General features: G+C 32.2%; 2 protein-coding genes across 2 annotated transcripts; both read right to left on the bottom strand.

Moving 5' to 3' along the window:
• Positions 1-1419: 1419 nt before the first annotated feature.
• Positions 1420-12008, bottom strand: LOC133195289 (SCO-spondin-like). Its single transcript, XM_061331143.1, has 17 exons — positions 11995-12008; positions 11314-11537; positions 8699-8869; positions 8399-8569; positions 8108-8278; positions 7773-7940; positions 7165-7335; positions 6899-7069; positions 6619-6789; positions 5936-6103; positions 5062-5232; positions 4784-4954; positions 4004-4171; positions 3740-3841; positions 2141-2314; positions 1809-1933; positions 1420-1681 (listed from the first exon to the last, which is right to left on the bottom strand). The coding sequence occupies exons 1-17, from the start codon at positions 12006-12008 to the stop codon at positions 1586-1588; spliced, it is 2607 nt and encodes an 868-aa protein (XP_061187127.1). The 3' UTR covers positions 1420-1585.
• Positions 12009-47979: 35971 nt separating this feature from the next.
• Positions 47980-63212, bottom strand: LOC133195277 (coadhesin-like). Its single transcript, XM_061331134.1, has 9 exons — positions 63164-63212; positions 59885-59980; positions 55794-55961; positions 54823-54993; positions 50153-50323; positions 49285-49452; positions 48810-48983; positions 48405-48529; positions 47980-48167 (listed from the first exon to the last, which is right to left on the bottom strand). Exons 1-9 carry the CDS (start codon positions 63210-63212, stop codon positions 48069-48071), a joined length of 1221 nt encoding a protein of 406 aa, XP_061187118.1. The 3' UTR covers positions 47980-48068.
• Positions 63213-64943: the final 1731 nt, after the last annotated feature.

The raw sequence follows: 64943 nt of genomic DNA, 5'->3' as shown, positions 1-64943 counted from the left end.
AATTGAAAAGTTCTGTAGATTAAATTTTAAGGTTAAGGTCATGAGGTCAAAAACCGTATTATGTTTGGAAAGGTCTTGTTAAGGCATGTCACTCGTGAAATTAGTTATATCAAGGATTTTTTGAGAAGTATATTTTAGATAAATACTCATACAGCATGACTCAAAATCGCAAAGAAAATGGGGGGTCAGTGTGCATCTAACTGAGCTACGGTACAAGTAAGTTGACCTTTTCGCATTTAAATTGTAACTCTTTGGTTAATCACTTTATTCTTTATCATATTTTACCAGATGTAATAATGGCAATAAATATAATCTTATTTTACGTAAAATAGTTTGAAGAATATTTATCAATTAACAAATCATGTGAATTAATGCGCATAAATTATTGTGTGACCTTTTTGCACTAAAAAGTATCATATCTGGGGTATTAAAATCTAAATAGGCAATAAAATATTTTTATGTATAAAACTTTTTATAACTTACGTGCCGATAGGTTGGAAGTATCGTGTAGTTTAAAATAATGAAATAAAAAGTTTGTGTCAGTGATGTAAATTTTGAGATATTAGTCAAAATATGCGATTTTCAGACAAAAAATGGCGTAAATTTTATCTTGACTTCTCTAATATATCTTCATTTCTTGGCAAAGTTTGTTGAGTGAATGTGTAAAATTTGTTCAAAAAACATAAATTGAGACCTGTATTTAATATTCCTAGCATATCATAACAGAAAATATTCTCTAAGTAAAAATATGTGGGGCTAAAGTTCCAAGATATTAAATTGATTTGAAGAATTTTCTTCTAAATATCCTTCCACCACAAGAAATAGTCCTTAATAAATCTTGCTTCCTTATGAATTTGTGAGCATTTTTTAAAATTAAATGTTGAATAAATTGCATTGTTTAATTTAAATATATTATAAAAATTGAATTGTAATAAATAGTTTTGAAGTTAAAGGTTCTGACTGAACTTTTCTAAAAATCTGACGAGTGACATACCTTAAATGTAATGCACGGGTCAAATATGAACACCCAATCCTCTCTCATTCAAAAGTTATCACCAATGTTAAAATATTTGAAAAGTAGGTCATATTTCATGGTCAAAGTCACCGGATTAAAAATCATGATACATTTGGAAAACTTTTATCAAAAGTACTGTACATATGAAATACGTAAGTCCTATCTTTTCTCATTCACAAGTTATATCCAAGGTTAATGCTTCCGTGACAGACTGACAGAGAGGAGAATAAGATTTAATGTCCCTCGCTTTCGCTAATGCGGGGTATAATAATTTAGAAATAGTTATAGAATACATGTTTAGGAAGAGTGATGAAAGTGTCTGCTTTTCTTTGTTATTTAAGACACTTCACAGACATTTTTTTTCAAGAAAAAATTAATTACAAGTTTAAATTTATTGTTCAACAGCAAATAGAGGCAATACAAAAATAGTATTAAGAAACATGAGTATTTTTAATCTGCATTATTCTAGAGTTATTCTAGAGGTTACATGAAAGAAACATGAGTATTTTTATTCTGGATTATTCTAGAAATTTTCAGAACGTGTCGAAATGGAAAATAGTAAGCAATCTACTATACGCCAAGTGTATTTGTCAAACAAATTCGATCATCACAGCAAAATATTTCCCCCGCTTTCAAGGCTGTCTTTTCGAATTCGCAGTCCACTTTCTGCAATAAACCAGAAAAATAACATATACTATGTGTAACAATAATTTTTATGTCTACAAGAAAATACCTATATTCTTAAAATTCTAATTTGTTGTTCAGAAGAATGTTTGCCGTAAAATTGTCTCACCTTCGAACAATGAACAGAGAAGGCTGTATTTGAGAACGACCTAATCATACACGTTTCGGATTCATCACATGTAGCGTTCCATTTGCAGTTTAAGTTCACATCACAAGTGGGACAATCTGGGCCAACTAAAAGTAGGATTATAAACGATTTCAATGTAGATCTAATGATATCTCTAAAAGACAACTTCACATGTACATTTCGAGGTAATAACATTCAAAGCAACTGAGCAAGCAATTTGTAGATTCTTCGAACCCTAACACAGCGCGTTATTTTTGCGTGAATAATTCAAAGAATGAGATACCTTGCCAAAATTACTGTGAAGTTAATATTACCAGGACAGGATGTTACATTGCAGAATGTTATCTCAGAATGCAGGCCTTCACACGGTTTCCCGTTGACCGGCGCGGGATTGTCACACTGACGGTTACGCTGCCGCACACTTGAATTCCCACAGGTGACGCTGCAAGCGGACCATGCTTCCCAAGTGGACCAATGCCCATCAATAACTATGGAGATTGATTTTAAGGTCAAATAACTTTACAAACGACAAATTACAATTTCCCTATCAATAAACCTTGTATATATTTGTACCCGTATGTATCTTCTTCATATGATATATCCCTTTCTAAATTAATTGTCTCTCTGTATTTCAAGGATCTGAAAACGCTACAAACAGCGACATTGCTGTATGTGATATGTGGTCGTTCATATATATACTGCAAGTCTCTTTCAATCTGCTGAAACATATGTGGACTGTAGTAAATTTGTTGAACCTTTTGACTGGATTTAAATGAAAGCAAGTCAACAATACCCTCTCTTCTATTGATTTCGTAACTTTAAACACATACAGCTATGTATAAACTCGCCCTTTTTTTAAAAATACTATAAAGTAATATATTATTCGGTGGTTTCTGTATTCTACGACCCCAGTTAATTCAAATTCATGTTCTGGGATCAAAATCTGACAACCGACGAATCCCTATGATGTTTCAATGCTGGTCAGAATGAATATTCTTAGTCTAAATTGTTAATCCTTTCTACAAGGAACTACAAGGACAAAGCAATTTATTCTAGCTTTCTCACTGAATTTGTCTTGGAATATGAAATACAATTATTTTTATTCGACACTTCTGTTATTTGTTGATTTTGCTTAAACCCTTCCACAAGGTGCTTTTGTCACAAACAATGTAAGAAACAATTGAAGCTGAGACTAAAAAAATATCTTTGTAAAAATTCTTCGGTAAGAGTGAACCAACCTTGTTGAAGTTCTATCACAATAATTTCCTTTCCAGAAATTTAGTCCAAAGATTTCGTCAGTGATGGAATTATGTTTCCGCATCTTTGTGACAAATCGAAGCATTTTATACGAGAATGTTCAAAATGAATAACATCCAACACAGAAAGATAAATTGTGAAATATTTTAAATAATTCATCTACTACATTGGAGTATGCATGCTTCCTCTTGGTTTCAAATTTCTAAAAGCGGTTGCTTCTGACATACAAAAGATGTTCATTCTCAACTCTTTCAAGTACAGACCTCATAGAATAGATACAAATGTATTTGATTATTTCAATTTGTCATTTTATAAGGAGAAGTAATTTACCAGTCCGGTTGTCTCAGAAAATATACCTAAAGTCACGTGACAAGAACTATCGAGGGATCTATGGAGCGCTAGTTAAGTTGGTATCGTGATTATTGTTTTCCTTCACTCAGAAAGGTTCGTGCATGTATTAAGTAGTTTAGAAAGAGACTGACAATAACCCTAAAGTTAGAGGTTAGACAAAAATTAGGAGGCAACAAAGATTTCTTTTCATCTTTAATATTTGTCTGACTGAGTGTAAAATCCAATAGCAGTACAGAGGAAGGGAGTATTCTAATATTTACACTAGCAATATGAACAAAGGCTCTGCGAATAACACATTTATATACCACATAATCCACAAGATAGTTGACACAAATGTTGGAAACTGGTGTCTGAGCACAAAGTATCTTTATCTTGGGCGCAGCTACTCAATTTATCATGACATGGACCTTTTGAAAAGAAAAGAAAACATTGTAAAATAGTAACTTTGCACAATAAAATTTCTGTTCAAATACATGTGGCAGATATTATAGATTATACTTTGATTCACATTTTTCTATTGCCTGAAGCTTACTTATAGTTTATATTAAAACACTATACATATATCTTACAATGAGTGGTGTTACATTCCTTCCTTTCTTTGTCAGTACCATTGCATGAATGTCCAGTGACTAGAGTAGATCCAGTAGAGTGGGTACAATTACGGCTTCTTGTACTGACTCCTCGTCCACACGTTACACTACAGGTAGACCAAACTCCCCAGGTAGACCAAACGTCAACTAAAGTGATACAGGAAGACTTGAATATGTGCATTTTGCTTCTTGGTGCATGAAATGTATCTCACTATTTGTTTTCTTTTTGAAGTCCTACCCGAAAAGGGAAGGGATTTGGTGTGTTTTCCTTATGTTCATTTTCTTAACATTCCTTTAAGAGTCCCTTTCACGGGGTAAGTCTTGGAGATATGCTGCACAATGTTACATATTTTGCTACAGGATTTGTAAAGTTGCTATGGTTCAATTATTTAAAGAAAAAATAATTTCTTACGAAAATCGTAAAAATGTCGACATGTACATCAGTGTTTCTTGCATTACAAAACACCTTGGGAGATACAAATTTCATGAAAACTCATATTGTCAGACGTCCCACTTTTTGACGAGATTGTGAAAATACTATACAAACGAGATTTTTTGCATAGTCTCGTTAAACAATATTTATTTGGAAAACATGGTCTTGTTAACAGTGATATAATTTTATAAATGGACAAGCCAACCCAAAGTGTACTGTTAAATATCGATACACGTATTTCTTTCCTTTCGAATTCTTATTTATTTACATGTATTTCATTTTGGAATTGCATACTTTCTGAATACTGTTAAATATAAGGCAATTACCTGGACATGGTCCTGTATTACAGTTTTTCATTTCATATTGACTGCCAGCACAATCTCTTCCCCCGTGAGAAGGGGTGGGATTAGTACAGAAACGAGCACGTGACTGTACACTATCTCCACACGACTTCATACAGGTGGACCAAGCCATCCAATTGGACCATCCTCCATCAACTTCCGATGAGAAAAATAGTGCCTTACTTACATGTACATGAGAATAAAAACACATAAACAAGCAAAGAAGTAGATTACAGAATAAAAAGTGTGAATAAGATACATACTAGCACAATCGCCTGCATTGCATGTCCTTGCCTCTGTCGGATCCCCAGGACATTGAGTCCCCCCGTTTGCTGGCGGTGGATTTGAGCAGTTTCGAGTACGAGTTTCTACACCTATTCCACAAGTTACACTACACTTGCGCCACCCACCCCAAGGGCTCCAACCGCCGTCCACTAGAGATATTTAATTATCATATACTTGAGATACTCATGATCTAAACACTTTTGGATATCGAGAATTGAAACTGTGATCTGGCCTAAGTAAAGCATGTACATGTATTTATTATCCATGCATTACCCGTACATCCTGTACACTATGTATATTGATTGATTGATTGTATGTTGTTTTACGTCCCATTCGAGAATTTTTCACTCATATAGAGACGTCACCATATGCTGGTGAAGGGCTTCAAATTTAGACCTTTACTCGGCACTCAGGGCCATTGAGCAGTGAGGGATCTTTATCGTGCCAACGCTTGCCGTGACACGGGACCTCGGTTTTTAAGGTCTCATCCGAAGGACCCGCAACTTTCACTTCAAAGTGCCGAGCGCATGGCGAAGGAACAGTTGCTACCCATTTTTTATCGACTTAGGTCAGTCGCGGCCGAGATTCGAACTCACGACCTCCCGATCACGGAGCGAACGCTCTACCGACTCAGCTACCGTGAACGGTTGTACACTATGTATAATAACAAATTAAAGGAAATTTTTTGTTGATATTAGTCTTAGCTGATAATTAATGGAGTCCATCATATACAACAATCCAAAATTGACATAAAAATCATGCAAGATCTCAAATTTGGTAATGATTATTCTAAGCCCAGTCCTTTAATGCTTTTCAGACCCACAGTTACACATAAAGAACAGATTAGCTCACCCGCACACACTTTCATACAGGGTTCTGTTTCGTATGAATCTCCAACGCAATCTTTCCCATGAATAGATGGCGCAGGATTATCACAGGCACGAGCACGGGTCTTTGTTCCGTTGCCACATGTGCTGGAGCAAGTGGTCCATTGCATCCATTGTGACCAACCACCGTCAACTTGAAAATTAAAAAAAAGATATCTCATACAGCTAAACATTTATAAATCTTAAACTTGGTTATTATAGCAAGACATAAAAATAGGGAATTACGATAAGATATATAACAGATGTATATTAGGGGAAAAAACTAGCAACAATGTAATCAATCAAAGTATTTATACATCATATGTAAAGGTAATTATTGCTGCAAAATACTTTGGGATCGATATATTGATTCTGATTTATAAATAAGTCGCAACAGCAGAGCAGCAGATAGCCTTAATACTAGTAAAAACATCCCACTGATACATAATAGATAATTACAGGGTATCCAGAAAAATAAAAAATAAGAAAATAAAAATTTCATTAGATAAACATACAAACTAGAAATATGCACTAAATACTATTATACATGCATTAATAACTGCATCGGTCTTCATAACAGTATGGAACTTTGGCGATCCAAAAAATAATAAAATCCTCGCTGGAATATTCAACTGATACGAGAGGATACAATCATCAAAAAAGTTTTACCGAGGCAAGGCAATGGAGAACAAGTACGACTTTCTTGGTGATTTCCAGCACATTTGTTTCCACCACCGGAAGGAGCAGGGTTACTACAGTTTCGCGACCTTGACTCTGTCCCGCCTCCGCATGATGTAGAACACGTAGACCATGCAGTCCAATCTGTCCAGTTACCATCAACTTAAAAAATTGTTTTAAAAATGTTTGCTGCGTTCAAAAAAAATATAAACTTTCCTGCAAAATTCAAAGGACATAATATATGGAGACATTGTATACTAGTAGTACTTACTAGGACACGGATTCACAGGACATGGTTGCATATCGTATGGGCTCCCCGCACAGTCTTGACCACCGTACAAAGGAGCAGGATTGCTGCACATACGCGCACGTGTTCTAACGCCGCCTCCACACGTCTTGGAACAAGGGGACCACGGCATCCAGTTGGTCCAATTGCCGTCAACTTTAAAAGTCAAACTTACTTTATTAAGTAAAGTTACCATCTTGACCTTCATTTTTTTTTTACGTCGGAATACAGACTGCAAACACAATATTTACCACTGCAGGCACTTGCATTGCATTGTCTCATTTCTATAGAGTCTCCTGGACACTGAGTTCCCCCGTGTGCTGGTACCGGATTAGAACAATTTCGTTTACGAGTTTCTACTCCGGTTGCACAAGTTACACTGCACGTGCTCCACGTTGCCCATTGGGTCCAACCACCGTTCACTTAAAGTGTCGAAAGAAAAGTAAACTTAAACTGTATTTTTTATCTAAAATTTATTGAATGCTTAAGAACATACGCAACGTATCTTACAACATAGTTCTCTACTGGTTATTTTCAAAAACTAATAAATTTAAAATTATAGTTTTATCAGATGGTCTCCGATAAAAAAAAAATCAGCATACATAACCAGGGGTTTTGAAAACATATCAAATTATGAAAATCCTTGTGTTTTTTTTTATAATAAATATACAAAAATGACTAAATATATAATTTTAGCTGAAATTTCCTAAAAAAAATGTTTCATAAGAGGTGTGCAATATCAAAAGAGTTGCTTCTGAAACTCTTTACTTATAGAAAATGAGAAAATGAAATTCAAAATTAAGCTGCGTGTGTCCTCAAAAGAATTTATGAATATTGTTTTAAAAAATGCCTTGCTCACCAGGGCAATTATGTGAACAGGGTTCCATTTCATACGCATTTCCAACACAATCTTTTCCACTCTGCGATGGCGTTGGATTAGTGCACGAACGAGCACGTGTTTTTGTTCCGTTGCCACACGAACTAGAACAAGGGGACCACTTCATCCACTGTGACCAACCGCCATCAACTTGATAAATATTTCAATCATTTAACGAAGGACAATATCTTCCCACTCTATTTCTTTGTCTCATTGTATAAGTAAATATTAGAAAATTGGAAAAAAAAAATCCCATCATTGTTTGGATATTAAGGACAGACACCTTAAACAATATCAAAAAATTAAGTATAATATACCAGGACACAATGAAGAGGAACAAGCACGACCCTCATTCTGATTTCCAACACAGTCGTTTCCACCATCGGAAGGGGCAGGGTTACTACAGTTTCGTGAACGTATCTGTGTCCCGCCCCCACACGACGCTGAGCATGTGGACCATGAAGTCCAGTCTGTCCAACTACCATCGACTAAAAAAAGGTAATGTTTATCTAAACACTGTTGCAGTTCTTTCTGATTCACTGTACTCAATATTCTGAATCGAATTTGAACTTAATATACAGATATGATTTCAAATGTGCAATACAAACCTGGACACGGAATAAGAGAACACGTCTGTATAGCATATTGGTCCCCAGTACAACTTTTCCCGCCATTAGAAGGAGCAGGGTTATCACAAGAACGTGCCCGTGTTCTTACACCAGTATCACACGTCTTGGAACATTTGGACCATGGCATCCAATCCGACCAGAGACCGTCAACTTTATCACAAGAAAAACAAATCAATCCTTCCGATATTTTGTTTTCGATTCAGGAATTAATGTAGTTTCTGGCTAAACTTTAGAAATTAAGCTCTGATTTTTTATTTGCAAATTATTGTACGTACATACCAGCACAAGAACTGGCATTGCATGCCCTCATTTCAGCCGAGTCATTTGGACATTTAATGCCTCCATGTGCTGGTGTCGGATTGGAACAATTTCGTGTACGAATCTGTATGCCTCTTCCACAAGTTACATCGCATGTCCCCCATGCATCCCATGAACTCCAACCACCGTTCACTTAATTATTGAGAGTATAATTTAAGTAAACGTCAATCGGCAGAAAAGGGACATGGTAACAGCTTGAAAATACTTATTGTATTACCAGTCACAAGAAAAGCTCTAATGAAATAACTTTCATGGAAACAAAATACAAGAAACAGTTAATGTTTTGTTCATAACAGGGTTGTATAATAATAATTTACTTTGTATAGTATCAATTTGAGAAAAAAAGCTAAATGAAGCTTGTGGAGTGTTGAATAATTGCATTAAAATTTCATTTAGTTTTTTTTCTGTTCGTCATTAAGTGCCAAAAGAAATTAATCAAATTTGATAACATTTTTCTTGCACTTCACTAATTTTCGAAGTAATGTGCAGACATGAAAGTATTAATGTCTCCTTTTAACTGTTAATGGAAAAAGAAAACTATTAAAGTCAATATGGATTGTGTCCTATTTCTTCAAAGGAATGCAGAAATACTTTGAAATTTCTTCTCCTAAATGCACTGGTATTTTTTTTAATGTTAAATGTCGCTTTTCTTCTCAGAAAAACATCTTCAGAGTAAAATTCACCATATGCTTCAGCATTTAGATTATCTAATGCTTAATATTATGCAACATTAAAATATTTCTTAATAAAGCTTATCTTTTTAAAGAAAAAAAGTTTTTACTTGTATCATTAATCCATAGGTCATAAAATCAAGCCAGTTCGTCATAAAACAGCAATTAAATATAAAAAAAATTCACATCATAACTTTCACAAAAACCACATCATGAAGTCGTTTAATACAATATGAACTATTCAAAATATACCAGGAGCGGATGTGTTGGTAGACCATTTCGTCTTGTGCAGATTGTTCATTTTTCTTGAAGAGAGAAAGCTACCGCGTAAACTTAACTGGGCAGGGACATTTAAAACATAGTAAGAATCTGAGAATGTGAAATATGTGGAGATAACGTACAGTTTTCGAGCTCAAATGTCCATTAAACATTACAAAATAGGAGCAGAGCAAACACGGACCTCTAAGACATCAGAGGTGGGATCAGGTGCCATGGAGGAGTGAGCATCCTCTGCCGACCGGTCACACCCGCCGTGTGCTCCTTGTCATGATCAGAAAATGTCCAAAATGTCCAAAATGAAACTTCGTCAGTCCAGTTTTTTACATTTCAGTTTGTATGCCAGTAAAAAAAATGAAATCCAAACTATTACAACGCGATTCAGTACCAAAAAAAAAGATAGCACTAATATATTTATTTATGTAAAAAGAAGCCTCATCTTTTGCCGTGTGACCCAAAATGCAATCGAGCTATTCTTTAAACCAAATTGTTCTGTGCAGTCATGATAAATCCACACCCTGCATTTCTTTTTATTAATAGAAACTGACAAACAGACAAACAGACAGATATAAGTAATGAAAAAGATGAAGACAACGAACTGTGATTAATCTCATACATAAGTAAACAATACAAATCGTGAAAAGGGCAAGACTCTGGAAACACCAGAGGTGCCTGGGAGGAGTTAGCATCCCCAGTCGACCGGTCACACCCTCTTTCTTGATCAGATAATCGAAGAAATCCGTAGTTAAAAACGGTAACCTAGCCATTGGCATGATAGTGGGTATAGTTTTTTTGTTGTTAGTTTTCCATTTCTGTCTACAATCGGTGAAAGATCCAAATATGCAAATTGGCAGACTCTGTGCAGTGTCTATTACTTCGAGTTCATATCTAATGAAAATATAATTGTAAATAATTAACTTTATTTATCAATATATAGGACATATATAGCTTGAAATTTTACTTGAGTTCAAAACAGCCTTAAAGAGCAAGAGCAAGAGCCACTTAGGGCCTTTTTTGGCCCTGCGAATTTCTGAAAATTCAAAACTGTATAGTTTTAGTCAACAAGGCAATAAATAATACTTGAGCACTTGGTTAATGAATATCTACTGAAAATGACGTAATTTTCTTTCTAGTCAATGTATTATGACGTCATGAATTGCGTCATTATTCACATATCCTGAATATTTCTTCAAAAATAGCCAAATTATGATGCCTTTTTTCAATATTTCATATACAGCACAACCTCCGATCCAAAATGTGTAAATATATTGTAAAAGAACTGTTAATGAAGATTATAAAACATATTATAATTTTTGGATCAAGGGGTGTGCTCATATTTTAATTCTTTGCTGAAGGTTCTCAAAAACACCTGTTTTCTGCGAAATTCAATAACATTGCAATTTCACACAACCTGTTTTTCAATGCCTGGACTCTTAAAAGGAAATTCTGTTGTATAAACTGAAAGCACTAAGTCTCTACTTTATAATTATGTTGAAAATGGGAATTTAGTCAATAAATTGGTATATCTACAGGGCCATTTTATGCATAAAGTGAACCTAGCTCTTTGCTTCGTATCTAAACTGAATTTAGTTCATTCCCAAAATATATTTACACTATTTAAAATCTCACCTGGACAGTTTACTGTAGGACAGATCTGCATTTGATACACATCACCAGTACAATTCTTCCCGCCATTGGAAGGCACGGGGTTGTTACATGTCCGTGCACGTGTTCTCAACCCTCCAGTTCCACAGCTACTAGAACAAGGGGACCAAGATAACCAAACTGACCATCCTCCATCAACTTTACAGGAAAATGCAATGCGAGTACTTATTTTTATTTTGACTTTATAGCTACACGTTTAAACGTTTTCACACCAGTTTCTCTGTTGTTGCTATATACGTAGAGACGCGTGCCAAAAGTGAAGATAATTCCAAGATGTCGGTTGTCTTGAGACGTGAGGCGAGTGCCACGAGTGCCAGTTTTCATCTCTTGTCAAAATACAAATTAATGATTACTGACCTACCTAATTTGTTATGTTTCCCTTAGCTTTAATTACAGTCTGGATTCGCTTGGGGATAGAATGGTATAAATTTCTGATGAAATCTAAGTCATCTCTACCCAGATGTTCCGAATTGTTTCCTCTAGCAACGCTCGTAATGGCATGGACCTGTTTTTGCAGTTCAAGTTTAATTTTCGCCACACATTTTCAATTATATTAATGTCTAGACTTTGGGCTGGCCATTCCATGCAGTTTGAGTTAATGTGGTTTTCTTCCATGTATTCTTTGACAGTTCGGGCTCGATGGACCTGAGCATTGTCATCTTGAAATATATAATTGTTATCCAGGAAATGACGATCAATTACTGGCCAGACGTAATTCAATGATATCTATATATTTTGCAGCATTAATAGCGATTCTCTGTAACCACTTAAACTTCTTTGCCACGCATGGTCACCGATTTTGATGAAACTTTGCCCATTATTACAACTTGACACAAGATATATCAAATAAAATTTCGTTGCTATGTGTCTTGGTTGCCATGGTAACAGCCAGAAAAGTTGAAAAAATTGAGATTTTCAGCCACTTTAAATCTTTATAAAGCCTTAATAAAGACTAAGAAAAACAAACAAACCATTCTCCCAAAGACATGACACCTTGTTGCCACTTATGCTATAAAGAAACTATTTAGAATTTATCTCTAAGTAAATGGTAACCATGGGTACATTTGGAATACATTTTAGATGCTGAAAAATGCTGAAAAACGCTCTTTAGCCACAAATGATAGATGTTACATGATCAAACTCAATCAACAAAGTAAGAAAAACAATGAAAAATATTTGACCTCATGTAATTAGGTATTGGCAATATTATTCTAAAAATAACTTTCATGGTTGCCATGGTAACACAATGTCACCATGCAAAATCTGTTGCTATGATTGGGTTAATGCTACTATCGTGAGGGAAAACAATAAAATTCATGACTGGCACATATGGATCCTTAGGACCTTGCAACACCGACAACATACGAAAAATTGAGATTAATTGTTACTTTGCAGTGTAACCATGGAAACGACGTACTAGTTGTTTAAAGTGATATTTTTTTGCTGCTTTAGGAATTTACTAACCTTTTAATCAAGAAAAATATCATTTGAATCACCTTGAATAGTACTTATCTCGTAGAACTAAAGTTGAATATCATATATTGATAAAGGTTGTTGAAAAATACAACACTGTTGCTATGGTTACCAAGGAGAGAAAATGTTCGATTTTGTTAATTTTTTGTCAATATTAGACCTTATGTGCCATCTTTCTGCATCCATTTAGAGATTGGGTGATGGTCAAAATTGAAAGTCAGGTTAGTTGTTCACATATATCAATCATTAAAGTTTTGGGAATCTACATACAACGGTACGTATCCAAGGAAACAGAGTATTTTTCAGATTTTTATGCATGTTTTTTCGCCTTATTTCCATAGCAACGCACTATTTAAAGAATTGAAATTGAATTTTTTGAAGTGTGAAAATTAGGGTCACACCAAGGCCTTTAAAAACTGATTATCAGTTATATAGAAATATGCTTTTTAAAAAGAAAGGATAAGATTAAAACACTAAGAGAGTAAATTTAAAATCCCTTCGTGGTATTAAAACCATGGCAACCATTGCCAACCTATAAGCAATATCATATTTTGTCCTTGGTATATGTTACAAGGATCTCTTCTCTATTATTTGCTTGCATTTCAACCTATAATTGTTTTTATTCTTAAGTGTATGACTTCATAAAATTAAATGAACAAAATTATTACTTTTGAATACTTCGTTTCCATAGTAACGTATGTTATAGATGATTTACCAAACATGTTTATCATGCATTTAAGACACCAGGCCTTCAACTTTCAGAAACAGTCATTGCCACTTGTTTGCTTTGCTGCAAACGTTAACTATGGGACTCTGAAGATGTTGAAAAATGCCATTTTTCAAACTTCAGGACATGTTGCTATGGTAACCATGAAACGTAGCAACCAATTTTTGCCCGATTTGAGTTTACGGTATCAAAGACTTTTATCATAGAGAGTTTGGAGAAATTCTGAGACTATGCGTGCCACAGCTACTATATAAAAGTTCAAGTCATTACAGAGAATGGCTCTTAATGTGACCATTTACAAGTTATTGTTCCCATACCTTCGTACGTAATGCAACCCCAGATCATTTGACTCGTGATTCAAGTAAGGGGGTGTCCACTCTTCTATGGGTCGTCTCCAATTTAAACAAGAATACGTTTATCCATTCCCAATTCCACCTTACACTCGTCACTAAAGATAACTTTATTCCAGTGTTCATTTACAGTCTTCTTTCTATTCAGTTTGCACCACACAAGTCGCTTTTTTACATATTCTGCACGATTTCGGATAGCTTTTTTACAACACACTTGTGAAATTCTTCCTCATATATTCCTCATATATTTTTCTCTGAATTGTCCGTTTTGACACAGTTCGAGGTCTGAGTTCATTAAATATTGAGGTTATTTCTTGAAGTGGACGCATTCTGTTTGATTTTATAAGAGCTCCAAGTTTCCGAGTACAAAGACGGCCTCCCACTTCGATTCTAGCTGGTTTTCTATGCTCCCTCGGCTTTTCAAACCAGCTCACGTCTGTTTATTGCCATTTTCGTACAAACAGTTAACGTTATATAGGCCTATAGAATAGCAGACGATGTCAAACTTCCCGTAACCCGCAGGGTCAGACTACTACGTCATAACTTTCACTTTGAAACGCAAGAGGGATAACTTAATTTTAAACCGAGAAAAACGCACACGAATTTTGGATCTTTATGAGCGGAAGTGAAAGAAGCAAGAGACAATTATCTTCACTTATGACACGCATCCGTATTTCTATCTTGTATATTTACATTATCTATTTCTTGTGAAAATAAAATTGCTGTCATTTACTGCAATAACCACAATCTACTTCTAAACTAACAATATCCGCTTTCTTAGCCACTTGCCCGCGCGTATGAATTTACATATTCCTTGAAAAACTTTAATAAACTTCAGAATACAAATAAAAATAAGTTAGCTGCGTGCAGTGAGATGTACATCGTCTTCTATCAAGAATCATATAGAAAATGTTGTTAACATTGTTTTATGATGGCTTACTAGTATTTTATATACTTTGAAGTTTTAATCTTTTTGGACTATTTTTTGTGTTCGATTTACATCACAGAAATGATAACGTATCAGGGTTTTAACATTTTATATGGAAACAAGTTTACCTGTACAAGATGACAGATGACAGTCAGCTATTTCTTCATTCGATCCGCTACAGAAAGATCCTGATCCAGATGGCGCTGGATTTGTGCAGGTGCGATGTCTTTGTTTACTTCCGTTTCCACATGATGCATTACAGTGACTCCATGCGGTCCATTCAGCCCATCCACCATTAACTAAAAGAAAATATATTTTATCAGTATTTTACAACTGAAACAATTTAGACGTTTTCTGGACTATGCGACCCCAAAAGCATCGCAATTCTGTGAAAAATCAATTTTAATCTTTATGATAATATATATATATATATATATATATATATATATATATATATATATATATATATATATATATATATATATATATAATAAAAAGGCAACACTTCTTGTTAAAACATAAGCGCTTTCATTGTTTTCTTCAGACGTTTTAAACAATTTAAACTTGTATGACGTTATAGCATTACCTGGTAACTACGGAAGCGTTTTAGTGCCACTTGGACACTTTTTTATTTTTCATTTTCCACACTTTAATCTGTAAATTTTACACTTTAATCTGTAAATTTTACATTTAAATCTGTAAAATTTACACTTTAATCTGTAAATTTCACACTTTAATCTGTAAAATTTACACTTCAATCTGTAAAATTTACATTTTAATCTGTAAAATTTACACATTAAAGTGTAAATTTACACTTTAATGTGTAAAATTTACACTTTAATGTGTAAAATTTACACTTTAATGATGTGAAATTAACACTTTAATCTGTAAATTTTACACTTTGATCTGTAAAATTAACACTTTAATCTGCAAATAGTACACTTTAATCTGTAAATTTTACACATTAAACTGTAAATTTTACACATTTATCTGTAAAATTTACACTTTAATATGTATATTTTACACTTTAATGTGTAAATTTTACACTTTAATCTGTAAATTTTACACATTAAAGTGTAAATTATAATCGAACAGTCGTTTCATTGTGTTATACCTATGACATTTGAAAAATAGTATAAATTTGAGATGTTCACAAGTGTTAGCATAAAAGTTTACACAGGTATATATGACAAGTAAGGATGGGCAATTTGCTAATTGGCCTCGTATTTGTCCCCAGAAAAATATCGAGAATCTACTTTCAATCCAGTATATTTCTTTAGTACTATAGTAAAGAGCGACGAACAGTAAAAAATATATATCTCAAATATTTTTGTCTTCTCATTTGCAGTTCAGATTGCTATTGCAAGTTTATGGGTTTATGATCATGATGTAAAATATAACAGTTAAAATAACGGTGATTTTAGAACGTAACAATAAAGAAACATCATTGAATCAAAATATATTAATTTCTATGCTGTTCCAAAATTCATATAAAATCATATACTTTAATTATTTACATGTATATACTTAAATAATTGATATATTAATTGGTTATCTAAAAATTTTCAATTCAGTTAGTAATTCAATCGGTGCCCGTAATAAATGTTGAATGTAATTCAATTAATGCTATCAATAATTGAACTGCCAATTGCAAGCGCATCAAATGAATTTGCGTATAATGATGTCAGTATCATATTCATTAAGATATGTGCGTTTGTTTTGCTTTTCACTTCCACTGAATTCATAATTCTTTCAAATATTCTATGAAAGTCTCACTAATATTAGTGATACTGGATTGCTTATTATTTGTATTATATCAATACATATAATATCTGATAAGTAATTTTTTTCCACGTTTATTGTACACTAAGAAATCAAAATTAAATTTTATCATGCAGGATTCATGGTCTGTTGGCTTTATGGCGTGTTACTTTAAAAGATGTATGTTTGTTTGTTTGTATGTTGTTTAACGTCCCTCTCGAGAATTTTTCACTCATATGGAGACGCCACCACTTGCCGGTGGAGAGCTGCAAATTTTGTCCTATACTCGGCACTTACGGCCATTGAGCAGTGAGGGATCTTTTTCGTGCCAGCACCTACTGCGACACGGGAGCTCGGTTTATACGGTCTCATCCGAAGGACCGTAAAAGATGTATGAAGTTGTCAAATTGATTATGTGAATTAAACAGATGAAAGTGTAAATTATACAGATTAAGATATAAATTTTACCGATTAATGTGTAAAATTTACACATTAAAGTGTAAATTTTACGCTTTAAAGTGTAAATTTTACAGATCAAAGTGTAAATTTTACAGATTAAAGTGTAAATTTTACAGATTAAAGTGTATAATTTACAGATTAAAGTGTAAATTTTACAGATTAAAGTGTAAATTTTACACATTAAAGTGTAAATTTTACACATTTAAGTGTAAATTTTACAGATAAATGTGTAAATTTTACACATTAAAGTGTAAATTGTACACATTTAAGTGTAAATTTAACAGATTAATGTGTAAATTTTACACATTAAAGTGTAAATTTTACACATTTAAGTGTAAATTTTACAGATTAATGTGTAAAACTTACAGATTAAAGTGTAAATTTTACAGATTAATGTGTAAAATTTACAGATTAAAGTGTGGAAAAGGAAAAATAAAAAAGTGTCCAAGTGGCACTAATACGCTTCTGTAGGTAACGTTAAAAAATAAAGATTACACAATTTAGAGACAAAATGTACTCACCACTTCTGTGACATTCACATTGATGGTTCACGCAGACATTTATCTCGTGATAATGACAACCATAATCACAATCAGTATCTACAGTGCAGACTATAGAACAAATGAAAATTTTAATTACTACTAATTTATTCTGTCCCTTTTGGTCGAAATATAATTCTTAAAACAAATGCAATGCAATCACTTATCACACCCAGATAATTTAACAGTAAGACAGGATGTATATTTTATTAATTTAGTAATTTTCCTCCGTTTAAAATCTTACTAAAACAAAATAAAATTTACACTGTACACACATGCGCAATCACACCGGTGGTAATGGGTACAGTATGGTTTTGAAGCGCTCCCATGACAGTGCTGATGTGAACAATCTCCATCTGTTGTACAGTAGTTATCTACAAGCAATGTTTATATTAAAATTGGAAACTAGTTTACTTGTTTATGGAAAATCTATCTGAGCAAATCACAAATAATTTATTATACCTAAATAATAGATAAATTGTGATACAATTTTTTCTTTCTCCATAAAAATCTTCTGGATAAAAAGTTGAATCCTCATCAGACTGTACATAAAGGAATATGAATCCGAAAAAGTTATGGTTAATTTGAGACTATCAGAAAAAAATGAAACTTCTATCCACATATATCCCTTGGAGTCAACCATAAAAGTATACTAATAGTGGAATACCCAAACCACATATTGCAATAAAAAGTCTATCTTGTTTATATATCTTGTGTAAACTTTTTTGTTTCAAATTTGAAAATTCGATAGTCAGTCAATAAAATTCAACTTCCGCTGAGTTCACTATACATTACAAAATTGCTAGACAAAGAGATAAAATTAATTTCATTTAACGTATAAGTATGCATGGAGCAAAAAAAGTTAGAAATAAAACGAGAATTAAATGGTTAAATTGGCGTAGTTCTCGCTATCTTTCATTTCATATCATTTAACTATTGGGTCATGCACTGTGTTAAAGAAACAGATCTAGTTCTTCAGAAATATTACAAATATAAAGCAAGAATAAAAAACACATGCATGAAGAATTTTAAACTGAATTTAAACTGAAACACTTCCCGCCTCCATACTCCTGTGCTTCAAGCTTTCATCCACATACAACAATTTGATTGCTTCTAGAAATGCTCTTCTATATCATAATGTATTGGGTCTTATTTTGGAAATATGCATCCTTATGTCACAGTTTAATAAGATGATTTAGTAATCGAAATCATTATAGCACAATACTGCAGAAAATCTCAAAATTATCTGAAGGAAAAGACATTCCTCTTCCCTCTCTTTATCTTGGCCTCTCATAACTGTTAGTACAAGTCAGAATAATTACATACGTGAACAATCGCAATGGCCGTGTGAGGAACAGATAGCCCTTTCTGAATCGCCGTGGCAGTGATGGAAAGCACAATCGACGTCATGGATACATGAATCTCCAGGTTTTCTTTTAACTGCAAAATGCATGTAATTTTTAACAAATTCGAAACATTAATCGCATTAGTAAAATTTCTGCAAAATGATATTAATGAAATATTCCACGTTCTTGCGTATTTTACGTTGTCTTCTTTCATTGTAAAGGTTTGAGTTTCGGAGAAGCTACTTTATGACAGATCGTCGGAGGCCCTACATACGTTCGTTATGGTCATACCGTGCCCTTTTTATTTTCCAAGTATGTCGCAAGATTGTGACCGCTGCTGCACCAAACATCGTTATAAAAATATTATTTGGATCGTTTTTACCATATTTTACAGCAACAGACGATAATAAGGTCAAAACAGGTAAAAAATTTAGTCTGAAACAAAATTTCATCCCACTTATCATAAATCTTCTATTACCGCATATGTTTGACTAAGAAAGACTATTTATTTTCTTACGACCTATCTCAAGCCTATATGTGCTTCCGTACTCTTTGTTTACACTATGTCAAAAGAAGTCATATAGGCTATCCGAATTGGAATTTTTGGCCTTTATAATGTCATTTCCGCTGAGGCCACAACCCTAGGACCTGTTTTTTTTAAATGGTGCCGGGTAAACATAGGTATTTTGATATATTTTTTTCTAAGCGATCATTTCAATTGAAAGAAAAAAAATTATGACTCAGATAGGACTAACATAATAAAACAGCATTTCAAATTTATTTGCAAAATAGACACGATATAATTAGGGTAACGACTCATTGACCTCCGAGGATATACATGTGATAATACATGTATTGAATACACCTGTACCGAGCTTCTACATTGTAAGTGCTAAATAGATAAAAGAAAAATTCTGTTGGTGTTATTCATCTTAACATCAATTGTAATTTCTGTTCGTTTATAATTACTTCATATTTCACCTAGTTGATAAGTATAGGTGAAAAATAAATTTCTTTTTAAAAGAGATTGAAAACTTTGTTTAATCACTGTTAATGGTTTCATAACTGAACTGCGAAGACTCATTTTTCAGTAAAATTAACGGAAACAAATTTACTTAATGTTATATGCGAGATTTAACAACAGAATTAAAAAAACAAAACAAAACAATTGTTTAAATTTAAATCAGCTTCAGACAAAAATACTTTTAATGAAGTTTACACAGGAATGTCAGAGACATTGTCTCTTGTTGTAAAAAAAAGAATTTTTTATATTTATGATATATTTCCGTAAGGGACTAGTTATTTCTTTCATAATAAAAAGAACTTGAGGTTTTGCAAGATCAGATTTCAAAAAATACTATGCATTTGCAATCTTGGTAAGTTTATATTTTCATGATCAGAGGATTTCGAAAATAGACGAAATTGATACAATACAATGCTATCTAAATGTTTTGGAAACAATTTCATAATTTAACAATACGAAGTTAAAAATAAGAACAAGAAAGTCAAGGCTTTACATTTCAGTTTTATCTTTTACTAATATTAAAGTTATTTAAGAAATTTAAACTGGCTTAGTAAAAGTAAGGTCAGGTTCTGATTTTGTTTAAACGCAATTCCAGTTTCACCTTAGCACTTGTTCTATATTTTTATATGGATTTTTATGTTAAGGTCAAATGGGGAACACTTTTACATGTACATAATTGAAAATTCAATTATTAAAAAAATTATTAAAATTTATATGCGTAAATGTTCTGAAAAAAAATAATGACAATCAAAATACGAGCATCTTACCCAGGATGTCATATTCAGACCAACTCCTCGGCGAATGTGAGACATTATTAAATTTAAACGCAGATTACATTTTCTAAACATTTCGTAACATTTTCTAAACATTTTGTAACATTAAATAAATTTTATCTTTATATAAAGATAAAAGCTTGCTAATATTCTAGTCTGGGAGACTGACAGTAGCTACGGAAATAAGTAAAAGATACATGTAATACTAAAAGAAATTTACTCACATATTGCATGCTTGCTTCGATTTTGGCATACACTCGGGCAATCTTCCCCTGTTGCGCAATTATTGCACATGTCATTTCCTTGAATAATGGGAACCAAGCCTGGGAATAAAATTCACGTAATGCATATATTTGCAAGTCCCAAAGAAATCAACTCGTACAGAAATTCCTTTTTGAATTGTAAAAGAGAAAATACTTCCGAGCAAAGTGTAAATAGAAATGCAGGAAAACTTATTTCAATGCAACACTTACAAACGATCACCACTGTATAGAAAATCCAGTGCCGAAGCATTTTCTTATTAACCAAGATGATTTTTGAACCCTCCAGTGTCAAACGTTCTCTCGTTATCTTTAAATGTACCGAGTATAACAAAGAAGGTTTGCCATAATTGTGGGCAATCGGTCACCAAAACGCTCTTATTTTAGCGACCAAAATACCACGCAAACTTATTCCGTGGACTGTTTCAAAACACTTTGTTGATATTTATCTCGCGATTTTTCGCCAGATCACCGTGTCTGCATGAATGTAGCTTTTTTATTTTTTTCAACGGTTTGGGATCATCTTAAAATTTTCTTTTGTCATATCTCATTATACTAATTTGTTATTTCAGAAAAATCAAGTGAAGCACAGTTCACAGTACTCAGTGAGAACAACATTATATTTAAACAGTAATTAATACTTCACAATCGGACCCACGGTCTCAATCCAGAGAGATTTGTGAATTCGCTAACATCAATCTACAGAAATTTTTTTGTGAAAATCATATTTCATTTTTTCCCCCAAAGATTGCAGATTTTCCAACCAATTGTACCGACCTGTAACTGATTACAAATTGATATTTAATATAATATCAAAATAGCTGTATCTCACTTTCATTCTCAATGACCATGTAGTGTAGGACAGCGCCACAAGAATTCCATCGGCATATCGAAAGCAAGCTACCGTTACGGTAACTCAGTCGGTAGATTGCTCGCTCCGTGATCGGAAGGTTGTGTGTTCGAGTCACGGCCGCGACTGACCTAAGTCGATAAAATATAGGTAACAACTGTTCCTTCACTAAGCGCTCGGTACTTTGAAGTGAAAGTTGCGGGTCCATCGGATGAGACCTTAAAAACCGAGGTTCCATCTCTCTCTCTTTCTCTCAATTAACATTCATCAACATACACACAGTAATATCTATTGTCTACCAATGCAGAATTTTTAAAAAAGTGTTATTATGTACAAAATGTTTTAAAATTCAAGATCAATTACATTATGAACCAGAAGTCTCCGAAGAGGCTGTATCTCTACTGGTATGTACTTAAAATAAACGAAGAGAAAATAAGCACTTGGACTTGAAACTATGCAACACAATATTTATAAAATAACAAGTTAAATTGATGCAAAGCATCAAATCGGCTGCAAATTTTTTTTTTTATCATTTTGAAGTTTTTACACAAGAAAGAGTCCATATAGCCCCCCCCCCCCTCCAAAAAAAAAAAAAACAAAAACAAAACAAAACAACAACAACAGAACCCCTGGGCCTGGGACCAAAGAAAAATAATCCATGTAGAAACAGTATATGATACATTTTTACACTTGCTTTAAATTTGTGCATTTCTAACACTTATTTTCAATGAGCAATAATTAATGTTAAATATTATCCGGACTCAGATAAAGGATAGGAATGTATAATCATCAAATTATTTGATTCAAGGACAAATGCAACAAATATCGAAATAATTAATAATGAATGCCTGAAGCTGACAAAAAGGATGTACAAACTTCAATCCTTTTCTGATGAATTCAAATATTTTCTTTTAGAACTCTGTGCCCTTGAAAGTGTAATTACAAAATTGTTATCCTAGCATCTTATTCAAAGTGCCCCTTACTCTACTGTGCTGAATGTTTACTAGGGATGCGCGATTTTATCGGTATACCTGTATATCGCGATTTTTTATTGCGTGATACGTATCTTGATACGGAGACTAAAATACCGGTATTTGGTACATAACTATAAATTTCGGAAATTACTCATTTATTTGTTCACACCATTGAATGACAATTACAGGAAGTGTAAAAAAAATGTTGAAAACAGTTAAACAATGGTATCCAAACATGTTTTATATTAAATGAATAAAAATTTAAAAAGTTAAGTTATGTTTTTTTATAGCATATTTTTTAGAAATATTAAGGAAATTCATTTAAAATATTAGTAAAAATTGTGTGTAAAAATATCACGATTTATCGTGATATTTTTGAGGAAAAAAAATCGTGATATATCACGATACGACATCTTGCCGATACTCATCCCTAATGTTTACTTTTGTCTTTTTGCTACATTAAAACCATTAATGTTTAATTAAAATTCAATGGATTTCTTATTATCATCCTACTTCTCTGGATGGAGTCGCAGTTTTGCCAAACAAAAAAAGCTTTAAACTTTCACATCATCGTGAATCTTCATGAAATGATACATCCCAGTAGTAAAACACAATTATCACATGGAGTTGTAATGGTTAGATTAAGTTCAAAATCGTCTCATTGAAAAAAAGTTCATTGAATGGTTGTGGCCAGTTTGATGATTTTCCTTCTTTATTATGTGGAATTAAATCAATAATTCAACTGGATGCTAGTGTTTTATACTGTGCCAAAATTTCAAATGTGCCCTACAAAGTTATTAGTAAGTTTGAAGATAAATGTATACATCATTTTTTTCTATCCAGCGTCCTAAAGTATTTGGGGATCAATTCTGATCCCAACATATATGACATCCTAGTGACTGGACAAATCACATAAGAATTAATAAAAAAAATATATAAGAGTCACAAGATTTAAGTTAATTTACTTTAATAAATTTAATTTTATTCTAGCTGTAAAAGTAATTAAACTAATATATTTGCTCTATAATATTTATGAATCTGTCAGAATTGCTTCATCATCGGGATTATTGCAAAGACAGAGTAAAGGAGCTATAGGAGTATCATTCCCCTCTCTCAGATTGGGGCTATAGGGTTATCACCAATTGTTGCTAGGGGTAGGAGACAAATCTGTCATATTTTATATTTATCTCCAGTAGATACAGATTTGAGATTTCCTGTAAAAGAAAATTAAGATATCGTCCTCTCAGTTGTCCACAAGTATGTAAATTATTATTCAATTTAGACTTGTATTAATTATCTTATTATCATTGTATTAATTATCTTATTATCATTGTATTAATTATCTTATTATCATTGTATTAATTATCTTATTATCAATTATAAATTGCAGATAATAAAATTAAAAAAAATTTATTCAGTCTGTGTACCCTCTGTCATTTGATGAATTTCCTCATTGGCTGCTAGCCTCTACGGGTCAGTGGCTGCAATTATTGGCTGCCAGCTTCAGCTTGGTTCAGGTTATTGGGTGCATCTCGGGTCCAACAAGGCGCATGTTGCTCTCGAACAGTCAATAAATATACTTATTATGTGATTGAATTAATTCCAATCTCTCTGATTGGCTGAGATCCAACAATGTTAGAAAAATACTACGTTATATTCACCTTCCAGGTTAATATAAGGATTTATTTTTTTCTACATCGGACTGAAAATAGATTGGGAAATTCCAAAGTGATACAAATAGTTTTGGAAAGTTATTTCGTGTGCACCTGACCTCCACTTAGGTGATCATATCATTCAAGCACATAGAATCTCGGATGAGGGGTAGGTGTGGAGGGGGACCTTTGGGCTCGGTGAATATTGTACTTTTTCAGGTCGCTAAATCATCGTATTGACCTCAAAACATCAATAATTGTAAAATATTGAACTGTAAAATATTGATGTTCAAACCAAAGTGATTAGATGATTTTGCAATATATCGATCTTGCAATATATCAATTTTCTATATAGATAATTCTCTGAAATAAAAACGAATCGTTGAAAAGTTAATACCTGTGCTAAATTTTGTATCATAAGGGTTAGTATTAGATGGTGTAAGAGATGGGTCGAATGGCTTACAAGACAGACTGGTAACTAAATCGGAAGTAGAATAATGCATATAAACATGTTTAGATTTATTACGAAATTGGGAAAAAACGACAAAAAGAACAATATGATTATCATAAGTGGGTTTTTCACCCCAGTTGTCAAATTTCATATATTCAAGTGCATGCTATACTTAGATGTTACAGTACATTTTAATAATTACATTTATTGCATAACTGTAGAGAAAAAAAAAAATAATTGCATCTTTCAGGCAAACAGATAAAGTATTCTTAAAGATGAGGATTAATTGACTGCATAAGGGGCTGTGTCCAAAATGGCAGCTGCATAGCAATACACTACATTTGATTATCTATACCATTCTCTGGGAACGGATATCGAAAAACTAAAAGTTTAATGATAGCAAATGGAGGAAAATAAAATTTTCTTAAATCTTAAATTTAACTCTTTTAATGTCATTAGGGAAATAAAACACTAAAATTCAGATTTACCAAATTAAAACATTTAGTTGACTTCATTACATCAAGTTTAATATCTATACATCAAATTATTCCTATAATAAGTGCGTAGAGCAATTTCAAAGATCATCAATGGGAAGCTTATCGCCCTCCAAATTTTCCAAAGATATTTCCAATGTTGTGAGTGGACATTTGAAGTTCCCATTTTAGCATTTCTTGGATGCACTCTTGAGTTCTGCACCATGTTTCTAAGCCTCGTGTCTTCTCTCGGCGATTACCATTGATAGAGGCGGTTTCACTTTCCATTAATATTAGAATTGTCAAATATACAATAAATATGTCTGAAAAGTGAAGCATAAAAGAACTTAAAAGCTCAAAGCTATATCCTACTAAAAGCAGGTATACATAAAAAATGAACAATAAATGTTTAGTATGATCATAATATTGGTAAATAATTTCATCTTAGTATAAAACTAGGATAGATTATTTGCAAAATAGCTTACATTTGGAGCGCATATTCTGTGATGTAAGTTTTATTCCATCAATTGTAGCACTTTGTCAGACAGGTGCAAGAACTTTTGACGTCACTCCATGATAAGGGCCAAGTTGATCGCTGTACTGGCTTTTCCATGATAAAGTTTATCGATTTAGTACAAATATTCCTCACACGTTTTGACCATTGTATTTCAAAAATTTAAATATCATAAACGTATGAAAAGTTCTTTAACTCTTTATTTGTCATTCATTACATATACCGAAACGACTAAATACATACAGCATGTGTACTAAAAAAGCGGGCTTCATATTCTAGGTAAAGGTACTTGATGACAGGACCGTGCTTTTAAGATGCAACACCCCCTCCCCCTCTTTAAAAATGTTTTTCTTTTTAATTTTTTAAAAATAAAACTTTCTTTATTTTTGATTTCTTTTCACTAAATATACATGTTCCTGTTCAAAATCACATTAAAATTACGTCCAGATGCAAATTCTCCTAACATTCGTTACTCCTATACCATAAATATAACTGTAATGTGGATTTAGTAATGTCAAGAACCTATTCTTTATAAGCAGATTATTTTCTCTCTATATTCCTTTGTAAAAATTTGACCACATATTGTGACCCAAACCTACTTCCAGGGGTCGTGTTTTGAAAAAATTAGATTCTACAGAATGTAATGAAGCTTTCATATCAAATTCAACTCTTCAGGCCAGTGGTTTTTGAGAAGATTTTGAAAGATTTTTCCCCTATACTCCGATGTAAAAAATGTGATCACCCATTGTGACCCCACCTTACCCGCGCGGGTCATGATATGAACGAATTTGAATCTGTACTACTCAAGGATGCTTCCATATAAATATGAATAATCATGTATTTACTATTCTTGAGAGAAAGATTTTAATTTTTTTTCCTATATAGGAAATATTCTTATATTCTGCATGTTACATCTTTCTGGTTTAGTGGTTAGAGAATATTTTGAACAGATGCTATTAAAATTTTGCTAATTCTTAAATATCTCCCCTTGGAAAAGGGCGTGGTCCCTAATTTGAATAAACGTGAATCCCCGTAGCCCAAGGATGCTTTATGGCAAGTTTGGTTGAAATTGGTTGAGTAGCAGGGCCATAGGGACTCAGATGAGCGTTGTAGCCCATTTTCTTCTTGTTGAATTGGGTCTGTGAAATTCAAATAGAGGTGAAAGTTTTGGAAATCTCAGTATGAATTTATCAAATTTTCTCAATCAGTAAAGCGAATTCATTATCATTTGTCTATGCCGAGTAGTATAAAAATGACAGTTTAAAAATCAGCTTTCTGTTTTTCTGATTTACTTAAAATTGGGAATGCATATCTTCAATGGATTACACAAACTTTTTACTAGCTGTCTATATACAGTGGAATAAAAAAAAGAAGAGAAGTTCAAAAATTGAAAACAGCAATATCTTTTATATAATATAATCCACAATACAAGGTGCACATCTTTAATGCCTCACTTTGCAAGATTTATTAGTAATTATAGAAAGGTGTTGAAGTTCAAGATTACACAAACTGTCCATATCAAGAAGCATAAAAAATAGAAAAATAACATTTGAAAAATCTAATAAAATCAAAATAAGAACTGCACATCTTCATTCCAGGCCCGTAGTAACCTAATAAATGTGCCACAACTGCCTTGCCGACGACACGGCCGACCAAGAATTTAAAAGGATATCACCCGTTTCTATTTATAGATATACCTTTTGAATTCAGGACCAACCTATTTAGTATCATGCATTTATGAAGTGGACGTGTCTTTATTTTTTTAGGTGCAGGTGTAAAATATAAAAATTCTACATGCTCATTATTCCAACTTCGAGACAAAAGCTTTAGAAAATTTGTAAAAATAGAAAAGAATCTATGGATTTGCTACATTTAATGAAATACATTTAGTATTTAACAGTTTTTTCCCGAGATACATGTACTTTCAAAGTGTAACGTGTATATTAGAAGTTTTTTGATATTGTGTTCATTATAAAACCTAAAAAAACCCCGAAGAAATGATTCAAGAAGAAAAAAATACAACAGACAAAAATGGAAAATACTGGTCTCGATCACAGGCACTTGGGGTCTGGACCCCCCCCCCCTTTTCCATTTTTTTTTTTTAAATATGGGGTCGAGTCACCTTTTCCCTATTTTTGTATTCTAATATGCACTATATGTTATCAATAATGTAACTCTTTTGTCTCTATATGCTGTTTTTAAATATGCCGTTTTCGACTGATACATAAAAAGAGAGAAGGCTTGCAACTCTTTTCTCATCGTCTGCCTCACCTCGCTTAAACTTCGCCTGATTATTTATCGAAAGAATAAGAAAACATGGAATATGCATATATCAATAAATTCGTTATACATTCTTCTTCCTTTTCATATTTCCATTTAATTTTTATGTGCCCCCGATTTGTAAATATTTCGATTAAATCATCTGCATCTAGGGTAAATTTTGTTGATGTGCACCAGCTGGGACGGAAGTGCCCGGTATTTTCGGGTATCATCATTACGTGTAATGTCATTCGGAACATTAAATGAGAGAAGGAATTAATCCCGAATTTTCTCTTCATATAGCATGTAACGGTAAGTTCTGTGAATAACAAGATAACTTTAACTAGCAAATTCTAATGGACGAAGATTAACTTTTAACAGACGACCTAGACAACCAAATTTCACAATATTGTTATTGCAAAGCCTGGAATTTTTTTTTAATGTAGAACATTTATAAAGTTAGAGTTACCGTTATTGCACTTCCGTCCCAGCTGGTGCACATCAACAAAATTTACCCTAGATGCAGATGATTTAATCGAAATATTTACAAATCGGGGGCACATAAAAATTAAATGGAAATATGAAAAGGAAGAAGAATGTATAACGAATTTATTGATATATGCATATTCCATGTTTTCTTATTCTTTCGATAAATAATCAGGCGAAGTTTAAGCGAGGTGAGGCAGACGATGAGAAAAGAGTTGCAAGCCTTCTCTCTTTTTAAGTATCAGTCGAAAACGATATATTTAGAAACAGCTTATAGAGACAAAAGAGTTACATTATTGATAACATACAGTGTATATTAGAATACAAAAATAGGAAAAAAGGTGACTCGACCCCAGATTTAAAAAGAACAAAAAATGGAAGGGGGGGGGGGTCCATACCCCAAGTGCCTGTGGTCTCGATCTCGGAATCATTACATTTTCAGTCCAGCAATCAAACCACTGCGCCACGAAGTCTGATATTGAAATGATAAATATAAGACAGATTGTAAATCTTACGGAAATATGAGATAGAAAATTGAATATATATTTTCATCATTTCCAGACCATCGTCAACAAAATTTTTCCAAATGTAGTGAGTCATACCCAAATGAAATTAATAAAACGTTGTGTAAGGGAACTATTTATATTTGAATATTATTATAGTGTAATCTAAATTTACACATATATAAGCTAAGATTATATACAAATTATTGGTTTAAAATGTATATAAAAAATCACTACTACAGTAGGTGAAAATGCCTATCAAATGCGCTATGGCTCTTTGACTCCGAGACAGAAAAAAACAAAACAAAACAAAACAAAAACTGCCCTTTTGGGGGGAGGGTGGGTGTGTGTGTGACCGATGTCTAATTTTTCGATATATTATTTTCCAAATGCCGGAATTGCCAGTGCAGTTACAATTACTGCAACAAAAAGTTTGGGAGTGGGAGCAAACTGCTTCCAAATAAAAATTTACATAGATAAACTACATAAAAAAAAAACTATTCTCAGAAAAGGTGCCCACACGTACTACAGGCCTGCATAAGTTTCTGGCGGCCACCAAATAATTATCTGGCGGCCGCCACAGAAATAACTGGCGGTCACCAGAAACTTATCTGGCGGCCGCCAAATAATTTTCTGGAGGCCGCCAGATAAAAAGATCCGTCGGACGCCAGATTACTTATCTAGCGGCCGCCAAATAATTTTCTGACCAGATGCGGCCACCAGATAAGTTTCTGGCGGCCGCCAGATCTTTCATCTGGCGACTGCCAAAAAAATTATTTAGCGGCCGCTAGATAAGTTTCTCGCTACCGATAAAAAATATGTTGAGATGAATTATTTTGCTTAAGAATGCTGATCCTTTCTTATCATTATCTTTTTTTTTTTTTGATTTTCATTCTTCTTATTAAAATAAATTCAACTTAAGTGCAGGGTATTTTACACGTCACACGTATTTAAATATCCCGGCCCCTTCTAAATTGCATTCAAGTACTACATGTAGTATACTATGAAACATCATGAGCATTGTACGTTGTATTTAATCCGTGTAGTCCGGTAAGTATAAAATAATATATACTATTTCTGTATGTACTTAACCGAGGTGTAATTATAAATTATAGTGATTACTCTTGAAGCCAACTTCAATTGCACATCAGTGTGGACTGAGAGTAAACACTTTCCAATCGAATATTCTACTGTAGAAACATCTTTATATCTACCGTCTGTTAGCCCCCATATGCCAATTATTTTCTTAAGATTATATATCGACATGAAAAATAACTATGTCAACTTGCAGCATATGATAATATGTTAACATGCAACAAAATATGTTGACATGCTAGAAAATGTGGTTGGATTTTTCGCAAATCAAATACTCTTGACTTCCACTATGAGAGATGCAACTTGTTTTGACATGCAAATCTTTCAATATGGACATACGTGTTTACCATTTTGACAAGCATCTTATTTACATTCGTGTTGATATGCAACTTATTTATGTTACATGCAACTTACATTAAGTCTATAGATTTGAATAGAAAAAAAAGCTTGAAGTTCTGAATTTGTGTGTTGTTTCTTTATTCATGCAACGATATAAAGATTTTCAAATGACGAAAATGGGTTTTCACATTACGTCATTTCGGAAGAAGATCCATCATAATCCTGGAATATTCGTATTAATCTATTTAGAGATCTCTGAAAATAGCGACTCCTTTCTAGTACCATGGACAGCAGTGACCGAAATTTCCACAAACTTTGAAAAATCGTGTCATACTGATTGTTTTAAGTTGTATGAATCCAGCCTGACTAAAAATGGTTCGAAAATGGTAACACTTAAATGTTTTTATCATTTTATTTTCAAGACAATTTTTGTCGCACGCGTGGCGCAGTGGTTACAGCGTTCGCTCTAGAGTTGCAGAGTAAGGAGTTGATCCTTACGTCGCGGGTTCGAATCCCACTATGAGACGTGGAGACCGGTCCTTCGGATGAGACTGTATAAACCGAGATCCCCTGATGCAGTACGTGCTGGCACGAAAAAGATCCCTCACAGCTCAATGGCCCTGAGTGCCGAGTATAGGTCAAAATTTGCAGCTCTCCACCGGTAAGTGGTGGGCGTCTCCATATGAGTGAAAAATTCTCGAGAGGGACGTTAAACAATAAACAAACAAACAAACAAAAACTTTATTTTTTCATCTAAAATGAAATGGAAACGCCCATGTATGAAGGACTAAATACTGAAGAAATAAGGTATCGTTTTAAAACTTTTATTGGGGTGTAAATATGGTTTGTTTTTCAATTTGATCAAATCCCATAAAGGGCTTTCTGGTAAATTTGATCACGTACCAGCCCGTTTTAACATCCCGATAAATGTTTTAAAATGATACCATTTTACTTGTATGTACATTTGTTACTGATTTATAATAAATATTTGCATACTAAATTGTAAACCCATGAAATAATTTATTATCTTCAAACCCCAACGACTTCATGGGTTCAAACCCAGGCCGCGACTAGTCTAAGTGGAGAAAAAATATGTAACAACTGTTCCTTAGCCAATCGCTCGGCACTTCGAAGTGAAAGTTGCGGGTTTTTCGAACGAGACCTTAAAACCGAGGCCATGTGTCACCGTGACGGCAGGCCTTGGCACGGTTAAAATTCCTCACTGCTCAACGTCCTGAGTTCCGAGTAAAGGTCTAAATTTGAAGTCCTTTATCGATATATGATGACGTCTCTATATGAGTGAAAAGTTCTCGAATAGGACGTAAAACAACATATAGTCAATCAATCAAACCCAAACGATATAATTTGAATGTGTTGAAAGCGCCGGTCACTTATGACATCACTATGAAATTAACGTCGATCATTTATAACTAAACAATGAAATTATGGTCATGTGAAGAACCTGTTTATATGCAGGATTAAATACGCCTCGTTCAAATAGTGTTATGGAAAAACATTTGAAAAATAGAAATCTATGTAGATGAAATTGTTATATAAACATTTGCCTTCTTCTAAGTAGGCTACGCACGGAGATCAAAATTTAGATAAGAAATGTTTGTTTGATATTTAAATCGAAATGATCTTAAGATGCACAATCTGAATTGAAGGCTAAATTCATTTTCATGTACAAACGAATTCTAAAAGAACTTCAATACAATTCAATACAGAGTTCATCCAAAAAGTAATGTCACTTCGGCTATAAGTGCTTTAAAACGTCACAAACTTGCAAACGCTGCAAATTTGTGCTGGAGAGACTTGGTTTAACTTTATTATTGCAATTATTTAAACTATTCTATATAGTTTATTTCCATATTCATATCCTTTTTGCCTAGATCCGGGGTCAGATTCTAGCTTAAGTGACTTTAATGGATGACTGATCCTACACACACTTTTTCCTCGCATCAGTCTATCTTTTGACTTCCGTTTATTTAAAATGGGAAAAAAATGTATTTTTTTCATATCTTATTATTTCTCTTATTTGTAATGAATGTTTTGGCGTTTAGTTGGGCATCAACCTTTTCATTATTTCCAAAGGAAAAGGACGAAAGTGAGTAGACGATCAGTCAACCTTGAACGACACTTATTCTCGAATCGGACATTGCAAAAGATCTAAGCGCAACAAAACGAAGAAAAAAAACCCCAAACAATTCAAACAATTTTGATAAAATAAATCAAATCAAAGCAAAATGCTTTCTAGCAAAATGACAGTGAAAATTATTGAAAAGTGTGGTAATTAATTGAGACGCGAGTGAGAAATTTAATAGATTTTTAAACTGGAAAATGATTTGTAAAGGTAACTTCATAAAGACGTAAGTAACGTTCTTGTCGCGCGGCGATAGATGGTAACCTAATTTTGTGTTTATATTTTGAATAGTATTATATATGTATCTGAATGAAATTTTTTGGCAACAAGCAAAATGAATAGATCGAGGTATTACTATTCCAATTTTGTTGATGACGTTGATGACTTCCCATTATTAGAGAATTAATAGCAGAAGAGACCTTACTTTTGGATCAACCTATCAATTAACATTCTAGAGTTCGACGTAGCCATAAGAACTAGTTTTGAAGAAAATAATAAAACTAAATTGATTCGTAATGTGAGAATTCAAGACGAATCTTCTGATATGAAAATTAAATAAATAAAAAAAAGAAAAAAGAAAAAAAGGAAGAAAGAAAAGAAAACTTACATTAAATTACTTTAAATGTTTGCTTTATGCTCCGATTTCTCCCATAGACTCGAATCTTACATTTTTATGTCCTACTTTTGACAAAATGAAATCGTATTGTTTTACCACGTGTAAACACAAACATACATGTAAATGATCAGGAAGTGTTTCAAATACAACCTATCGCTGAGTCTTATTTTGTCTGACATGTTTCATACCATATTTTAGGTCATTGCTTTTACACTAAATTCGACTAAGTTCTACTCCGAAAACATGATCAATACACAGGGCTCAGGGCAGTGTGACCGATATACAGGGGATGATTGCTTCTCCTGGGCACCTGATCCCATCTTTGGTGTTTCCGCCTTGTTTGATATTCGCTTTGTTTAGTAAGGTTATCAGATTAATCACTGTTCGTTATCTTCACCTTGTACATTAAATACACACCTATACACTATTGTTTAAAATATCAGCACTGTTTATGAGTTGCTAGGCAGAGAAAAAAGCAGAGAGGGTTTTTACACCTAGATGTCGAAAGCAGGTAATATAATAACTAATTTTTAGAGTAAAAATTTTACTACATTTTTTCTTTGGTAAGATTGCAAATTCATTTACTGAACTAAGTTCGGAAAGGAATTTTATTAATCATAATAAAATAATCATCATTTTATGTCTTCTTATGTTAGATGGGTATCAGACTCAAAAGCTCTAATGTAAACTTGTCTGAACCCCCCCCCCCCCCAAAAAAAAAAAAGGAGGGCGAAATGACTTTAAAAAAACATGTACATAATACAAGAAAATCAAAACATTATAAGAAAAAAAGGTCTACTAAAATGGCACATCAAAACAAATTGGAAAGCAATATTTGATCCGAGAATCACACCTGTGGTGACATCATTCATGCAGAATATTTTGTATTCTTTAACATAAGTTTTGTATTTCTTTACCTTTGTTGAAGAATGTTTCTATTGGACAAGTTATATGTTTTTGTAATAGCTTATGTTTTATAGTTAATTTTTAATTCATGATACGTTAATTAAGGTGGTATGGGATACCACACGAGATTTCTCCTACAGTTGTACATATTTATTTGCCTAATTTAGTAGAATTTGAAACACCCCACCTTTCAGTATGTTAAATTTAATTTTAATAATTTTTAATTAATTTGATAAAAATATACAAAAATGACTTTTCCTCATATCATTTGTTTTTTTTTTTTTCAAAAGCTTAATATTATCGGCAAGAGTTGACTAATATAGTGTCGATATAAAACCAAAAATGACAAGGAATAAGTCTCATTATTTTTTTTTTAATTTTCAGCAAAAATAAGCATAAAAAACTGGAACTTCATTTCTTAGAAATAGACGGATAACATCCCATGATAATATACAATTAGAATTTGCCTAAATATAAGTGAAATTTAGAAATTGGAAAAATATATCAATAGAAAATATCAGATGCATTAAAAATTTTTGAATTAAAAGATCCTAATGGAAGGGATATCCTTCTTTATTTTCCACGGGTTGAAATACCCTGGGTGCTATTTAAGAAATTATAAGCATTTTTTTTAGACTTTCAAATAAATAAATAAATAAATAAATAAATAAATAAATAAATAAATAAATAAATAAATAAATAAATAATAAATAAAACAAATAGCGCTTTTGTGCAAGAACAGTTTAATGTGTTAACAATCGACTCCTTTATATAATTAGAGCAATTGCAATCAATGTTCTAAAAGTTCTTCATAAACAACAACAGAGCTCGTACCCCTGTTTTCAAAAACAGATGTTTGCCGTTATGTTATGAAGAATATCTGCATTTTTAATAATTTTTGTGTAATTTCCATCCATTTAACTGAAAATATTTTTTAAAAATAAAAATAGAAATTTAAAATTGTAAACTAAACGACAATACAACTGTGTCAATGCCCCTTAAAATATTTCACCAGTTTAATAAACTAACAGATCAACATAACAATAAAAAGCTACATGATTTTTCGCTCTAATTTCTCAAAAAAAGACATGAATTCGAAAGAAATGTTTTTTAGTAAGCGCTTATGGAATAAAATACCGGAAATTAAATCTTCCTTGAAGCGCTTCTAAAATCTATTGATACAAAGGTACGTTGAGGCGCGGAATGTTTATGAATAACACTACCATAGATATAACCTGATGTTTCAATGCAGGTAAACTACATGTACCAGGAAGAAATTTAACGCTGAGGAGAGCTGTTTCAAACAGTTGTTGGAAATGACATGGTGTAGAAATACTTGATATCCGCTCCTCAATCAGCATCGATAACTCTTAAAATTATTGTTTAATTAATTAAGTCTAAAAAAAAAAGAGCTTAAAATTGAAATCTTTTTATGCAACAATTTTCATTTCGTGCATCTCAATATGATTTAAGCTTATCTGAAGTCATAGACAATGTATTGTAAAGAGATGACATGTTCGCTCCGTAAAAGTACAGAAATGAATACATTTTTAGAGAAATCAGCTTTCCTTTAATCGAGTCTTAGATATTAATACTTATTAGCTTGATTTGAAATTAGAAGTAATCTGTGTTGTCTTCCTATGAATCTTCCAATGATAGCACAAGTTTGTTTTACAATACGTGCTTTATAACAATTGAAGTAAACTAAAAGAACTAAACTACAGTATAAGTGTAAAAAACATGCAATTTTTCTCCGAATGCCTGGATACCTATAATTTTTTAATTCTAGAATATATTTGTTGATCATTTTGCAATTAGAAAATGCATAGCTGGTGCTTTTATTCGCATTTTCTAAAAATATATTTGAGATTTGATAATTTTCCCTACATAATATGATTAACTATAATGATGAACTTTGAAAAAATATCATGGGTAAATACACATTACTTTGTAAATTTTGAGACATTTTTGTGAACATTTTCAATTACTTAACTGCTGATTTTCAGAAAATGAGGTTCGGATTTCCTTAAGGATATATGCTCCTAGGCCAGGAAGGATAACTCTTAAAATTAATATTTGATTTAAAAAAGTCTCAACATGAAGCTTGATATTGAAAACTGAACTTTCATTTTACGCATCTTAATATTATTCAAGTTCTTTAAAGTCTTAGAAAGGGTCTTGTTAAAAGTTGACATTTATAAAAGTCAAAAATAAATACAGTTTTATAGAAACAAGATTTTCTTGACTCTAGCCTTAGATACCAATGCTTATTAGCATGATATGAAATTAGAAGTGATCTGTGATGCTTTGCAATGATAGCATAAGCTTTTTACACTGTATTATATAATAATTGAAGGAAATAGAAAGCCTTGAATACAGAAAAAGAAACATGCAAATTTCTCTGAATGCCTAGATAGCTATAGTTTTTTAACCTAAAATAAATTTGTTAATTAATTTTCAAGTAGAAAATACATGGTTGATGGTTTCTGAATATATATTGGAGATTTGATACTTTTCCCTGTATATTATGAATAACTATATAAAATGATTAACTTTGAAGAAATACCGTGGGTAAATATACATTACTTTGTGAATTCAGAGATATTTTGATGAGCATTTCCATTACTTAACTGCTGACTTTATGAACCTGAGGATCGGAGTACCTTAAAAAGTACGTTAGAAACACAAGGTTATTAATATCTTTAAATGGCAACTTAAAATAAGACACCTATTAATTTCTCATCGTATGCATTTTTTGTGCACAATAAATAATATACTTTTTGAATGCAAGTAACTTTAACCTTCAGGTCGTCCATCCCAAATATTTCAGACCAGAGAGCAACATATCTGCAGTTAGTAATACAGTTGTATAGCTTCTTATTGAAATCAAACCAAAACTAAAGGATGGGTAGCAATTTGACTGATTATTCCATTTCAATAACATTTAAGGACAATGATACCATTTAGAGAATGATAAAAATTGATGTAGTCTATATCACAAAATAGTATTTCTCGAGACAATTTGATTTACAAAACATCAAAAATTTTGCTGAAAGTAACTTCCTGATAAATGCTCTAAAAATCACCAGAATATTTAAAACTTCAGGCCATTCCACAGAGGAGAAATTGATTTTTTAAATGTTGACTGCTATAGTAACCTTACTGGAACAATCAAAATGTCTCTCAAAATCAAGCTAGACTATAAGCATAAGCAATAGTGGCCTTTTAATTCGCAGTATACATTAAGCGTTATAATTATGAAAATGAGTGAATTATAATAACATAATAAACCGAATAAAGATGATCAGACTTAATAATAATAAATGACCCATATGCATTGTTCATGTTGTGGCTTCTCCAGAATTTTAAAAAACTTTATGCGTATCGCAAACAATGAATATTCAAAGTTGCTGTTTCACTCGAAAATTTTGTTTACATACTCCCTGAACAATCGATTCTTGATTTTAAATTTACACTGATCTGTATTAGTTTATTAACTTAATATTAACGATAACAAGTAGAGAATGACTGAAACATCTTTATTCTTACATCTTTTTGAACAACTGGATACACTGGATTTTCCTCAACAATTCATGTTTATTTACAGTAATTCTATATAAATTTTACGCATGGATTGATGTCCATCAGAGTACCTGTATATACATGATTCAGACATAAGGGCGTGTTCACTGGGATTTCAAACAGGAAATCAAGGTAAGAAAAATATTACCATTATCTAAGCACTCAGAAAACTCATAGATGAAGTGTAGTAATATCACATATACAAATACATTGTACATATTTATTGCGGTATTTTGTTTTACTTTGTTTTTTATTTTTGTTTCACATATCTTGTGATACATTTATTAGGATAATATGGTAGATAACTTTTTGTTTTTGGTCTTCATAATATTTTTTTGGGCTTGATTTTTCCATTTCTAGTAAAGATTTTTTTTAAAAACTTTTTTTTTTAATTTCTTGGCAAATTGAATGCGTTACATTTTGGGTATTATAGAAATTTTGCCGTCAATAAAACAGAAGTCCACGGTTACATTGAAAGTAAAGACTGTCCCAGTTTACCACCATAATCATGTTTTGTTTTATACCCCAAAGCAGATAAATAGTAAATACTTTGGATTTTAAACAAGGTTTGGTCAAGGAAGAATATTTTTCAAAACATGATTCCTAGATTTCAGGAAGTGTACAGACACAATAGCACATTGAAGGTTGCCAGGGATCTTATATGATATTACAAAAATAGCCACCACTTCAAAAAAAAAAAAAAGGATCCATGATTCATGGTTTTCAATGCTTTTGTGAGTGATATAATACTGTACTTGAAGCATATGTTCAAAATCGATTTTGAAAATCACATAGGGTCTGGAAATATTGCCACCTTCACTATACGCTTGGTAGTACTGGCTATTACAATTGACATTGTAAATTTCCGTAGAAGTTCGAGAATTTGTGTCATACAAGTTTTCATTTATCCAATCTGATTAAAACTTGTTTGGAAATGATATAACTTAAATTATTTATTACATTTTCTTTCAAGACAGCTCAATTTTTTCTATCATAAAAAATGAGATGTAAGTGCTCATGTGTCACAGATTATACAAATGAAACTTTTATAAACATTTTTCATTCATCTAAGGACACCCATCATGGAGATCAAAGTTTGGATACGAAATCTTTTATTTTGATACTCAAAATGATCTTAACTACACATGATGATATTAAATTCAAATTCGTCTACATTAAAATGCGATTAAACAGAAGGGATTCATTGTCGTTTAGATCAAAAGAGGCCACGAACTTTATGTACTAGGGATTTAACCTTAATTCTATTTTATATATCTTGAGGTTATTTTGATTTAAATATCAAAATAAAACATTCTATCCCATTCCTATGTACAAACAAATTGATTGCAGAACAGTAACAGTGTTTTCATCCAATTTATCCTCAAAGAGATACGCACCTGAGAGTATTGTAAAGTCATTTTTTCCAGCAGTATATTTTTTTAATTCCTACTATGATAAACAAGCATTCTGATAGTATTGCATTAGCAATACTAGTCCCCTACCGGCAAGTGTAATCTGGTTCCCGTTAAGAATTGAAAATGCCATAATTCCGTCAAAAATCAATGAAGCGGGACAAAATGCAAACTTGATCTATAACTAATCAAGGTAAAGTCACATACCAAAGATCAGCTTAATATCTGAAAGCGAGTAGAAGAAAATTGCGGAAAACCCCTAAAAATTGAAAAGGCCGTAATTCCGTCAAAAATTAATGAAGCGGAACGAAATGCAAACTTGATCTGTAACTCATCAAGATACACTCACATACCAAAAATCAGCTCAATATCTGCAAGCGTTTAGGAAAAAAGTGCGGAAAACCAAGTGGGACAGACTGACAGACAGACAGAGGGACAGACGGACAGACAGACAGACGGACGGACAGACTCAGAGGAAACCTATAGTCCCCTCCGGTTTCACCGATAGGGGACTAAAAATAAAACTACTAAAGAGAAATAAGGGTGACAAATGCCTTGCTTCTTTATAAGAGCAAGTTAAAATTGACCGTTTTGCACCAAGAAAAAAACTTGAAATTTTGATTAAAACTCAAAATATTATGATCACGACAATAAATTTTATGTAAACATAAACTCGATGAAAATAGTCATAGTTTTGGTCAGAAAAAAAAAATCCTAAACGTTTAAATCAGAATCGCGTGAACATTTTTCATTTAAACATAAGAAAATGTAACATGAGTGTATCTAAACTTTAGTGAAGGAGTAATGCCATTATTAAAATTTTTGCATAATTTTTCTTTGCCCAAATTTTCTGCCGGTATTTCAAATTTTATATACAAAAAAATTTCAAGTTATAAAGGTTATAATTTTAAATAAAAAAATATTGAATTTAATGTTCAAGATTTTTTGTGAATGTAAGCCTCGTACATACATATGTATATTTAATAAAACATCGGATGGTTTAATTTCAAATTCCATAAATTAAATTCAAGTCTCTACTGTTTGTCTAAAAATAGTTTTGCATAACGAATTATTAAATTTAGGAGACGTTAAAAAGGCACTGTAAGATTGAAATAGGCAAGTTTTTTGCAGCTTTAAAAAATCCTTCCACAAGAAGAAAATAGTTTCTAAGAAAACTTCTTTAAGTTAATGCATTTGACATTCTGCCTTCTAGTAATATTATGTTAGATTATATATATACAATATTTTATGAATTTAAAGATAAATATAAATCATTTATTTTGAACAATGTTTATCCTGTAAATGTGGAATCCAAATGCTTATGAGCGTACTTCCTTAATTCGCGGAACTTTTATTTTCCAGAGTATTGCGAAATATATTAAGTGTTTTCATTTCTTATTATTTAAACAGTTATATGTACATGCATATTTTTAGGTGCATTAAAAAAATAGTAATAACGAGGATGATAATAATAATAATAATTATGAATGACAATGTTATGTTTGCCGATGTTTATAGATATCTAGTTACAAGTAATATTTAGAAAGAATTTGAATAATAAACGCATTCAAAATCGATGTAGCAAAATGAACTCCTTTGAAAATCAAGGCGAATCCCTAGAAAACTTACACAATGAATCAAGTATAATATTACACCTACTTAAAACACCCGCGCTATATCTCGATTTCTTCCATAAGCTCCTAACATTAACTGTTTATTCCCTATTGACAAGAGGAGATCTTCTCGTTTTAAACCGTGTAAACATAAATGTCGAGTAAATGTAAAATGCTCCATTTTACCTCGACTGTTTTTTTAGCACTGCAAATGGCTGGGCAGAAAAAAACGTTAAAGATTGTTTATTCGATGAATAAAATAATATGAAATAAGAAATATCTCAATCCATAATAATGACCATCATTCCTTTGCTGAATTTACAGTATATTAAGAACTTTTGAATTTACCTTTGTTGTAGAATACATGTATTTGCATTGGATAGATAAAACATTAAGTACTTTTTTTTAAATTTGGTTTTAAAATGTCGAAATCATAAATTTGTTATATATATCAAGCTGCTGGAAATTTGATTAGAAATTTTTTTACTTTAAAAGAAAATAAATGTCTCTCAAGTTAAACACAAGTTTTGTTTACAGAACAAGGTCTTACGTAATGGTTGTCAGTCTTAAAACATACTGAGTCATACAATTAACTCTCAACAAATAATAAATTAAAGCTCTCAAAACATTTTATGGGATATTTCTTCGATCAATTCTTTAAAGTTCTTTTTACTGCAATAAGATAACGAGAAGTAAAAGAATATCGATTTAACATACATTTAAACATTAAGCTTTCAGAAAGTACACTTTCTAATTGCTTTGAGATACTTTTCCTTTATTAAACATATAAAATTACACTTCTGCAATGTTCCAATTGTTTGCAAAGTTTAACAAGAAGAATCGTAAGTTTATCTTTTCCTATTTTCTTTTTATTCTTAAAGATGAAATCATGGTGGACACCTTTAACAAGAAGTCATATGCTGCATGAAGCATGGCGCTTGGACACTTATACTGGTGTGTATAAGATGCAAACTTAATCAGTTTAACATGATAATAATAAATGTGATAGGACTTTAAAAAAAACAAAACTCTATCTATGGTAGTTATGTAAGATATCTAAATTCACTTATTTATTTTCATTTAATTTTAGGATTAATATGTGCCATGGTTGCTACTGCTGCTTTATCTGTTTTGTTTGAATTGCTGGGCATCATAATGTTAAGAATTGTTTACATTTGTTGGCCCGGAGGAATATCTCTCCAGTAAGCAGGGTTCTTGAATACATGCTACTTTAATAGTATCTTTTGTTAACTAATAGTGTTTACTTTCATATGATTGGTTATTAAATGATTAATAATTACAATAATAATTAATAGTATTCTTTATTAGCTAAAAGTTTATTCAATATTTTAAATAGAATCAGCAGGTGGACTTGAACATTTTGATGTTTTTCCCTTTGTAGAAATTCTAAGTGTAACCCTCCTTCTCTACAAATTAGACTAATAACGTCTATCTTCCACATCTGCAAAGTCTTAATAGGCTATATCCTGATGCTGTGTGTCATGTCGATGAATATTTGGATACTTTTGTCAATTTTGTTGGGGACGTCCGCGGGCCATCACTTTAAGCAAACAACAAGAAAAAATCAAGCGGAAGCAGACCTAAAAATAAGAGATAACTACCCTGAAATACGATCCAATAAAGAAACAGGAAGTAAACGAAGTGAACCATTGCTTAACGTGGAGGAGGAACGAACCGGATCACAATCAGAAGCAGAGTTTATGATTCACATAAAGAATAATAGTGAAACTTGAATAATATAATTACCAAGAGTTTCGCAAAGTTATAATTTATAATGCTTTTCAGGGTACACTCTGGTGGAATTTCTGAGATTCCTTAGCTGGTTCACTTTACATTGCATAAAGTGTTTCTCGAGGTTTAAAAGTCTTACTGTAGTGAAGTTTACACAAGCCTTCGGGTAAAAAACCAACAGGCAAGATCTAATTTTACGATTGTGTCTGTGGCATATTCATAAATAATTCATGTATCAAGTGAATTTATAATGCGTTTATGGTTGTATTCAACATTCGTTTTAGTTACCACAATGCTACAATTTAAAAAATGCGGAACCTATTGTAATGCTGTAGAAAGAAAGAACAAATAAGAAAATGTGATTAGGTTTTTGCAAAATTGTCATTGTTAAAATTTTTTTTTATTTTATGTTTGTAATTCAGAATCATTAAGCACTGAACACACATTTTTGTTTTAATTTGATCTGTATGATTCTTTATATTGATTTTAGATGCATTTTTATATCCTATTTTACTGTTTTCACTTTTGCTTAGAATTCCCTTCTCTTGGGTTAAAACATTTTGGTTATTACTGCTTTGTTCTCTCCTTACTATTAAAAGATATGAAATTTTCCTCAATATATATGGGAAAAATCAAAGAAAACGTAATAAACAGAAAATTCAACGTTTTTTTTTAACTGGATATGGAATTTATTTCACGAGTGGGACAGGATTTTTTGATATTTTCACTCGTGCTTTGCACTCGCTAAAATATCAAAAAATTCCTGTCCCACTTGTGAAATAAATTTCATTTCCAACATTAAAACATTTAACATCCTATATATTTAATTTGCAAGTGAAAAAATAAAATTTGGGATAAGGTTATTGGCCCCGTTTAGTTCCACAAAACCCTCTCAATGCTGATTAGGGATATACCTTTGATCCCCTACCCTTCCACACTGTTTGTTCTGGTGTCCAATGATGGCGAAAGGATAAATTCTTGAAATATGCCACCACCCAAAGCTCCACTAGATAATACTTTTACAGTCCAAATCTGACAGCAGAAAATGAGAGCCCTATGAGCCCCTGCTCTGTCCAGTTATGATTTGATGCACGCACACTTAAAAAATAAGGGGGGGGGTAATAGCCGAAAAATAAAAGCTTCTAACTAAGCAAGTGAAAAATTTGACACATTTGAGATTAGCTCATTGGCCCTGGTAAGTCCCATTGAACTCTCCAATAGCTCCTTTTAATTCTCTACCAATTTTCAGTGATCTTTTGTTCTGGAATCTAGGAATGGAGTAGAAATTATGCCTCCACTTAAAGCACCACTTTGTGGTACTCCTTCAGACCAAGTCTGACAGCAGGAAATTATAACCCAGTGGTCTCTCTACAATGCCCCAGTAATGATTAGTTTGATGTACAGTTCAAAGATAAGAGGGATACACTTATAAGAAATACTTCCGAAGATCCCTACACTTCCACAGTTTTGATTTGTTCTGGTGTCCAAAGATGGAAGAAATAAAATTCTTTGAATAGAGCGTTGCTATGGAAATTATTAAATTAAAATTATTTATAAAAAGCTGGAAAAAAAAATTGTCTCCTTGGATACATGCCATTTTTTATGTGAATTCCGGAAACTTTTATGGGTGATATTTATGAATAGCTAAGTAAACTTGACTTTGAAGACGAAAACGTAGCAACAAATTTTATATGACTACACCGTGTTACCATGGAAATCATGAAAGTTATTTTTAGAATAATATTGCAATACCTAATTACTTAATATCACATATTTTTATTGTTTTTTCTTGTGAATAATGCGTTTTTCAGCATTTTTCAGTATTTAAAATGTATTCCAAATGTACTCATGGTACCACTTACTTACAGATAAATTCTTCATAGTTTCTTTATAGTATAAATTGCATCAAGGTGTCCTGTTTTTGTGAGAATGGTTTATTTGATTATCTTAATCTTTATTAAAGATTCAAAGAAGCTGAAGATCTCAATTTTTCAAACATGTCTGACTGTTCCCATGACAACCAAGACACATAGCAACCAAATTTTATTTGATGATTCTGGTATCAAGTTGTAATAATTGGCAAAATTTCATCATAACTTTGTGGCAAAAAGTTTAAGTGATTACAGGGAACAGTTCTAAATTTTTAGAGAAAATTTTTTCTATTTTTTGTTGAGGTTGCAAAAACATTCACTAAATTAGGTTCATTAAGGAATTGATCAATTCAGAATAAAATAATCATCATTTTGTTTCTTCTAATGCTAGGCAGGTTCATCTGAAACTTAAAATATAGAAGACTATTGTCTTTAATTAAAATGATTTCTAGATGAAAAAAATGCACACACGGAAGGTATCAGACTCAAAAGCTCTAATGTAATCTCCCTCAAGAAAATGACGAGAGAGACTTACCCATAAAACAAGAAAATCAAAATTTCAAATAAAAAGAAACGCAAAAATTTACAAATCAAAACAAAACTAGCCACAAAATAACATCTGTGCCATCATCATTCATACAGTTTCTTCTGAAGTTTAATATCATATTTAACTTGTTGAAGAATGTTTCTATGGGGAAGTTAACATATTCTATGAATGGTTTTTTTTAAAGATTCATTTTTATTTTAAGATATATTTATTAAATGCAACAAGCTTGTGGAAATTTAGACGCAAACCTTTTTTAAAAAAGAAAAAAAAAGAGTCGTTTTTAATTTTCATAGACATGGTCTTAAGTAATAGTTGTCGGTGTCAATACATTCAAGAAAGTTGACGCATATTCGGTTTTAAACAAAGAAAAAAACTTCCTCTAAACATTTTAATGGATTTATCTATCATTCTATAAAGTTTATTTTCAAAGAAAAATACTTTTTAAAATTTTGTACAGCAAATCATCATTTACCAGTAGAAACTGGGAAAATACCACTTTGCAAAAGATATGGTACATTGTATTATAATGCTCGAAGTGCTCGTGGCTGGTATAACCGGTCAACAGAGGATGCTTACTCACAGATTTGTATTGCTTGTAGTTTTCTTTTAGATCGATCGATGTTCGTTATCTTCATCCTTTTCTTTATAAAGCAAATTAATTTCTCGATTGGTAGCTGCATAAAGTAGCTAGGCAGAAATTTGATTATTATACCCGCACTTTCTGAAGAAATTTCGGGAATATTTCTGTTATTTTGGTCCGTCCGTCACACTTTCTTCTTCATGCAATTTCTCTTACAATTTAAGTAGTAACCCACTAATATTTTTGAAATATAATACGTGTCCTGTAGATGTGCAATAAGGTTTCAGAGTTTTCATTTTCACTCTTGGGGTCCAATGACGGTCGAAAAACGATTTTTCCCTCCACAGAAACCTGGTTCACAGTATTCCTCTTACATTCAATACAGTAGCCATATAATCTTTTACAGGGTGATTGACAGTGTTCTGTAGTTATGCAATAAGGTTTTGGAATTTTCATTTTCACCCTGGGGGCAACATGGGGGTAAAAACTCCGATGTTTTTCATGTTTAGTGAATTAGAGAAACTTTTATTTTCGTGAATATAGTGAAAATTTACGATGCAACTTAATTTCCTAATATTCAGTATAAAATACATCTTATGTAAACTTATATTATGAACTAAACATCTTATAACTATGGATGATACGTTTGACTGATGCTTATTAAAAAAAAATTTAAAACGGGATGTAAAAATGGGTTGGTCATGTGATTAAATCCCACAAGGGCTTCTGGTAGAGTTGATCACGTATTAACATATTAATATCCCAATAAATGTTTAAAATTGATAACCTATTACTTTTATTTATATTCGAGACTGATTTATTACAAATATTTGCGTACTATAGTTTTAAACCCACCAAATGATTTATTTTTCAAAAATCAACGTGAGGGATCGAATGTTCCGATCACGTTAATCACTTTTAAAGTCACTGTGAAATTACACCTAATTACAACCTGATTTTATAAAAATTTAAGTACGCATTGTTCACAGAGAGTTATATTTCAGTGAAACATTTGCAAATCTAAATACGTGTATATATCAAGTTACAAGTTAGAGATAATTTGATTAGAATACACATTCTAGGTCGATGTTTCAAAATCAAGGCAAATCCTTGAATATTTTATACAATGGATCATATATAATATTACGCTTTCTTAAAACACCCGGTTTATATCCCAATTTCTTCCATAAACTCCGAATTTACATTTTTATTTTTAATTACTTTTGTCAAGAGGAGAAATTGTATTGAATGCTTCAGCTTACCACACAACTTTACTTTTAACACTGCAAGTGGCTTGGCAGAAAAAAAAGAGTTTGTTTATTTAAACATGAAAAGAAGGCCAAAAAGTATTACTTTTCTTCGGTAAGGCCGCAAATTCATTGACTTTAGGGTCCCATGAGAATCATATCAATTCATAATAAAGATAAAGATCTTAATTAATTCCTTTCTGAAGAGTACTGTATGTTAGGAAGTTTCGCATTCTTTTAAATTTAAGATGTAGAATGTAGAATTATATAATATATTAGAGATTTTTTTGCAATTCGGTTTAAAAATTTCGAAATATATCAGGTTTTTGAAAATTTCGTCAGAAATCCTTTTTTAAAGGAAATAAAAGTCTCTTTAAACAAGTTTTGTGTACGGAACAAGGTCTTACGTAATGGTTGTTACTCTCAAAACATACAAGAGGGTTGTCATACAATTAATTCCATAAAATGATAAATTAATGCTCTCAAAACATTTTAAGGGATTTCTTTCAATTCTGTAAAGTTCTTTTTCCTGCAATAGGAAAATGAGAAAAAAGATTTTCGATTAATGACATCCAATTAAACATTGAGCTTTCAGAAAGTTCTTGTTGCTTTGAGAAACCTTTCCTTTCTCAAATAAATAAAATTACATTTGTGCAACATTCCAAATGTTTGCAATTTTTTTTACAAGAGGAATCGTTAGTTTATATTTTCTTGTTTCCCCATGTGCAATCACAACAGTGGTTGTGAACACATTATGGTTTTAAAGTACTGATGTGAACAATATCTATCTGCTGTGCAGTAGTTATCTACAAAGAATGTTTAATTTAAGTGGATTATATACAGAGTATAACCACATTTGCACCACACAGTTAATTTTATGATATTATGATAAAATACATGTACACATATAACATAGGAATCATTTCATAATTAATAAAATACTATAAAATAAACTTATTATAAAGTTTATCTTTGTGTTTTAACATTTTTGCTTTATAAACTTTGAATTTCAAAAGATGCAAATTTTATATCAAGGTATCTCATACACAATTATGTTTTTATATTACGATAAGAATTAATCCTAAATAATGAACATTTTTCCAGAAGATGAATGTACTTCCAATCATTCGCTGTATAGAAAACAATTTAATAAAAACATAATGTTCAGCTATTGGAAATAATAAACAAGGTTTTAATGGACATTTACATCATCTCTATGATATACCCAGATATTCAACCAAACAGGCGTGGTTATTACAGCAAAATATCTCCCCATTTGTAAAAGTTGTCTTTTCAAAGTCACAGTCCACTGTCTGAAAAGGATAAACTGTTTATTATTTTCTTTATAGTTAATAGACAATAGCTTTACAAAAAGAAAGAAGAATATTAATTACATCCGAAAAAAAAAATGAATTGTTAATGAAAATACATCCGCCTCCAAGAGTTTGTTATAAGTGTATACTTAAACACTTGACCATCAAAATATTAACAGTTTTTAAGCAAGCAGATTTTCAAAATGCCAGTACGATTGGCATATCATACCGACCCACCTTGGAACAATGTACTGTGAATTTTGCATTCGAATACTGCCTTATCATGCAGGTCTCCGTTATGTCACATGTATTGTTCCATGTGCAATTTAAACTTTCATCACAGGTTGGACAATCGGGACCAACTGTAAGTTGAAATTAATTTAATATCAAAATTTAAATGTATCATGCATTCAAGCATAGACATATAAAGGCAAACATACATGATATTCTCACATTGTCATCATAACTATAAAGATATTTACAGTAAAAAAGATAATTTTAGTTTTAAAAACTAAATTACACTAAATTAAATCTATACATTCTCATATGTTGTGATGTACATATTTGGTGTATCTTGATGTTAAACAAAATTTGAACCTCCATTTATTGAGACAAATATTGTGAAGTAAAGATAATGTATACCTGGACATGGAGTAACATTGCAAGCTGATATCTCATTATGCGCACCAGTGCACGGTTTCCCGTTGACTGGTGCAGGTTTGTCACAATGGCGGATACGTTGTCGAGCGCTGAAATTTCCACAGGTGTCAGTGCAAGAGGACCATGCTCCCCAGCTTGACCAACTTCCATCAACAACTGTGAGGTTTTATTCAAAATAAGTATGAATTTGTGGTAAAAAGAGTCACTTTCTTTAATTTAATCAATTTCGTATTTTTATTATGTTCTTTCTGGTCAACTCCTGGATTTATTTTTCTCTCCCAAAGCATTTGTATTCAAAGTTACGACTGACCATATCCATACCTTATTATTACTCTCTTTTATTTAAAAATCACAATTTTATCAAACTACTGTGTGTGCTTTTAGTTAACAATTCATTAAATGAATTCATTTCAAAATATTGACAAAAAAGACAGACTTTTGTCAGGTAATTGTTTACCATTACAAGTGCCTGTACAAGTACTCGATTCAGTCTCGTTTCCAGGACATTGACTTCCTCCATATTTTGGCACTGGATTGGAACAATGTCGTCTGCGTATCTCAATACCTGTTCCACAAGTTACACTGCATGTAGTCCAGGCCTCCCAGTTGCTCCAGCCACCGTCAACTAAGGAGAAATTAAAGAATTCTTACAAGAAATTAAACGTCAATAGATAAAAATAATAATATATATGGAATTTATTTTTAAAGTAGTCTTTCAAATTTCTAATATAATATTTCTGCATTGAAATACAAGTTCATAATTATTTTGCAAAGACCACCCGCACGCGCCTTCTCTTGTCTTAATGGACGTTAGCTTCATGCAAATCTGCTATTTTCTTTCACGACTTGACAAATCGCATCATGTCAGATTATGTCTACAAATTACACATAGCGCATAAATACATGTAAATTGTAATAAAACATGAAAACTTGCAATCTACCAATTGAGCTTTAAATGTTTGTATCTAATTACATTTAATTACAGAGTAGGAATTTTGAACCCTTTGATTTTCCATATCTCCTCCAGTATTGAGTATTTTTGTTTTTAATTATGTAATTGTTTTAATCTGAAAAGGACAGAGTACAAGAGAGAATAATTTGTAGCAAGGGCCATTTGTTACAAACACATCCACGTGATCTCATTCTTTTTCGGCACGAACTCGAACAAATTAAAATGACCACCTACCATTATAACCAAATTGACCATCCGCAGTCAATGTCACAAAAAGCACATGTTAACACCTATTCAAGCCATGCAATACAATTTCATCATTACATTTTTCCTTCAAAGAAGATGTCTTTAAATTAAAGAAGTTGGCACTCACTAGGGCAATGATCATGATGACAGAGAGTTCTCTCCTCATGAAATCCATGACATGGAGATCCTGATCCAGATGGCGCTGGGTTTGTACATGTGCGATGTCTTTGTTTAGTGCCGGTATCACATGTGACAGTGCAGTGACCCCATGCACTCCAACTGGCCCATCCACCATTTACTGCAAAAATTCTTACATCAGTTTTCTTAAAATTTTACAGAATAAAACTTGGCTTACGGTACCATGAAAAAACTAATGTGGAAAAAAATTTCTGCCGTTTGCGCAACTATCTCATTCTCTGTTAATTGTCAGTTTCACTTTTTTAAACCATAAATTCACAATGATAATTGCTTACTGCCAATCTCACATGTCACAACACAGTGACTACAGGCACTTTCTTAAATTCACAATTTTGACAGAAAAACTGTGTCGTGGGCTATCCTGTGTGGAATATTAGCCTCCAAATAACTTGGACTCGTATTTAATTGCTCATTTCTACCAGTAATTTTAAACTTGTACTAATAATGGGCCTTTACTGGTAAGAAAACAACACATAATCGGGTTCTACGCCATTTCAATAACAATTTATTGCTGCCAATGTGTCTTCGTGACAAATATATAACTCAAAACGTGCATTTAACATGTTTTTCTACAAGAGATCTTGATCTTACCCTTGTGACCCATGAATCAGAAAAAACCAAGCCTTTGAAGTCACGGTTAAGCATCCACTGCTGCACTAGTACTATTACAAAGTTGTTAGGTTCACATGATTTATATGGAAGTATTCAAAATATTTGCTTTGTACATCTTATTGTGATAATCCTACAGAAGGTTAAAGAAAGGGGGAGTTTCGATAAGGCCGCTTATCGGCCCACTTATTTTCATAAAAATAAATTTCGTTTTATTTTTTGAAAATTGGTTTAGAATTCAAGATATATATGTTAATTTTTGTTATTTATATTTCAAGAGTTTATATGAGATGAATTCACGCCGTAGTTGGCACATTCTTAGATGTACCCTCAAATGCTTTAACATTAGGCTAATGGGAAAATATAAGGGGGTGGCATATATTATTCGATGGTTAGAATATGAAGTGCATGAGGGACACTCACCTAGTTTTGTTCAGTAATTAGATATACTCTGCACACTTATATCTTAAAATATGATGAGTGTCGTGTGTGCACTTCATATCCAAAAATTGAAAATTGTCTAAAATTTGCATATCTAAAATTAGAAGCTCCTGGTTACTTGATCTTACGCCGTGTTAAAATACAAAGCCAAAAGTAGCATATTTTTTCTAAACCAAAGAGAACTCTAGAAAATATTAACATTAGAAAACATAATCGTATCCTATAGTTATTTCCATACTTATTTCGTCGCCCGCGTATAACGTTAACGTCACATATTTAGCTCACCTACACGAAGTTGGGGAGCTTTTGTAATACCATCGTTATAGGCGTTCCAGGTTATTAAAAGTTTTTTATCAATTTTTTCATATCATCAGAGTCGCCTGATCCAGTGTGTTTTCTTGTCATCTGTCGTGTTTCAGATGCTGCATTTTCAGTTAAAGAATGTCCAGGTTAATGTTTTTAAAGCATGCAGGTTAATGTTTATGGAGCAGTGCAGCTATAAGCACTTGTTGAGAAGACGTGCTTCATGATGCATCTTTGGATGCACACTGTCAGACTTGCTTCAGATGCTAGATCTGACTTACATTTTCTTGATGAATGCTCAGGGTATATATTTTGGAGCATGTCTTATTTTCATGTAATTATAATCCCTATCTTGAAGAAATATGCACCGATGATGCATTTAGGGTTACACATTACCAGAACTGTAACAGATGCCGAATCTTACATTTTTCCCGAATGACTGACTGAACTAAAGAGAAGTTTGAGGATTAGTCCATTCATTAACGTTCTTTATCAAGGATATGGTTATAGCCATTCCTTTGAATAGAAACTCTCTTCGCTTAAATCTGTTAGAGAATTAACATATATTTCCGTGTGGTCTACATGTATGGAACGTAGATTACTTTTAAGACTGGATGTTGATTTGTACGTTTCTGCAGGATATGATTTAACTCATACATTTGGTATTTACAAATGTATTTTAAATTGCGGCTATGGTCTAGCAAATCAAATAGTGACTAAAGTTGGTGAAACAACATAAGCATCAAAAGGAAGTTGGGAAGCGCAAGGAATTACATGTAGGTCCTCGCTTGCCTGAATTGTCTCATTTTTGCTGAAAACATAATGCACCTCTTTATGTGCGTAAATACTTTTAAGTTTAAGAATGAATAGAAGACATGCACTCAATGTATTTTAGTTTTTTTTATCATTTGGCTATTTATTCACGCATTCTGTAAGCACTGCATTAGCAATAATAGTCCACTATCGGCACACCAAGTATAACCTGGTTTCCATTAAAAATTGAAAATATCCTATTTGAAAAATCATTGAAGCGGAAGAAAATGCCAACTTGATCTATAACTCATATACCAAAACAAAAATTAGCTGAATATATGCGATTTTTATTATTTAGAAAAAACAAAACAAAACGAAAAACACCGAACCCCCCTTCTTTTAAATTTGTAATGTTCCGTCAAAAATCATTGAAGCAGAATTTAACGAAATTCAAACTTGAATTTCAAACTCTGTTTCTCATCAGGATACACTATAAATACCAAAGCCAGCTCAATATCTGCAAGCGTTAAGAGAAAAGTGCGAAAAACTAAGTGAAACAGACTGACAGATAGACAGAGGGACGGACGGACAAGGGACAGACGATGAGGAAACCTATAGACCCCTCCGGCTTCATCGGTATGGGACTAATAATTACTATCTTGATAAATATTTTGACTGGTAGTAATACGCTTGGTATTATTAAATACAATGTACATTGCAGTATGATTCTTTTAAATATACTTTAAAAATATAAATAGCTGCATTTTTTAATCGTACCGAATTCCGAAATCTGTTAATTTCAAGATTTTTTTTAAAATTCAATTTAATGATATTACGGTACATTTTATTAATACTATTATTAGCGCAATAACTTTAGTTGTAAAAAATGTGTTGCAAACAGTGTCGAAAACCTGTCAATGACAGTTTACGTTTATCTATCTCTTGTCTATATATCTTTACATTTGCTTTTCTACGTACGGGAAAATGTTATATATTGATTATTAAGTCTAAGTATAAACTGTCGATTAATTCATTTTTTGAAAATTCCTGTCTTTATTATTCATATACGTTTTATATGTTACATTCATCCTCTTCGAAAGAAGAGTTACACTTGAAACACCAGAAAAATCTTGCACCTTAAAACGCATTCAAATAAAATAAATATCATTAATTTTCTGTAAAGAAAAATATTGAAATTGGTTATTTGATGCCTTTATTCACATTTGTAATATTTCACTTATGATTTTGACGTTGAATAAACTCCATTACCCCCTCTAAATATGACGCCTCCAAAAATCTAGGGAAGAGGGTATACTTAAATTTTTAATTATCAAGTGACCAGAAAATGTGCGGTAAAATTTTTTTTCATATTTTTAGGAAGATAACACTTTTATCTACAACATATCACAATTTCATTATATTTCTTGAGGGGCCGAAAAACAGCCTTATCGAAACTCCCCCTTTAAAAATGTTGAAGAACTACGCACACTAACTCTTGATTCCCACCTATATTTTACACCCATTTAACTCAATATTTATGGAATTTGGGCCATTAAAACTTAATTGAATGCAAAGAAGAGTTCATTAGTATTTGATTCATAATTTTAAAACCAGTGTCAAAGGGTTATTGCTTTTTTTACAACTGTTTTAATAAGGGGGAAAATTTTTATCCATTGAAACCAGGCTTTAAAGCATCACCAGATTTTCAAATATGCATGAAAATGGATTGATGACACTTAAATCTTTCCGTATGTTTAACGTACGTAAAATTCAAATCATTAGATTGGTAAAGTATATTTTTTGTAATCTCATTTGAAAATAGTAATAAAATGACCATTTTTGCTGTTTTTTTGGTCTGTAAACATATCCCCCCCCTTTGAAACAAAAAAAGCTTTGGTATGAAATTGTTTGTTTGTTTGTATGTAGTTTAACGTCCCTCTCGAGAATTTTTCCCTCATATGGAGACGCCACCACTCGCCGGTGGAGAGCTGCAAATCTTGTCTTATACTCGGCACTTACGGCCATTGAGTAGTGAGGGATCTTTTTCGTGCCAGCACCTACTGCGACACGGGACCTCGGTTTATACGGTCTCATCCGAATGACCGGTCTCCACGTCCCACAGTGGGATTCGAACCCGCGACGTAAGGATCAACTCCTTACTCCGCGACTCTAGAGCAGACGCTCTAACCACTACGCCACGCGAAATCGTAAGATAACAATTAATGATGCTTGTAAAAAGAAATTTTTGTTTCACGGGAGAAGGGATTTTTAAAAATATTTTCCGTTGATTGCTTTAGTGAAAACGCAAGTTTTACCAAAATTAAAGAATTATCCCTCTTCATTTTCCGAAATAAGTTATATTTTATGAAAATACACATAAATATCTCTATAAATTTGAAAAACTATTCAAATATGATAACTTTTGAAAATTGACTTGGAGGTAGGCGGCAAAACAATACTATCATTCGCAGTTCCTACAGAGTTGACACTAACCAGGACAATGACTAAGATGACAGTGAGTTGTCTCCTCATGGGATCCATGACACGGAGATCCTGATGCAGATGGCGCTGGGTTTGTACAAGTGCGATGTCTTTGTATTCTGCCAATCCCACATGTGACAGGGCAGTGACTCCATGCGCTCCATCTAGCCCATCCACCATTTACTGGAAAATATTCTTGTTTCAGTTTCCATATTCAATATAAAGGATAAAACTGGACTTACTGTTATAAAAAAAAATTATGAACTAAATGTTTATGGATGGTCAATGGAGGGTTAGGGAGATAAAAACTTCTGATCACTTGTCCTTCGTTTATTTCCTGTTTATTGTCAGTTATAATTTTTTGATTCTAAAATCACAATGTTATGATAATCATAAGTAATGTAAGATTATGTAAGAATATTGCATGTAAATACAACTTCTGCCGTAGACTTTCTTCAAATCACTCTGGATCGTGTCATGACAAAATACTCATGAACTCTCTTGTGTGGAAAATGAGCCTCCAAATACTGCTGCAAAGGTATTACTTGGATTCAATTTAGTTGCTTATCCCCAACAGTAGCTTTAAACTCATCCTATGGGACCTTAAGGTCAATCACTCAGCACATGTTTCAGGTTGCACGCAATTTCTAAGACGTCTATTTTTTAAGTGTCTGCGTGACAAATTTATCCCCTTAATTACATTTTTGCCAGGAATCTTGACCGTCCCCATTTATAACTTATTAATGAGAACAAACTCAGTCTCTGGTCTTGTTCTTTGTCATATCATAAGCATCTTATATTTTTTCTGTTGCTAAGTTATGCGCCGTACATTGATTGCACGAAAAGAGTATTTGCTTTGTAAATTTGCTAGCTAAAATCCTACTAGACAGAATTAATAAGAAAGATATGTCTGATGTGGAAGAACCATCAAGCTCCCACCATATGTACTTGCCAATAAAATCAATTCAAAAGTTGACACTTACCAGGACAAGGACTAAGATGACACATAGTTCTCTCCTGATCTGATCCAGGGCAGTGAGATCCTGATCCAGATGGCGCTGGATTTGTGCATGTGCGATGTCTTTGTTTACTGCCAGTTCCACACGTGACAGTGCAGTGATTCCATGTGCTCCATTCAGCCCATCCACCATCTACAGAAAAAAATGATTTCTTACGGCAGTTTTAGATTTGAAATCAATAAGATAAAACTTTACCTACGGTTATCAGGGAAAACCCCTTCAAAATTAAACATTTATGGCAGAGGTGAAAACTTGACATTAAATGTTGCACGAAAATATATGCTCTGAATTTGCTTGTTAATGTTACACTCGGAACTTAACCATGATGTGCTGAGATGAATAAATATGGAGATAACGAACAGTATTCAAGGTTAAAAGTTCATTCAAACAATACAAATCAGGAGCAGAGCAAACACGGACCTCTAAAACATCAGAGGTGGGATCAGGTGCCATGGAGGAATGAGCATCCCCTGCTGACCGGTCACACCCGCCATGTGCTCCTTCTCATGATCGGGAAAAACGGAAAAATCCGTCGACAATTCGGTGTATAAATAATGACCTAACAATTAGTATGAAAAACGTCAGTCAGCAATTGACTTAATGATAGATTGTATTTGCTGACAAGGTCATTGTATCAACCATATACTTGCAAAATAATGATTTTAACGAGACTGTTATTTATGTTTCATCAACTTGTTTGTAAATAGCTTGCTTCGTTTTAGAAATTGTTTGTATAGAGCATGCTCTTGCGTATCGAATCAACTGGGAGACATAAACACCATATGCAGGTGATAAGGGTATATTGCTATATAAGAAAGGGGAGTTGACGATTAAAAAGTTGAAGTCATCACGTTTATCATAAAGCTTAGTTGTTAGATTACCTTTAATGCCTTTTCTTGTAAGATATCTAAATATGAAACAGATGTGTCAGACTCTGTGGCATCTTTTATTTCAAGTTCACTGAGATATATCGAGTCGGCATATGAATGGAAGTAACTATTATTAATTGATAATTCGTCGTCGATATATCTAAATGTGGAGTTGAAGGCCACAGCAGGTGTTTTCTTCTTCTCATGTATAAGATTTTGAATAAATTCTGCGTTATGTGAATACAAAAATAGGTCTGCTAATAAAGGGGCGCAATGAGAATTCTGACAGATTGTTGGAAGACTAAAAACTACATAGATATTGCCAATCAGAAACGCAAGCGTCTTTTTAATGTCAACTTCAGAGTACTTGTGTGTACAATAAGAATGTTTTTAACAAAAGAAAGTTTCAAATTACCAATGACAAGGTATGTAAATTTACGAGATCCTTTTTTATTGAAAATACAGCTGCCAATGATGTCAAAAAGCCTGGACTTTAATTTGTCGTGGTGGATGGTTGTATAAACTGTTGAAAATTTATACGTTTTAAATGCTATTGATTTTGGTAAAATTTTGTGATTCCAAATTTTCTAATGGAATTTTTAAGTGTCCAATTTGATTTACACCACCTCTCAAATATATTGTTTTACAGTGCTCCTGAAGTTTCTCTTTCCCTGTTGTTAATATTTTAGTGAGGACTACAGAAAGGCTTGATAGAACATTTATTGAACCCGCTATGTATATTTGTAAGGATTTTTATGAAGTTTAGGAATTCGGTATATAGGTATGGTAATTCAAATTAATTCTGATTGTTGGGAATATTAAAAGTGACATATGATTTTGAAGAATCTCAACCCTAGAAAGGGAACTACATGTATGGGTACCGGTATAAGTTGGATTACCACCTGCAGAATTAAAACCCAGTTCCTTTAAAATACAATAAAAATAATGAGCCTTACAAACAAAGACAATGTTGTTACCTGCTTTGTCAGGTGGTGGGACCAGTACAAACTGATCGTGTAATCTATCTTTTTTCACATAATAATTGAACACAGAAAGATAGATAGTATTCATATTGCCCCTCAATCGCTTAATGGATTTTATCATCCATCTGAAGCATTAAATCCATTCCAGCCAAATACGTTAAAGGATCAGAGCTATTAAATCCATTCCAGCCAAATACGTTAAAGGATCAGAGCTATGCATATGAGGGAGATAGTCCTTAGTTTTGAAATAAATTTCTTAATTTCACCACAGCAATTAAATATAATATATTATATCCATATTTTAAAGCTAGTACCGAATGATTCTGTAGAGACTCTCGGGAACTATCAGTCCACCATCAGAGCCCTCGACCCAGGGGTCATAATGTAAATCTTATACGGTACCAATTTGATGCACCAGATTCGCATTTCGACAAATTTTGTCTCTTCAGTGATGCTCATGCCGAAAGGCTGGAAATCATTTTAAATATATAAATATTTAAATAAAAAACTTTGAAGGAAAGAAGGGTGCCAAGGCGGTGATACAGTATAGTTTACTAGAGTACATGCTATAATTCTTAACTTCAATTTGATATCTTGATTCACTTTGATACTTCGATACTTTGATCCACTATGAAACCTTATTGTAGATTTTTTTTAGATTTAGAACTTGAGTAGCTTTTCATTATCAATGATTTAAATTAGGGATGTCAAATCGGTTAATTTTTGATAATCGGTTACTCGGACTTTCTTCCGATCGAGTACCCGGGTACTCGGTAAAAATGAAAATACAAGCGTGTTAATTTTCTTGTGCCCAGTTAAGCTCTGTTACACCCCAAAGCTGTTTTTATCACGTTTATAACTGTATATAAACAACTAAGTCAAAGGGAACTGATTTTTTGGTACTAAATTTATCAATCAAATAAACACAAAAGACACAATTAATACATCAAAAATTACAATTGGTTTACAGTTCTTGTTAGGATCTATTCCATCAACGCAGGACAAAGGAGGACAATCTGTTACGCGGGTTTGTAATGATTAGACTATAGCGAAAGGGAAGGAACGGACGTTGTTGGGATTGCTAGTCTAATATTATTCCATATGTTGATTGTTTCTCTCGAATACACTAAACTTACCACGTAAACAGACTTTCAACATTTTAATCTTGAGTTATTTCTAAATGTTTCTTGATGTTTGAAGTGGGTGGCGGCATTTCTATGCATGTCCGATTTCGCCGCCGTATATTAATTAAATAATTTAAAAACGATTTGAAGATAAAAGACCATGAAACAATCATTAAAGACATCCAAAAATTAAGGACCACAATAGGTGAGAACAGCTGTGTACCAGGTGATTGGTCACTAATTACTGTATATACACAGCCACAGGCGAAAACAGGTGTAGAAGACGACACGCTAATTACCGTATGCATACTTAGGTTATTTTGTAGTAAGTTTTTGATAAAAAAATATGTACTTTGAAATAAGAAAAAATACACTACAGAGTAACTGAATACCATTTTTAGTATTCGATACTCGGACGTTCGATCGAGTACCCGGTTAACCGGGTACTCGTTGACATCCCTATTTAAATCTTAATGCGTGACTTCATCATTATTTTTTTTCCTTCTAGTAACAAAAATATGCATTTTAAAATGGAATATAATGCAATTAAGGATATGCAACACACCCACGCCTAAAAAATTTCTGTCATTTAATTTTCGCTATTTTTGTATATTTCATGCTTGACTATATATACAATGTGTATGCATTTTGGACAAAATCGTTCGAGTCGTTTTTGGACAGGAATTTCCAAAAGTAAACCACTTTGGCTGTTCACGGGGAGAAGAAATTTTCAACCGCCTAAATATTTTAATGAATATAATTTTTAAAACAAATCATGCAACCAAAAATGTTGGTCTCAGCCAATTTCCACAAGGTGTCATGTATGGTCAATCGATATTTTCGATATGAAGTATTAAATTTTCAGTTATAATTATAAATAAAATTACGACATTTGTGTCGAAGTGGAAGGACATTTTCTGTTGAGTCATTTTTTGATTGAAATAAATAATATACATAAGTTACGTATCATACTTACACTAAGGATCAATAACACGACGTTCTCCTTCGCTGAAGCTTTGCAAAAACTTTGCCTCTGTCACATAATTAATGTCATTGGGAAGTAAAGACTATAAACTTACCCACTCCTTTCCGGCATTCACAGTAATGGTTGATGCAGACCTTTACCTCGCCATGGTGGTGACAGCCGTGATGACAATCAGTGTTTACGAAACAGTCTACAGAATGTAAATTATTAGAATATTAACCAAAAAAAAAAAAAAAAAAAAAAATATGAATTTTAATTTAATTTTCAAATAGAGGATAACAATATATGTTTTACTTTATTATAAATATCAGACTCAGATAAAAATTTAAAAGAATTGTGTAGTTCTATTTTTAGTAACTTTATGTTTTTTCTTGACGAAATTCTACAAAGAGCTAATAAAAACCTTGTAAAATGGTACTGGTCTGAAGCATGACCACTTAGCTTACAAAATGAGCTTATTACTGTTTGAAATTGATATTGTCCGTCCTCTTTGATCTCTAAACTTTATTTATGGTATTTTAGGAACCTTCGAAAATTCTGGTTAATTATGTTCAACTATCTCTGGGAGGGAGTATATAGTTACATTACATTCAAATGTCGAAAAAAAGTTAATGAAAGCATTTACATTGCATATTTTACGGTTTACATGTAGACAGAATTATCGTTAACGAGTATAAAACGATTGGAATATTTTTATATAATTCTAAAGGAGACCTTAAAGAATCACTATCTAGTTTGTTAGGCATGCCAGGGCATCAACGACAGTTGGAAACATGGGATAATTTATGCATAGCAGGCTTCGCAAATTATCCCTCGTTTACAGCTGTCGTTGATGCCCTTGCATACACAACAAACTAGACCTTGATTCCTTTTACATGTATTACATTCAAACGTGAAATTAAACTATAAATATAAATAAAAAAAATGATATCTAATAGATTTTTTAAAAAAAATTTAAAGAAAATTTAATATGTTCACAAAACTACCTTTGTGAGTAAAGAATGCTCTTAAGAAACATATTCCAAAAATAAATCTACAGAATAAAGCCAAAGCAAGTATTTCACAGCTCTGCTTCAACTTTCACGGATATTTTGAACAAATTGAGGGTAAAAAATCTAAATTCTTCTACAATATCTTGTTACCCAAAACACAAAAAAACCTTAAATGGAAAGATTTTGGTCTGAGCTACTCTGTATTGACGACTTCCACTTATGGGAAAATATCTACCAGGAAAAAGTCAAAGAAATATTTGATAAGAATGTGTCAGAGTTTAACTTTAAATTGATGCATAACTTACTGAGTTGTTACAAGTATGTAAGTAAATGGAAAAAAGACTTAGATAAAAACTGTTCGATTTGTAATGCAGAAGAAGACATGAAGCACCTTATTTTTGATTGCCGTGTAGTAAAACCTATTTGGAGTAAAATATCATTGTTTCTAAATATAGATGTGTCATGGAAAGTTATTGTCATTGGTTTTCCAGCATATTGTAACAAAAGTACCTCTATTTTAATATATTGTCTTTCATTGCCTACAAAATATATAAATATAAAATGAAATGCAGACTTTTAGATGAGAGTGTTACTAATTATAATGAGAGTTTAATTTGTTTCTTAAAAAATGCACTCACTCAGTTTTATTTCACAACAAAATTAGCAGAAAGTATTGCATGTGATTTCAAAATCTTCAAAGAGTTGTCTGAAAAATTGTGATATTTTTTATCTATCCAAAGGTGGCCTGGCCTTTGGAGTATACAATCGTAGGGGGGAATTGTGGACTCTATGCGTTGTGGCTTATTGCCCCTTACGACTATCTCTTGTGAAATTGCTATAGTTTTTCTTTTCTTATATATAACGCTAAATATTTATGAATATTCTTTAAAGAAATGTGCTATTATCTATACACATAGTTGTGTATTTTTCCTATCGTTTTATCTTATTGAAGTGCATTTTAACACATATTTATTAATTTTGATATGATATAAAATTCTCAAAATATATGTACACTTAGTTATATCATATATCAAATTTTTCCTATCGTTTTATCTTATTGAAGTGCATTTTAATACATATTTATTAATTTTGATATGATATAAAATTCTCAAAATATATGTACACTTAGTTATATCATGTATCAAATTTTTCTATCTGATCCAGGGAGCTCCTGGCACCCCAGGAGATGATATATTTGTGAGGGCCTTTGAGGAGGCATTACCTTTACCTTTTTTTAAAAAAGATTATTGCAATAAAGAATTGAAAAAAAAATTTAAAATGCACGAGGCATTCCATGATCATTTTCATAGTACCCGCCCACTGACGTAAGACACAAAGATAGCCGCGAGAAATTGACATGCATTTTAGGCACTCGACCTTTCACTTGGCGAAATTAACATTCAGTTGAAACTATCTAGAAATCAACACACCTTACTTTCAGAGAGTTATTAGAGAGAAAACAGTTGGAAATGTAAATATACACTAAACTATTTCACTGAAAATAAAATAAAAAATTTAAAACCCCAGAAATCTATTAGATTTATAAGGAAAAAACAGATCTATCTTGACCACTAAAGGGATAAAGCTCTAAAGATTTTACAAAATTGCGTCTAAGTGGAACATTGTTTTTTCTTTTCCCAGAAAGAATGTTATAGTACACTATAACCAGGACATCTCTTTGAAACAGGAAAGATTAAATAGTGTCTAGCACCCACACCTATCCCCCCCCCCCCAAATAAATTTATGATTCACTTTGGATGTTTTTAATTGTCAAAAATACCAAATTGCTGGAAACACAAAATATTTAAAATTATTTTTTGCTAGAGTATTCATTTATTAGCTAATTATAGAAAAAAACTCACCTCCGCATTCACAGTGCCCGTGGTGTGAACAGAATGGGTGTTCTGATCTGCTATGGCAATGGTGGGAAACACAGTTGCTATCGGTAGTACATGCAGTTCTGGGTAATCTTCTTACTTTAAATTTACACGTCAGTAAATTTCATGCGAATGCTTTTAATAAATTGGGGACAGTAAAATGTTATCCATCATACAATTATTTTCTAATTTGACAATATACGAAACAATTAATTTTGGAAATCCATAATATAAGGAATAAATGCACGTTATTTAGTATGATGTCAGATTAGCTTAATTTTTAATATTTAAAGAAATGAAGTTAAAAAAATTTAAAAATTAGACATTGAAAAATAAAAAAATCATATCTATAATTCTAATATTGAAAAAAATACTAATATCGTATGTGTAATATTTAAAAAGAAATAAGAAATATTTTGATTTATCAATAATGTCATGACTATAGATTATGAAAAATAAACGAAAAAGAATGGCCTAAAGACCCGAATTTAATGTAGTACTTACATATTGAATGTTGGATGTAATGTTGTCCTACATTCTGGCAGTCTCCCATGGTTTCTAAACCTAACATTAATATCAGTTTCATATGTATGTATATGTATTGTAATTAAAGTATTGAATTTTAAAAACATTAATTTACTTCACACTTACAAAGAATGGAAAATGCATATAAAGTCCAATGTCGGACCATTTTCATGGCAATGCCAGTCCTTGCACTATTACACTTAGATCTGATGTGTTATCTTTGAATGCACCGAATATAAAAACAAGACGATTTACAAGGCCTAGTTTGTAAAAATAAATCTGCAATATCTAATGTGTTTAATATGTGTGCGATTATGGTTATGATTTGTAAACTTATTTCTCTCACAAAGGGATTCTTTCTTGGTTACAGTTTACTTTCGTTTACGTACGTAATGGTCGAAGAAATTCTTTTTGTTTTCTGTAATTGTTCTATTCATGTTTGAAAATAGTTTATCCTCACCCATCTGAAAATTTGACCAATTTGAAAGGTGAATAAAAATGGATGTAATATTATGAATGTTCGAGTTTTGGTACTCTATAGAGTATCGGGGGGGGGGGGGGGATCAAAGCAATGAATTTAAAGCTTGTTAAAAGATTAAAAACAGTCAATAAAAGAAAAATGAAGATTTTGTAGCCAACATAAGTAGATAAATCTGATGAGAAAGAGATCCTCATGGTTCCCTAAATTGGTATCTTTTATTTTAATCATAAAAAATTAACCGCCAATGTTCTTGTTTTGGGACTATTATTTATAATTGACCTTTGATTTTAATTTCAAGAAAGATTGACATAACAAGTCTAACTATTAATAATACATTTAATGTTTTGATCTAGTTTTCGATTTGCAAGATGGAAGTATTTTTTTAATGTGATGATATGCTACATGTACATTATGTCTTCTAGTTTAAAAATTATACAGAAGAGGTGGGACAGTCATATGATTTAATTAAGAGAGGTGTTTTTTTGTAATTACTTGAAAATTTACATTAAACAAAAATTACGGTTATATCCATGTTTTTTAACGAAATACTTATTTCAAAGATACAAATTATTCGCCAAGTTAATATGTTTTAATCTACAGATAGGAAATAATACATGGCAAAATATGTATTACATGATATAAGGTAAGACATATATTTTTAACATGAACATGAATTGTTATTGTTTTTTATATAGGTAACACAATGAAATTGTGATCTTTTCGTTTCTATATTACGAAGTTCTGTATTTGATATATAACTTCACCTTTCTCAACTCACTCTTCTGATGACTGAAGTAATTCTTTCCTATGTTCTACACTTAATCGACGTTTTGGAGTCAACTACACAGCCTCGTGCCTTTTGTTCGAAAAAATACTCAGTAGAACTACAGTGCTTTTTTATGGTTGATAGACACAGTACCGTAGTTGTTAATTTTATGTCCAGAATGCTGCTGAGATAGATTGGTGGATTCCCTGTGTGATTGTTAAAATCGACTTCCTCATGGTGTGGTTTATCTTGAAATTGGTCTTTTATACAAGCTTCTTCATATATCGATGTTTTTTCTATTTCTTAGCATGACTGTACCTACAGGTTGCGACACGTACTACGCATCCACAGCTAGTCGGCCTTCTTTTAATGCTTATAGAGAAAAGTGAGTCTTCAGTAAATTTTTCACTTGTACAGTATATACTTTGCCACTGGGCATCTAGGGTTATCTTTAAGATTTTGGATTTTTGATTATTTCAAATGACTTACAAATTTTATATTTGAAAGGCTTT

The sequence above is a fragment of the Saccostrea echinata genome, unplaced genomic scaffold, assembly GCF_033153115.1.
Source record: "Saccostrea echinata isolate AGI-Se365-2 ecotype Australia unplaced genomic scaffold, CSIRO_AGI_Sech_v1 ptg000001l, whole genome shotgun sequence".
In the NCBI taxonomy this organism is placed as follows: domain Eukaryota; kingdom Metazoa; phylum Mollusca; class Bivalvia; order Ostreida; family Ostreidae; genus Saccostrea; species Saccostrea echinata.
The sequence above is the reverse complement of the archived record's forward strand: the minus strand, read 5'-3'. Positions and strand labels throughout refer to the sequence as shown.

Coding starts and splice junctions, on each gene's coding strand:
- LOC133195289 (XM_061331143.1), bottom strand. Junction 4,172..4,783: donor TAATACAGGACCATGTCCAG/GTAATTGCCTTA, acceptor GTATCACTTTAG/TTGACGTTTGGTCTACCTGG. Junction 3,842..4,003: donor GGAATGTAACACCACTCATT/GTAAGATATATG, acceptor TCTTTTCAAAAG/GTCCATGTCATGATAAATTG.
- LOC133195277 (XM_061331134.1), bottom strand. CDS start 63,212: ATGGGAGACTGCCAGAATGTAGGACAACATTACATCCAACATTCAATA. Junction 54,994..55,793: donor TCATCTTAGTCCTTGTCCTG/GTAAGTGTCAAC, acceptor AATATTTTCCAG/TAAATGGTGGATGGGCTAGA. Junction 49,453..50,152: donor TCATCATGATCATTGCCCTA/GTGAGTGCCAAC, acceptor ATTTCTCCTTAG/TTGACGGTGGCTGGAGCAAC.